The sequence below is a fragment of the Cyprinus carpio genome, chromosome B3 (genome assembly GCF_018340385.1).
Source record: "Cyprinus carpio isolate SPL01 chromosome B3, ASM1834038v1, whole genome shotgun sequence".
Classification (NCBI taxonomy): Eukaryota; Metazoa; Chordata; class Actinopteri; order Cypriniformes; family Cyprinidae; genus Cyprinus; species Cyprinus carpio.
Genome location: NC_056599.1, coordinates 5,308,491 through 5,379,185, shown reverse-complemented (window position 1 = coordinate 5,379,185; position 70,695 = coordinate 5,308,491). Strand labels below are relative to the sequence as shown.

General features: G+C 37.7%; 3 protein-coding genes across 4 annotated transcripts in view; 1 reads left to right on the top strand and 2 right to left on the bottom strand.

The window, feature by feature from the left end:
• Window positions 1-10,319: 10,319 nt before the first annotated feature.
• LOC122136716 (gastrula zinc finger protein XlCGF57.1-like) lies at window positions 10,320-28,261 on the bottom strand. Of its 2 annotated transcripts, none has more exons than XM_042721203.1 (3): window positions 26,318-28,261; window positions 18,394-19,035; window positions 10,320-13,503 (listed from the first exon to the last, which is right to left on the bottom strand). In XM_042721203.1, exons 2-3 carry the CDS (start codon window positions 18,929-18,931, stop codon window positions 12,470-12,472), a joined length of 1,572 nt encoding a protein of 523 aa, XP_042577137.1. In that variant the 5' UTR covers window positions 18,932-19,035; window positions 26,318-28,261; the 3' UTR covers window positions 10,320-12,469. The 2 variants fall into 2 exon arrangements, with proteins under 2 accessions (XP_042577137.1, XP_042577136.1); XM_042721202.1 differs by having other exon boundaries at window positions 18,394-19,004; window positions 26,318-28,254.
• Window positions 28,262-38,930: 10,669 nt separating this feature from the next.
• LOC109075056 (zinc finger protein 239-like) lies at window positions 38,931-42,437 on the top strand. Its single transcript, XM_042721259.1, has 2 exons — window positions 38,931-39,101; window positions 41,141-42,437. Exons 1-2 carry the CDS (start codon window positions 39,044-39,046, stop codon window positions 42,064-42,066), a joined length of 984 nt encoding a protein of 327 aa, XP_042577193.1. The 5' UTR covers window positions 38,931-39,043; the 3' UTR covers window positions 42,067-42,437.
• Window positions 42,438-53,805: 11,368 nt separating this feature from the next.
• LOC109075057 (gastrula zinc finger protein XlCGF8.2DB-like) overlaps window positions 53,806-70,695 on the bottom strand; it is a 22,183-nt gene continuing 5,293 nt past the window's right edge. The window contains exon 2 of the mRNA XM_042721240.1: window positions 53,806-57,573. Within this exon, the coding sequence (XP_042577174.1) occupies window positions 56,606-57,573 (968 nt within the window). The 3' untranslated portion in view covers window positions 53,806-56,605. The remainder of the gene's footprint in view (window positions 57,574-70,695) is intronic.

Below are 70,695 nucleotides of genomic sequence, written 5' to 3'. Positions count from 1 at the left end.
CAACATGTATCCGCCTATCTGGCAAAAATTTGATACTGTGGTGGACGAGGGATGTTGGTCTCTTAAAGGTTTCTTATTCACTACACTTTCCCTAAAATAAGCCAGCAATGAAAAAAATAAATAAAAATAGTGTGAAAAGTACAGTTGCAGTGAAAAGCATTTCTGAAGGATCACGTGACACCTGAAGAGTACTGAACTGGAGTAATGATGCTGAAAATTCAGCTTTGATCACAAAAATAAATTACATTTTAAAATATATTCAAATAGAAAACAGTTATTTAAAATAGAAAAAATATTACACAATATTACTGTTTTTGCTGTATTTTGGATCAAATAAATGAAGCCTTGGAATGAATCATGAATTACATTCTGCATGATAAAATATAAAGATTTCACTGTGATCTTCTGTAATTTTTTTTTAGTTACTACTACATTACTGTAGTAAAACCATGTTTTACTAATTTTATACATGTGAGGACGAGCGGAGAGTATACCATAACATGATTAGCCTAAATGTTAATAAATTAAGTGTATCAGCAATCATAAATCAAAGAAGAAATTTCATATATATGTTATCTAGGTGACGAGGATCACTCGTCGCTTTGTGTAAGTTCCAGTACGAAACAGCGCGGGGGCGCACCTGTTATGATTTTCCAATGGTAAAAAACAAATTATATGTTGTTGTATTACTTATCAATATATAGTTTTTGACCAGCGAATGTGTGCAAATGTGAATTTAGTTTTTTTGTCCGTCATTAAAACGGTGACGGCGCCTCACATTACATTTTCATCTACAGGTTACAAACTAGTTTTTGTAGCTATATAGACGGAGCGCTCAGTTTTTCCTGTGGTAAAATGCATTTGGCCAAAATCGCATTTTATAAAAGATGAAATGCTACTGTATGCACAGGCTATTTAAGTGTTGGCTATGTATTGGCTATAACTAGATGGCAAATGCTAGCCCTCTCTCTCAGGCGACGTCCCACATGTCTCAGTCAGTGAGTCAGTCAGACATCAAATAAATAAAATATGAGCCTTTATAGACATAGTGTTTAGTAGTACTTATTCAAACAACAAGATATTTATTTACCCTTCGCAAAACTTTGTTCAGCTCAGCTGTTGTCTACTGTGCAGCTGCTGTGGAACTTCAGTTGATTCAATGAATATAGAGGGGGCGGAGTTATCAGCTTACTGACAGCTTGAGGATCGAATAAGATTTACACAAGCTCGTTTTAAGAACTTTCATTTGCTAAATATTTGTAAAACAGACAGACAGACGTAAAGGGTGACCAATAGCATTGATAAAAAAAAAAAAAAAAAAAACACCACCAAAAAAAGGGCACTTCGGAGTGTAAGGGCAAAAAGGGCATGTGCTCTGCACAGGTTGAGTCCTACCTGTGCACATGCCTGGGTCTGTGTATAATATTGCGCTGATCCCCTGGCTTAACTGTTATCTAGCAAACACCGGACTGTGCCAGCTTCAGCCGAGTATTCAGGCAGAATCATTCCTTGTCCGTTATTCGTTTTTTAAGTCATTATTCGTGCCATTCCGAATAAGGTATTCGGGCTTCAGGCACAACCCTAATTATTACATTACATATTTTATTTTTACATGCAACATAGACATGGCCGTAGCCAGGCTTTGAAAATTAGTGAGGTCCAGGGGGTTTCTATAATAACCCCCTTATTATAGAATTGTTTTAAAATCTAACCCTATTTATTGCATCAAAGTTTGTTAATACTATATTTATGGGGTGGATAATTGTATCAGTTGTTTATTATTCATGCAAACATACATATTGCCAACCAAACGTGTTATTTTCGGATAGATGGCTTAGAAGGTAAAGCATGTATCATACATATTTTGACGTGATCGACCTGGGTTCGAATCCGCCTTTTGGCGACATTTTTATCCGTGCTTGCGTCATATCCCGAGCTTTGCGTGTGTGCGCTGCACCAAAGCATCAGTCATTTTAATTTTTGACCACAGACATAATGTCAGCAACAGCAGCATTATAAAGTAAATAAAATGTAAATAAAGTACATAAAAATAATTTGACCCTACAGCTCCAGACTCGGTCCTAGAGGGCCGGTGTCCTTTAGAGTTTAGCTCCAACCCTAATTAAACACACTTGAACCAGCTAATCAAGCTCTTACTAGACACACTAGAAACTTCCAGATAGCTGTGTTAAGGCCAGCTGGATCTAAACTTTTCAGGGCATTGGCCCTCCAGGATCTAGTTTGGAGAGCCCTGTCCTACAGAGTTGTTACTCTGCACATGCTTTTTGATCATTACAAATAATAATGTAAAATTATTTTCTTAGAATAGGAGATATGCTGTCTCTCGCATGACATACATTATCAGTAGTTAAGTATGTAGTCTTGAAGAGGATCCTTTTTTTTCTCTTATTTGGACTCGGTCTTGACTTGGACTCAAAACTTTTGGACTTGGACTCGGTCTCGACTAGTCCTGGACTTGGACTCAACAAAGCTGGACTTGACTACAGCTCTACTGTTAGGGCATTTCCACCTCAGGGCACAAAAGAGTGGGATTGTATTCTGTAGAACTCTCAAAATCTAGTCTGGGGCCCTGCTATATATGCATTGCAAATGTGGTACAATTGAAATTACTACGCAAGTACTAAAAAAGTCAGCTGCCGAAATGTTAAAAGGATTGTACAAAAAAACCGTACCAAAACGTTGACCCTAAAACAGTTATAAAAACCCAACCAAATATAAATACGCAGAATGTGTTTGACATTAAAAAAAAGTACTTATACAGCAAAAGAAACAAAAACCAAAAAATAAAATGCCTTTGGTTTTATAGAGCTGTGATTGATACAGAAACAAAAGGGGAAAAAATGTAATAGCATCACTGAATATGAGTCAAATATTGCATATTTCTGTACAAATTAAAGTGTACTCATTCTTCATGAGGGATTATTAACTAATCAGTATGTCAGGGGTTGTCAACTCTGGCCCTCAAGGTCCACTGTCATCCAGAGGTTACGTCTCAATCAGCTTCACAGTTCGCTAAATTGTGAATGAATATATTGTGTACATTAATTCTGGCACTGGTAAGCACTGTGGCTCACTATACACTGGTGACTATTTCTGTCCACAACATCACTACTGACATTAATGCACAACAGTAAAACTGATATCTCTTTTTAATGTTATTTACAGCACATTATGATAAATACTTTGTTACATGTATGTGCAAGATTTCAGTCATAAATAAACTGGAAATGTTTACTAGATTAGACATTACCTGTCTAGTGATATATGTTTACGCTAAAATATAATATTGGTTTGTGTTTTAAAATCTATTACGTGTCATTTTATAGCGAATTATCTCTTTAAGTTGTGAGCTTCAGAACTTCCTATAAGGGAACATATTGAGCATCGATGCTTCCTGGTTTTCACAGCATTTGTAGGGAGCAAACACTTCAGTGCACTGTAAAAAACAATTGTGATTGAGACAGCCATTAACCACTGACTACTGAGCAATGGACCTGAGTGATACACACCTAGAGTTTAGGTCCACACCTGACCACACTCACCTGTTTGTGACTTTATAGTTAGTAAAACTGAAGACCTTTATTAATGTGTGCACTAGGTTGGTGCAAAACTCTGCATGGAAGTGGACCTTGAGAGACAATGTTGAGATCTCCTGCAATATGTTCTGAACATGACAATTCAAAGAGGCTGGATGACTTACAACACTGGTGTCCAGTCCTGAGCTGGAGGACCACCATTCTGCAGAGTTTCTGCTGATCCTTGATCAGCTGCTCAGGTCTGCTTAATAAGGGTTGGAGCTAAACTCTCAAAAAAGAGAAGACAACCAATATTATGATGTTAAAAAGTTAAACAACGTAAAATTTTTTGATTCATAAATATGCACAAAGATGAGAAGAAAGCTATGAGTTTAATGAGAACTTTCAACACACTGAAAAATAAGAAGCAATATTAAGTCACAGATGCATTTTCTTTTATTCTTCTTCTTCTTCTTGAAATAAGTTACAATTACCTTGAGGTTTATCGATGATTTTCAGTCTCTGAAATAGAAAAGATCTATCAATGATGAATCAATCTGACCCTTAAACATTTGAATGGTAGTGTGTGTTTGAGGTATTACTTACTAGTCATATGTTCCATGATGTCTAAAAATGTTCTTCGACACGCTCCAACTCTAGAGCAGCCATCAGCATGGAAGAATCTAGAACATAAACAATCTGTCATTCTGTCAAAGCCAACAATATTTATTAAACAATGCCATGTTTATTATAAATAAACTACAGCAGAGGTGAAATGCAGGAAAGAAAAATAATTTACAGAATATACAAAAAATTATAAAGAATAATAACAGATTTTAAAGTTTTAGGTTTACTAATTTAGTAATGCTCTTACAGTGTGGACATCAAAATAACTAACAAGCAAACAAACACATACACACACATATATATTATGAAAATATTATATAAACACACACACACGCACATGTAAGAAAATTACAGATTCATGCTGATATAGGCGAAATATATTGTGAAAGATGCATATAAAGTTACCTCTTGTAGTTAGCATTACGGTTGAGATGCTAACTGACTTTTTCTGAAGACACTAAACCATTTCTATAAAGTAAATTTTCAACGGAAGCATGTCATTTACATTTGCATCGGTTTTTGGATCACCAGTACACTGAACCGAGAACCGTTTCTGTCGGACGCGTCTGATTTGAGAACCGAGGAGCTGATGGTACTGCGCATGCGTGATTCAAGGTGAAGCAGACTGACACACAGCGCGTCTAAACATTACTGCTGCTTCTGGTGATTGATTCTGAACTGATTCTGTGCTAATGTTATGAGCGCGGATAAACCAAAGGCTTGAATGAAGGGCAATCTGGCAAAACGTAAATTTATTTAATAACAAAATAAATCGCAATGGATTATCCCTGATAGCACATGTACATCTCGGAGACGTCTATTTGGCGTCTGCATTTACGCGTATTGGAGATGAGCAAACACTCTTAAAAATACGTCTTGCAGTTGTAAATGCACACATCAAATAGATGTCTCCGAGATGTACGTGTGCTATCAGGGATGCTTTCCGAATCAAGCGATCTTTAACAGACATCTTGCAGACGTACGTGTGCTATCTGGGATGTATAGTAAGTGGATCATGGTTTCTGCGCTGATGACACCTAATTTATTTACTTTATATCTTCAAGACTTAAATCCTCGTATGCACATTATTGCTGTTACTGTATTTGGGTGCGTTGTTGCAAAACTTAATTGTAAACTTTTCATGATTATGAGGTTTTTAACTGAATAAAGTTATGATTACTGACTTTATATATTTGAATGTTTGATAGACTTGACGCCATTACGTCATCGCCAATTACATCATTACATCAAACGTAAAAGAACAGTTTTGCTTTTAAACCTGTTTATTGAATTGAACTGTCCGAAAGATCCGGTTAGTGAAAAAGAACCGAACTTCCCATCACTATTCCACGGTGACTTCCTCCGCTCCAGTTCAGCGCGCGCGCACATTAAAACACGTAGAAGTCAAGTATTTTCAAAATATATTTCAATATATTTAACAGTGCTTCAGATATGTCAGATGTCTAATCTATTTCTTCACTAGCTATATTTATGTTAAGGCTATGTGGTCTGAAATAAACTTTTTTTTATTCTGCTAAATTTGGCCTAAATTAGATTGACCAAAATCCCAGTTTTCTAAATCTATTTTTGGGCTAAATTTGGACGAAATCAGATGGACGTTAAACGTCGATTTTTGGGCTAAATTTGAACCAAATCCGACGAACCAAACGAAGACCAATTTTCAACGTCGATTTTTGGTCTAAAAGAAAGCCATGACAGGCCGACTTTATTTAGCCCAAAAAACGACATCCAAATGACGTCTGGTGCTGGGTGGGGCAAGTACACCGCTGGTCATGCACATCCTTTCCCGTAACAAAATTGAAAGCTAAGCCAAGATGGAGAAACAGCTCATCATAGCTGTACAAAGATAGCAATTTTTTAAATGAATTTATTAGCAGAGCTACTGCAAGGGAAATGTGGTTTTGTTTTGAAGGAGAAAAACTAATTTTACTGGACTTGGTCGAGACCAACAAGAACATTTGGCGAGTCCAATGACCAAGTCCAAGACAAGTCTGAGTGCAAACACCAACGAGTCTATACGAGACGATAGAAAAAAAGTCACGAGTCCGAGTCTGCAGAGAGCTGGGACCAAAGTAACAAAGGCTACCATCAGTAACACACTACGCTGCCAGGGACTCAAATCCTGCAGTGCCAGACGTGTCCCTCTGCTTAAGCCAGTACATGTCCAGGCCCGTCTGAAGTTTGCTAGAGAGCATTTGGATGATCCAGAAAAGGATTGGGAGAATGTCATATGGTCAGATGAAACCAAAATGGAACTTTTTGGTAAAAACTCAACTTGTCGTGTTTGGAGGAGAAAGAATGCCGAGTTGCATCCAAAGAACACCATACCTACTGTGAAGCATGGGGGTGGAAACATCATGCTTTGGGGCTGTTTTTCTGCAAAGGGACCAGGACGACTGATCCGTATAAAGGAAAGAATGAATGGGGCCATGTATCATGAGATTTTGAGTGGAAACCTCCTTCCATCAGCAAGGGCATTGAAGATGAAACGTGGCTGGGTCTTTCAGCATGACAATGAACCCAAACACACCACCCGGGCAATGAAGGAGTGGCTTCGTGAGAAGCATTTCAAGGTCCTGGAGTGGCCTAGCCAGTCTCCAGGTCTCAACCCCATAGAAAATCTTTGGAGGGAGTTGAAAGTCTGTGTTGCCCAGCGACAGCCCAAAAACATCACTGCTCTAGAGGAGATCTGCATGGAGGAATGGGCCAAAATACATGAGTGAACCAGAAACCCAGAGAATAAAACTCGAGGACCCAGAAACCCGGAGGATAAAACACGAGGAACAAGGAGGTAGGTGTTTATTCTTCAAACAGTCATAAAGACAAATGTGGTACATTCAAAGGTCCTTTGTATAAAAATAAAATCCATGTTTCAAAGTTCAGGGTCACATCTTACAGCAAAAGTCAATTTGCATTTTCGCAAAGCCTGCTGTAAAACTGTTACCGATACAGTAAAATGTACTGAACAAGCAAATAATGCTCTACTTAACCACATTCCTACAGTGACTTTACTTAAAATGTCGCTTCTACAGCGCGGTAAAGTTAGTTTTAGGTTTGATATTCGCTGGATATTCGCCTAGGCTGCTTTAGGGACCGTCTGCAAATTTACCTTTCAGTACAAAACAAAGTCCAATAATTAATACAAATTATGTTTACAATGCCATAGTAAATGTCTTGTGGGCAAACTGACAGAAATATTTAACCAATATGTCGCTACAGACAATATCTCCTTTAATGTATGTACAGTACACACAAACTATTTTCTTTCAAAAATGACCATAATTAACCATTTATCACGTGTATATATATATATATATATATATATATATATATATATATATATATATATATATATACATACTACAGGTGAAATTTTGCCAATATCTCCCTTACTGTACGTGCAGTACATAATTCTTCTTAAAAAACGATTACTGTAATTCACCAAAATGTTTTTTTCATGTTCCAAAGGCTGTAGTACATTTGTATTTACAAGGCTGATGTACTATAGGTGAAATGTTGCAAATTCCTTTCTTATTGTATGTACAGTACATAATTATTCTAAGAAAACAATTACTGTAATTCACCAAAAGGGTTTTTTCATGTTCCAAAGGTTGTAGTACATTCCTAGTGGCGAGACTGATTTACTACAGGTGAAACTTTGCCAATATCAACCTTACTGTACATACAGTACATAATTATTCTTAGAAAACAATTACCGTATTTCACCAAAAGGGTTTTTTCATGTTCCAAAGGTTGTAGTACATTTGTAGTTACAAGAATGACTTACTACATGTGAAAGTTTGCTGATATCTCCCTCACCGTATGTACAGTACGTAATTAATCTTAGAAAACAATTACTGTAAATGACCAAAAGGCTTTTTTTTATTCTAAATGTTGTAGCCCATCACTAGTGGCCAGACTGACTTACTACAGGGGACAATTTGCCAATATCTTCCTTACTGTACATACAGTACAGGTTTCTGTAAGTACCGGTGGTACCGAGTACCCGGTCAATCCGGTTCTTGATGCATACTGCGCTATGACAACCCTCTACATTGCGAGTAATTGACTCGCATATGCGACTAAATCTTCATTCTAGGTGACTAAATGATGTTTAATATTAGACAATGGCTAATAAATTCTCAGATTTTACTCGCCAGTGTGTGAGTTGGAGGCTAAGTATAAATTTAGCACAGTTATATTTTCATTCGCGAACACTCTCTGACTGAGGGCTTCGGAGTTTCACTCTCCGTCAGGTGAGGCGATGTGCTTTTTTCAGTTCATCTGAATGGACACGCAGCGTACCAGTATTTAAAGTACCGTAAACTCTAGTGTGAAGGCACTCAAATCGCCGTCGCTTTCTCTAACACACACGGAGAGAGAGAGAGAGAGAGAGAGATAGTTAATTGACGCGCTACATTTAAATAATATTCTTTGTTGTATTTTCCTATGGAAGTCTTCAGCTTTTAAGAACAGCTGGGTTTTCCGGTAATGGGCGGAGCTAATACGCAAACTGCAATCTCATTGGTTGGCGTTCACATTTTATTTGTAAATGTAGTAAAAAGTTTTTTGTAAATGTAGTAAGTCAGTCTGACCACTGGGAATCTGGTTAAACCTTTGGAACATTAAAAAAAAAAACCTTTGAGAATGTGTGAGAGAGACCTTTGCGCACTTACCTTGATGTATTTGAGAAAATCAAAATGTACACTTCAGCTCTCAGAACTACATGGAGTAAACAAAAACAAAGTGTATTTATGCACCTAATTTAGTGGATGTTTTCATGTTTTCAACAGACATTTGGAAGAGGTTTCTGTCACAGTACAACAGATGCAGAATTTATGTCTTGATGAATTTATGTTGTTTCAGAAGAACTTTAAAAACAAGAACCTTAAAAGACAGTCACCTTCAGTAGTATTTGTTGTTTAAAAGCCATAATATTTTCTGCATTAGACACATTTTACTGTCCACCACTAATCTGAACCCATCTTAGTAAGAGATAAGCAAAGTAGCAGTTCTGGTTGTTTTCAGAGGTGTCAAGTAACAAAGTACAAATACTTCCTTACCTTACTTAAGTAGAAATTTTGGGTATCTATACTTTACTGGAGTAATTATTTTTCAGCCGACATTTTACTTCTACTCCTTACATTTTCACGCAGTTATTAAAATTGATATAGTGAGTGTGAGTGATAGAGAGTGTTAATGTGTATGTGTGAAAGTGTGTGTAGAAAGAAAAAGAAAATTACCTGTGCCTCACGAAACAGAGCTGGCCAGCGGTCAAGTACATCAGTGATTGAAGGCGCTGACATAACCATCTCTTTGTGCTTTAATGCAAACGTCAAGCCCATTTGTGACAATACAGAAGCACTTGGTGTTCTCTTCTTCATTTCTTTTTCCAGTTCTTTGCGAGCACTCTCAATGCTGGCATCATCATGTCCTTCAGGGTAGTTGGGTAGGAAATTTAGTTTGCATTTCTTATTTATTTTTTATGTTTTTCCGCGATGGCTCTCCTTCTGGGTTGTTAGCACCACGCTTTCCTGCATTTTCTGTTACATCAGGAACACTCCACTTTTGAATTTTAGACTGTTCTTCCAGCCCACCCCAGCCAGATCGCAAACCACTTTCCAGCAGATGTGGATGCTGTTTTACTAGGGCAGATGCTACTTGTTCATAATCTTTATAATCTGGATAGGCTTTAAATGCAAAAATACTTTCAGCCAATTTTTTCAGGGATTTGATGTTTAAGGTTCCTAGACGGTTTGAGGAAAGTGCCATTGTTGAGGTATTTCAAGTTGCCCCGCCACAAACGATATTCAACATCTACTGAAAAGCTAGGAACAACAAAGTCATTTGGCCAGTGCTTCTGTCTCTCCTGAGGTTAAGTAAAGGGAATTTATGTGTCTGTTTTGCTTGCAGAGTCATTAAACGTTTCCACCACATCAACTGGTCTAAGTTTGAGTACAGGAATTATTTTCACCGTTGCTCAGTGCTGAACTAAAGTATGTTATAGACTTTTTATTAAGACCCTAAAGAGTCATATCAACTTGTGGAAAATGGGCATCCGATGACCCCTTTAAAATGTGAGTCTCAAGGTATCCTTTTCACACAAAACACTTTACACACTGAGAGGAGATTCAGTTCAGTTCAGTTCAGTTCATTTTATTTATTTCCCAAAGGCAATTTAGCAGCAATCAAACATTTCACATAAACAACAAAAACACAATACATTTCCTTCCTAAAAAGTTCTTACCTTAAATTTAAAAAAATTTCAACTGAGGGGATAAAAAGTTATTTTACTTCCCTGGTTTACAATCAAGACAATTCATGTTTTTCACTTTTAGATAATTAAACCAGCACAACAGTGAAAAAGATAACAATAACTCAATATAGGATCTGTAGAACATGCACATCAAGGTTTTGTCCACATTAAATAACCTTAGTTTCCACAAGCAAAACAATCTTTGCTGCCCCCTCTTACACAAAACCTCAGTATTGGGAGAAAATAAAAATTTGTTATCCAAAACAGTACCCAAATACTTGTACTGTTAAAAACTCTCAATACCTACTCCATTAATGCTTGTTTGCTTCTATTAAATAGATTTCATCCAAGAGTTAAAATCAATAGTCATCTCCTTAGTTTTAGAAACATTAAATGCACAATATGCAATATTATTTTATTACAATATCCCAAAACCACTGGAAGTGTTATATATTTTGCTGACTTGTGTACTTGCATTATCCCAAATGTTTCGAAGAATGTTTAAAACTAGTTACACGGACAGTGGCCATAGTGTGGCCTGCCAATGATGTCATAACCCCCCAATTTCTGGTTTTGTTTTGTAGAAAACAAGGAACCACCAAAGACACTTTAATATGTGGTGTGTGTTTTAATAGACTGGTGACGACCGCACAGAGTAACAATATAACAGGACTTTCAAACGTATCTAGTATGATAAAACAGTGCTGCTTTACCTCTCATATGCACGACCAGAAGCAGCGGACACGATCAACTCTGGCATAATAAAAGCTTTCAAGCTATACGTGTGTCACGCTTGTTCGTTGGCCTTGTTTCACTTAGACGGCTTATTTTGAATACACACCCTCCAGCGGTGAAAATTACATATTGTGCCTTTACAGTATGTTTCAAGAAAGCATTCTGACACCACATAATAAAATCATAAACCACAGGGCCAAACAAGGAGTCCTCCTCACTCATTAAGCTAACGATTACAGAATTAGCAGCAAATTTTATAATATGCCTATTTCTAATGCTGCGTTCACACCAAACGCGAATAAAGCGTCAAATTCGCATCTACCGCGTCTAGTTTGCCGCTTGAACATTTTGAATGCATTCGCGTGTCTAGAGCGAAATAGACACGCGTAGAAAGCAAGAGTTTGAAGCAAAATTGATGCGCGTCCAAGGCAAAATCCGCTTCTTGTGGGAGGGGCAAGTGCTAGGCGATTGTCTGTTTGCAAGATGGCTGATGTTGATCGAGCATTCGAGGCTTTGTCCTCTGAATAAACACATTATCTTGTTAGTGAAAAGTAGCTGTATATTTTGGTGGGAAAATAGTTGTAAAAAATGGCGGGAAAGCCGCGGGTCGATAAACATGTACGTGACTCAAAAGTTAAATGTGTATTTACAACACACTCTTCCAAGCGAGGTCCTTTTTATTCCTGTCTCTATAGAAATATGAACTTGTGTCATATAGCTCTGGCTGACTGCTCACTGACAATATCAGTCGTTCCTCCATGTTGAATGAGTGACTCCTGAGCAGGCTCCTGATTGGTTAACACACCGCAAATTGACGCCAAAGTTCAAATTTTTCAACACGGGCGTCGGACGCGAATTCGCGTTAAATGCACAAAAAGCACATTCGCGCGTATCGCGCCACATGCTCAATTCGCGCGAACTAGATGCGCGAATGAGGCAAATTCATGTTTACCACGCTAAACGCCTCATTCGCGCCGCGAGACCTCCAGACGCGCGTAAACGTGTCTTTACATTAACTTAACATTGAAATCATTTGCGCCAGATGCTCTCTTCGCGTTTGGTGTGAACACAGCATAAAACTATTCTTACAGTCTTTGTGTACAAGATAAATAATAAGGGGGAGAGGACACATCCTTGAGGTGATCCAGTAGATGACAACAGTCATTCAGAAAAACAGTCATTTACTTTAACTCCCTAAGATGAAAGGCTTTTATGAAGAGTGAGTTACCAAATGAACCTTGCAGTGTCCTTTCTGTGTAACAGTTTTTCCAAACTGAGAGCAAGTGAAAGACTTTTACCCAGTATGAATTAACATGTGCCTCTTAAGGCTTGATTTAAACGTGAAAGTGTTTCCACATTGAGAGCAGCTGAAAGGTTTTTCTGAAGTGTGAGTTACCAAATGACTCTTAAGTTGTCCTTTCAGTGTAAAACTCTTTCCACACTGAGAGCAGATGAAAGATTTTATCCCAGCATGAATTAACATGTGCCTCTTAAAATTACTGTTACGTATGAAACGCTTTCCACACTGAGAGCAGCTGAAAGACTTTATTCCAGTATGAATTTTCATGTGATCCTTTAAGCTAGATTTCTGTGTAAAACTCTTTCCACACTGAGAACAGCTGAAAGGCTTTATTCCAGTATGAATTATCATGTGGTTCTTAAGGCTTACTTTATATGTAAAACTCTTTCCACACTGAGAGCAGCTGAAAGGTTTTTCTGAAGAGTGAGTTACCAAATGACTCTTAAGTTGTTCTTTCTGTATAAAACTCTTTCCACACTGAGAACAGATGAAAGACTTTATTCCAGTATGAATTAACATGTGATTCTTAAGGCTTGATTTAAACGTGAAAGTGTTTCCACACTGAGAGCAACTAAAAGGCTTTTCTGAAGTGTGAGTTACCAAATGACTCTTAAGGTGTGCTTTCTGTATAAAACTCTTTCCACACTGAGAGCAGATGAAAGACTTTATTCCAGTATGAATAGACATGTGATCCTTTAAGCCTGCTTTCTGTATAAAACTCTTTCCACACTGAGAGCAGATGAAAGGCTTTATTCCAGTATGAATTAACATGTGATTCTTAAGGCTTTCTTTGCGTGTAAAAGTGTTTCCACACTGAGAGCAACTGAAAGGTTTTTCTGAAGTGTGAGTTACCAAATGATTTTTAAGTTGTGCTTTCTGTATAAAACTCTTTCCACACTGACAGCAGCTGAAAGGCTTTTTGACTTCTGTTTTTTTAATGCTGCAACTCACTGATTTTTCTCCATTGACATGATCTTTCTCCTCCACCTCATTCAGATCTTGTCTTTCTTCTTTCATTTTCATCAGGCCTATAAAAAAAAAGAATGAAAATCAAATGGTAAATTTGAAATATTAGAGGTTAAATTATTTGTGTACAGACGAAAACGATGTAAAAACTGTCCTTTGTTAACACAGTGCAATGAAAATAACTAAAAACACTGCATTATGCTGCCAGGCCAATAGATGGTGATATCACTTAGTAAAGAAACACTACACACTGACAGCTCCAGCAAACGAGGTTTGTTCTTTAATCACTTTCTTTAATTTAACAATTTAAATAACATATTACATTCATATCATTGGGAGAAACAATGTTTAGTTTGGTCACTGATTCACACACACGCACACACACAACTCGAATAATTACACATCACAGATCTCTGAATGGGTCATTCTCGCGAAACTGTTGAAACGCCATGGCACTAATTATTTTAAATATTAAACATGCAATTTAGTAATATATAAAAACATCATAATAAAGACAATACTGTTCTCTACTTTACACAGAGTAATTTCAACATAGGAATTAATTATTTTTGCATTTTTTTGCATTTTCTGCTGAAATTCTCATTACCGCAATGCGTCCAGCTGTGTCTGAACTTATGTTATGTTGTAATTTAAACAAATTAGAATTAAAATATTCTGAAAAAAGTAAATGGATATTCTGCTAGATTTTTTTCATACTACATAAAAATGACAGACTGAATATTCATGTATGATATTAATGATACAATAGTCAAAAAAGAAAGTGTCCATGACTGATGAACTCATCCTCCGCAACATTTTTTGTGGGCCATTTATACACAGTTATTTTTAGATAAATATTGATTTTAAATTATGCAACACATGGCAGAACCTTCAAAATAGCTACCTAGTAGGCAGATCTCTTCATATTGTTAAAGTTAAAAATTCTCTTGTCAGAAAGTGTACACGACAAATTGATTATCATTGCCGAAACGGGTAGTTTTACACATTTTGAAAAATGTTAGATTCAAAAATTTCTTATACTTCATTAATGTCGGATTATATACATTGAGTAAAAAATTGGCTAAATCATCATGGCTTCTCTGTTGTTAGCAAAACATGCTAAGACACCTCATCCTCCACAACACCATTCTCACTTACCGCAACAATTTAAGGCCAGTTGCGGTAGAGAGAACTTATTTTTTTGGTAATGAGAATTTAATCATACAGGCTATTTTTAAATGTAAATAATGAGTTATTAAATTATTTAATAACAAAAAAAAAAGCTTAAGCAAAGACTATGGTGACCAATTTCAGAGAAAATGTTTATACCAACCCACCAACTCCCAGGAAGGAGAGAGACATTATGGGTTAGAGGTTACAACAAGAGTAGTTATCAAAAATAGTCTACAGTGTTGGGAATAGGGATGTAATGGTATAAAGACACGTGACATCAGGATGTGACGTAATGTACGAGTCAAAAAAGCTAGGCACGTTAAATTTCACTTAAGCTAGCGAATGATCTCAGCTTCAGCGCGGAAAGTGAGGAACTAACTAATATCTGCTTCATTACAATTTGAAAATTTTTTTTGTTGCAAAAGTTGATCTGCATTCAAAACACCCACTAAAAGAGTTGCACGATAACGTGCATCATCACTACGACACACCCTTTACGGCATTAGTTCTTGCTTTTGTTCACACAGGACTCATTCTGGGACTGAACCTGGATGGTATGGGGGTTTGCATGAGTGCGTGTGGCATGGGCAGCTTACACATCTGGAAAGGCACCATCAATGCTGAAAGGTATATCCAAGTTCTAGAACAACATATGCTCCCATCCAGACGTCGTCTCTTTCAGGGAAGACCTTGCATTTTTCAACATGACAATGCCAGACCACATACTGCATCAATTACAACATCACATCTGCGTAGAAGAAGGATCCGGGTACTGAAATGGCCAGCCTGCAGTCCAGATCTTTCACCCATAGAAAACATTTGGTGCATCATAAAGAGGAAGATGCGACAAAGAAGACCTAAGACAGTTGAGCAACTAGAAGCCTGTATTAGACAAGAATGGGACAACATTCCTATTCCTAAACTTGAGCACCTTGTCTCCTCAGCCCCCAGACGTTTGCAGACTGTTATAAAAATTGACATTTGATATGTCATCTATGTTGTATTCTGAATAAAATATTAAAATTGGAAACTTATTTGATTACTTCCACATTGCATTCTGTTTTTATTCACAATTTGTACAGTGTCCCAACTTTTTAGGGATTGGGTTTGTACATTCCTAGTGGCAAGACTGACTTCAAACAGGCGAAAATTTGCCAATATCTCCCTTACTGTACATACAGTACATAATTATTCTTAAAAAACAATTACTGTAAATCACCAAAAGGGTTTTTTATTATGTTCCAAAGGCTGTGGTATATTCCTAGTTACAAAACTGACTTACTACATGTGAAACTTTGTCAATAGCTCCAATACTGTACAAACAGTGCATAATTATTCTTAGTAAAAAATTACTGAAATTCACCAAAAGTGTTTTTTTCCAAAGGTTGCTGTACATTCGTACTGACCAGACTGAATTACTAAAGGTTACATTTTCACAATAACACCTTTACTGCTTGTACAGCACACAAATATTTTCATTAAAAACCAATTCACCAAAATTCACCTAATTCTCTTTTTTCATGTTCTAAAGGTTGTAGTACGCTCCTAGTGGCTTTTGATTCTACAGCACATTATTAGGGGCCAAGCACCGAAGGTGCTTAGGCACCTATTGTATCCGTTAGTGTGATTTTTTTCTTCCGCCGCAAGTCTATGGCAGCCCATAGAACCGCTTGCGGGAAAGTTGTGAAATTTGGCACACTGATAGAGGACAGTGTCACCACTAACCATAGCAAATTTGGAGTCTCTAGCGCCACCACTTGTACAAAATTTCAATTTCTTTACGCTAATAACTTTTTAACCGTAAACCACAAAATTAAAATTTTTCCTCTGATTCCTTGACTCATGCCAAGTCGAAAGGACACCAAAATTCAAAAAAAAAAAAAAAAAAAAAACGCAAGGTTTAGTTTTTTCGCTATTTTCAATTGTTCGTAAAAACTACTTTTTCGAACTCGTCCTAGGCCATTGAACCGATTGTTACGAAAATTGAACCAGATCATCTTCAGACCACGCTGGCAAAAAGTTATGGAATTCAAGTTGATTTGTCCAACCGTTCTCGAATACCACGTGAACAAATTCTACGAAAAGCACGCAAAAATGCGAGGCTATAACTCCGCAACGGTTTGGCGTATTGAGACCAAACTTGGTGTGTGTTATAACAAGCATGACCTGAGACTACCTGCAGAGTTTCGACGCAGCGCCACCTAGTGGTCAGGAGATATGAAAAATGCATATTTTTGCTTATAACTTCTGCATGGTTTGGCCAAAAATCACAAAACTCGTTAGATTCGGTGGGTCATGCGGAGTCGAATGATATCCAATTTTCATGTGTCAGCCATTTTAGGTGTTGGCCATTTTGAATTATGTTTTAAAATGCTGTATTTTTGGAACGCATTATCGTATCGTTACGAAAATAATTACAAAAATGTTTGGCTCCATGCCCTGATGCTACTCAAAAAGTTTGGTGGCAGCACCACCTTGTGGTTAAAAGTTATAATGAAATATCTGATATCTCCTCCTAGACCGTTAGTCCGATTTTCACCAAATTTGACTCGGATCATCTTCAGAGAGAGCTGACAAAAAGTTATGGATTTCGTGTCGATATATGAAACGGTTTTCGTTTAGCGCATCAACAAATTTGTTCGTAAGATGCCAAAATACATCTGAGGCTGTATCTCTGCAAAGCTTTGACATTTTTGCACCAAACTTTGTGTGTGCCATTGTCACCTCACACTGAACACACCAAAATGATTTGATTACACGCCACCTGTTGGTCAAAAGTTATAAGCCATTTAATCATAATACTAGTGCTTGTATTTATGATTTTTCCGCAATTTCAATTACAATCATCCTTAAATTGCTGTAATTGCTCGTTGCTTTTGGTGTGATGCTCCATGCCATGCTTAGCTCCTCAATTTGCCGCTGGAGTGCTTGGCCCCGCAATTGCTGCTTGCAGCTATATTTTATATTTATTAATTTATTATTTATTTATTTATTTGTGCACACTGGTATATATGGTTTATGAGGACACAAGTGTGTATAATGTCATGGGTACTACAACATAAACATGGTTTATGAGGACACTTCCTGTGTCCCAGTAAAACAAAAGGCTTAAAAAAAAAAAGTTTTTTTGAACATAATTGTGGACTGTACTGCATACATGAAGGAAGGTATTGGCAAAATCCCACCTGTAGTAAATCACTTTGAGTTATACACGCCTTACAGTTTGGCAATGTTTTATTTTAAATGTTAGAAGTCACGTTAGTTAAAATACATTGGACGTTTTAAACCCAATCAGTGGAATTGTCAGACGGTCCCTTATGGATCAAGCGCCGCTATAGCACGTCAAAGCTTTCTCCGGTTTAAATTTGCTGCTACAATACACTTAGGCTGTTTTTTAAATAATATTTTAACATTGATATAAAGTTGTTGCATATTGTTAAAACTAATCGTGGTTGTGGTGTCTTTGTAGGACTGTCGAATGTCGGGCGAATATCGAACCTAAAACAAACTTTACCATGCTGGTTTCTCTAGCGTAAAAACTTATTCAGTCTTACAGGCTCAGAATTCAATACAGTTTCTTGATTTTCAAAAAGCAAAAATAAAAGTCTAATTAAAGTAATAATTAAATCTCCTCAGTGTCAGTGCAGTTACATTTCCATAAGAATTTTAAAACATGGATTTAAGACAATTTAATGATAGTTAATGTCTTATTTCTGCATAAAGGATTTGTGTATGTACCACAAATATTATTTAAAGATGAATGCAGAATAAACACCAACCTCCTTGTTCCTTGTGTTTTATTCTCCTGGCTCCTCGAGTTTTATTCTCCGTGTTTCTGGTTCCTCGTGTTTTATTCTCCGGGTTTCTGGCTCCTCGAGTTTTATTCTCCGGGTTTCTGATTCCTCGTGTTTTATTCTCCGGGTTTCTGATTCCTCGTGTTTTATTCTCCGGTTTTCTGGCTCCTCGTGTTTTATTCTCCGGGTTCTGGTTCCTCGTGTTTATTCTTCGGTTTCTGGTTATTCTCCCAGTTTCTGGCTCCTCGTGTTTTATTCTCCAGGTTTCTGATTCCTCGTGTTTTATTCTCCAGGTTTCTGGCTCCTCGTGTTTTATTCCCCGGGTTTCTGGCTCCTCGTGTTTTATTCCCCGGGTTTCTGCCTCCTCATGTTTTATTCTCCGGGTTTCTGGCTCCTCGTGTTTTATTCCCCGGGTTTCTGGCTCCTCGTGTTTTATTCTGCAGGTTCCTGGCTCCTCGTGTTTTATTCTCCAGGTTTCTGGTTCAATTGTGATCTCTTCACTCTCCTCTTTAACAAACTCCATCTTCACAGCAGCAGATCTCAGTTCAGATGATACTCCTCCAGATATTCCTGCTTGCTTCAAAACGTAGTCACGACTGTGAGGATGAGAATATTACAGGTATTGACCTGATTAAAAAAAAAACTGTATTTCTTTATTTACAGAAACAACTTTTCTAACAGTTTGTATTAAACCAGCATCACGAAAAAGAAAAAAAAAACAACAGAGTGCGGTGAAACTAATCATCTTCCACTGAGGTTTAATGGTGTTTTTCAAACAAACAAATGTTTTTTAGCGCCACACGCTGAACTGGAGAGAGGAGAGAAAAAAAAAAAAGTGACGTGTCATACAGCCAAGTATGGTGACCCATACTCAGAATTTGTGCTCTGCATTTAACCCATCCAAAGTGCACACACACAGCAGTGAACACACACACACACCGTGAACACATTTATGCTGCTGCGCCTGAGGAGCAGTTGGGGGCTCGGTGCCTTGCTCAAGGGCACTTCGGTCATGGTACTGATGCCCCGAGATTCAAACCCACAACCCTAGGGTTAGGAGTCAAACTCTCTAAACACTAGGCCATGAGAAAAAGGGCCGATCTGCAAAAATAAATTATAAATAAAATAGACTTGCATGGTATTTGATCAACACCAGTACGTGGTTTTTCTGTTTTTTATTTGGCAATTCCAACACAAGCTAAATATGACAGGCCTGACACAGCACTTTCTTACATAAGAAGTGACTTGGTTGGTTTCTTAGTTTTGCCATGGCCATGACATAACTAGTGGGAACGTGATATTATGTTGTGGCCACGAGATAAGGATGTCGTTACCTTGACAAAATTATGTATTGGCCTCGAGATGTTATGTTGAGGGAACAACATCCATTTCTGATGCCCACGACTTCTAATGTTGAGGGAACAACATGTTTTTCACTTGACTACGAGTTTAATGCATAAACGAACCCGCGTGACCATAGCAACCCAGGATTAGCAGAGATGGATTCATTAATATTTTATTTTGAATTAAGAAATTATTATTTACAGTTTTAAACTTGTATATACATATTGGATGTCAATATTTGATCATTTCCATGATCGATCGTCGTTTAAATTAAAGATCAATTAATAACCTTAATGCTGCAAAATGCGTCTGCAGCTGTATTATTATTATTATGTGCAAAAGCCACTCGGAATAAAAGCTTTCTCACCCGAATTAAAGGGGTTTTAGTCTGAATAAAATGCTAGTAGCAGGACTGTAAAATAAATAGATGTGATTATGATCATTTGATATAATGAAGAGCGCGCACCATACGTTTGAGATCACAGGGCTCCAAACAAAAAAATAGAGTAAGGAGCCATTGGCTCCTATAAGAAAAAGACTTAGGAGCCAAATATTTTTTTTAGGTGCCACAGAATAAACGTGTTTTATTTTACGATTATTATTATTTATTTATTTACATTTCAGCATTTCAATCATACTGTCATGTGTTTATGTCTCATCTTTTCTTGACTTTATCGGCATTTTAATCCATCTTGTAGATGACCTGGGAACTAAGGTTCACTTAAAGTGGGAACTAAATGTCTTTTCCAGCTTGAAATCTACAGTCACAAAGAATTGTTCATTACACAGAGTCTGTACCAGTATCATGGAGCATAAGCATCACTTGGCCACTGAGTGTAGCTTGGGCTCCTCCTACACGATACATTTCAGTAAGTTGTACTGTAGGATCTCTTATAAAATAGCCTACCTTTTGATGTTAATTCATGTTCATTATGTACTATATTAGTAAAGAGAAAGATTAAATGGGTTCACTTGCCCTTGAACTGAGGCGCTAAAGTGACCGTGCCTGCCGCATTAAGGAGCGCCAAAACTTTATTGTTTGAATTTCGTTATGAATTCGGAATAATTATAAAGCTGGTACTTTTTATTAAAAAGTAACAAAGCACAGAGCCTTTTGCGATTACTGGAGGGCAGTTGCACTTCAAATAATGAAGTTCACGCATTAAAAGAACACAGACCAAGATCTTGTTTAGAAGAAGCCATATTAGTAATTATTATAAACGAGAATTGTTATTTTACTTTGTTGACTGTTTTCTGTCAAGGAGACCGCTGAATGCGCCTCTTTAAATGGTTTTGTGGTGCTTGTTGTTGTATTTTAAATCGCAATTGCAATGTTTTCAAATGACACTATAGTATTAAAAATCAAATTATCCCAAACGTAACTGTGGCGCTTGTGGCTGTGTAGTCAGTGAACCGCTTTTTTCACATTAAACATTTTATGCAAGTATTATGACCAGTACTTAATTTGATCCTGTTGTTGAATTTGTGCATTCCGGTAGGCCTATTTGTTTTTAAAAATCCTGCATTTACAGTGCATTAGATCGTGACAGTGAGTGCGTGCGTGCAGACGAGGACGAGCGAGCGCGGGTTTGGCTAGATGTGTTTGGAGGTTATTGCTCACGTCTCGTTCTGCACATATCCACATGTTTCCATATTCGCAATGTATCTGAATGTTAAACTACAAGGTTTTTTTTTTTAATGTAAACTAGACGGAAAAGATCATCCTCTTCACATGAGCAAAAACGTTCTTGGCATAACAGCAGAGTGGACCGGTATAAGGTCTATTTAGACTGATCAGTGTAACCCTTTATGTTTGGTTGACTGTACTTTATTTTAATAATGAACAGACTGCGATGTAAGTTTGAAGTTAGGATGCACTTTAGATGCTCTGTGTCGTTTATACCAAACACAAATGTTGCTGGTTGCTAGTGTGTTTGCAGCACTACTATTTATTATTTATATATTTTATTTTTTATATTTTTTCAGTTTAATTGATTTTTATTTATAAAAATGTATTTATTTTATTTAAATGTATATTTAAGTTTACATTTATGTTCCAACAAACTTGAAAAATTCTGCTTTATAAATGCTCTAAAACTTTTATGTAAATGATTGACTTTATATATATATTACCTGTTTTATATATTTAATACTTGGTCAGTTTATTGATTTGTTTGGTTAACTTTGGATCATTTTTTTTATTTTTAATACCGTGCAGTGCACAAAATTAAGATTCGAGAGATGGTTCAAGTCAGTGCTCAATAAATGATAAGTTTAGAAATGTTGTGCATCCACTTATTATTAGTGTGACATTTTAGCATGCAAATGAAGGGGAAAACTTCAAGATATCGGCCCCTAAAAATCGGCAGCACATATCGGCCATCGGCTGACCCTGACCTCTAAACATCGGCATCGGCTATAGAAAAACCCATATCGGTCGATCTCTACTTCTCATACTCGCTCCTCTTCTCCACGCGGCGAGAATCCTGCGCCACGCACGAGCCGTTCACACTTGCCGCACTCACGCAGCCGGTTTCATAATGCTCGGTTATATTCGCGCACGACCCTGCACCGCAAATCTCCACGAGCACATCTGGCAGTCTGGATGAGGCTCGACACACGCGCGCAACCTGCTTCAACTCGCGCCTGGCTCCGCTTTTAAAACGAATGTAAATTCAGTCTAACTGCTTGCTAATTTCACTTGAATAAAGTGAAACATTCAGCACATTTTCCACTTGTTCTTAAAACCCCAAATACAGTGTAACATGTAATACTTTAATAATTGACTAAAGAAATAGTTCTTTATATAAAAAATTAATATTTCCAGTGAAATTCAGTAACTAAGTTAATTCTATCAAATTTGTTATACCATTGTAGTCTTGTCTGTTATATATATATATATATATTTATATATATATAAAACCCCTCCCAAACACAATTGAAAATTGAAGGGCTTTCAGGGTTATAATGGGAATTGTATTGGACAGAACAACAGTAATTCCTATTGGAATAATGCCAAAAGCAAAAAGGAATTTTGTAATGGTTTCATGGAAACTGTAAGAATTTCTGATTTTTTTTTCAGTCTTATTTTTTTTCAGCAGGGTAATGATACTCATACTGTGCTGCACATTACTGATAATATTGAGCTGAAGCTTGACTTTGAAAATTTAAAGTCGCAAATCAAATCGCAATATCTGTCAAAAAAAAAAAAATTCGCAATTAGATATTTTCCCCATATCGCACAGCCCTAGTAGAGACACACAGGAGTAAAGTAAGTTCAAGTAAAGTGTCGGCCAGTTATTTTTTGCATTAACTGCAGGGAATATTTACTGAAGAGACCTGATCAACAGCAAGCTTTGGATCTACTGAATGTGTATTTTTCAAGCATTTTATTGCAGGGTTCACTGTTATTTATTGGCATAGCCAATGACTGGTGAAAAGTGTTTATTAATTTACTTCGATGTATAGTAAACCAGATTTTTACCAAACCTCTGACTTTTGTTTTTCTGCAGAACTCAAAAGAAGATACTTTGAAGAATGCTGGTAATCAAAACCACAAGTATGTCAGGTATGGACACTATAAAGGGGACTAAATTATTTCCTTTTTGGGGGGGGGGGGTAAGCGCTATAAATCGACTTTTATTCATAGTTTTTAACTGATATAATGTTAGATGTCATCAAAAAGGAGTAGTGTTTTGTATTTTTGTAGGTTATCTAATTCAATTTAATAAATAAATGCTCTGTTTGGTTAATTAGCTCAAAAGCAGTCTCAGAGGTGGTCTAAGGTAACGTTAACTCTTAAAATCTAATATAACGTTACCTGTTTTAAATTATTAGAAATTTAACACGATAAACTATACAATATTATACTAATTTGGTTCCTGACTTGTTCAGTACTGAAAATAAGCTATATATAAGCTACAGGATCAATAGCGCTGCTATCAGTATTCTTGTAACGTTGATTCATTACCCTTTAGACACAACCACATATCATCCAAACCATCTCCAAGTGGATGGCAGCAAGGATCCAGGATCAAGACATCAATCTTCATGAAGACTGTTCCACAGGAAGCAGTTTATCCCGGGTAGAGATGCTAGAAATCTCCTTTACTCTTTATCAATGTTTTTTTTTTTTATCTTCTGAGAAGCTCAAGAATTATGGTTCTTTGGTAATTGCAATATTGTTTAGGTTTATCTTCTGATAGTGAAGCAGTATTAAATAGGCCTGTCACAATAACAAATTTTGCTGGACGATAAATTGTCGAAGATGTGCACATGCGTGTTTGTTAACTCACTGGGCGCGTACACACATGCAACCACACACCTACAGACATATTTAGCTGAGCAAGCCAAATGAAGGGTGCGAAAAGTAGGCCCATTTCAACAGAAAGCGCAACGAAGTTACTTGCAAAATATTCTACGCGGTATTAAAATAAAGCAGTAGTGCAAGTACAATGCTGTATCACTTGCGATGCAAACATCCACAAGCGAATGTAAGGTTCTTCCCAAAGCTGGCCGCTCTAGCGAGACGTTATCTCTTTATTCCCGGGTATTAAATACAGAGCCCCGCACATGACATGCAAGAAAAAAACTAATTATGTGCACGTTTTTACTAATTTGTTCCCCTGGATGAACTAAAACGTGCACACAATTACTATTACATTTCCTCCATTTGCTAGATCGTCCGCACAATTTACTAATTTGTTTTCTCGATTTATAAATTTAGCCTACTTTTTTCCTGCATGCCATGTAATTAAAGCACATCACCACCAGACATTTATAGCAGGTGCCTCATATATGACGCAGTATCTCCTGAACTGTTTCATATCTTTTTATCATGTCTTTATTTTTTGCACCAAATTATGTAGAGTTTTATCAATAAGTGTACTGATAATTATTTTCACTGATAACTTCATTAACTATCCCATCTTTAATAAGACAAACATATTTCTATTGTTTATATTGTGTAATCTATGAACTGATGTGTTCAGTTTTCTGTGCTCTTGACTTGGTAACACTCTGCATGGTTGAAGAACAGGTGCAATGTTCAAAATGTTTTGGCTAAGTATTTGTAGAATGTAGCGCTGAATATATGTTGATTTTTGAATGAATGCAGTGTGTTTTTGTCTATTTTTTATTAGAATTTATTGTTTTTGTGTTGGTTCGCATTATGAATGTATTTACTATGAATCCCCCATAATTCCATTACAATTAGAGTTCACAAGCTTTATTTTTTGCACCAGAGAAGGTTTGAGTTTATTAGTTATTTGTGTATTTCAAGGTAATGGTCGGAGCACATCAGGCCCGGACTAAAGGTGAGGCGTAAATATTGTGGTATTTTGGTCGATAGGACGTACTCATCACGTTCCAGCGACATTCCACTATAACGCTGCCACGACGAATATGGGAATCACAAAGTCACAATGTAACTGTGTTAGCTGGGTTTGGATTTATAGAAATCTAATACATTTACATATTCAGAAAATGTAATGTTAAAATAAATATTAGAAATTAATATGGACATAGTCTGATATCTAAATGTATTTACATATAAGGTAAATATATGTAAATATTTCCGATAAAAATATATTTACATATATTTAATAAATGTGAAAAATATTACAAAGTGACCAAAATCGAATATTTAAATATATATTTCAAAATATAGTTACATATATTGTATAAAATAATTTTTCTATTATTTTATACAATATAAAATTATTTGAATTTAAGATATTTAAATATATCAAAATATATTTATTAATAATATATTTAAATCTATGTGACTTGTGGAGGTTTGTAGTACATTGCTAGTGTCCCGACTGACTTAATACAGGTGATATTTTGCCAATAGTTCTTAAGAACACAGTTAAGTGCCACGCTCAACTATTTACCTCAATCACTGTCTTTAAACAAGTTCACTAACTTTCCAATTGTTGCAGCTCAGTTTGCATTTACTTCAAAAAAAAAAAAAAAAAATTATATATATATATATATATATATATATATATATATATATATATATATATATATATATATATATATATATATATATTTACTTTGTAAAATCATTCATGTCAAAGAACGGTTGGGCATTGTTTACGGTTTTTGTGCTGCAATTTGCAGACGGTCCCTTAAACAATGCGATTATCCATGGATATATAGAACTTAAAACTAACTTTACTGCGCAAACAGATTTGATCTGCCAAAGAAAAATCTCAAAAAAAGAATTATATCATCAATGAAATCGCAGCAGCAATAATTGATATTGGTTCGCATTTATTCTCCTCACAGATCACGAGACTAACAGCATCATCATCACTGCAAACATCGAAACCATCATTTACACGAACATACAAAAACATAAAATCGCTCAGTTCTGAATGAACTCCGTGTGTTTTCCTCACATAGAGCCTGCTGCTGCTCTAAATGTCGAAGTCAGAGAACACACAAACAGCTTCCTCGATGAAAACAAGACAGAAACGAGCTCGTGTACTGTTCAAACATAATGTGTAAAGTGTGTTTTACAGTTGTTTAAAGATGAGAAACATCGTGAACTGCTCACCTCTCCTCAGAAGATCGCTGCAGCTGCGCCCGAAAGCTTTGATGACTCTTAGTTCACGGTTTCTGCTGAAAGTGATTTGTTCCTCAGCTCTCACTGAATCCAGGACTGCAGCCGTTCAGCTCAAGTAGAACAAAAAAAAGAGAAGTTCTTCTTCTTCTTCTTCTTCTTTGAATTTAATGGCGGGTTGCGAACTAACTTCCAATTAAGGTGCATACCGCCACCTACTGTGATGGAGTGTGAAAAGAATGAATAACCCTCCTATATCCTATTATATAGACCACTATTCTTAATGAATCTCATGACTGCATGCATTTGTTTTCTTGAATTTGGACCATCATTTAATAAGCTAGTTATATTAAATTCCTGGGATCCTACTGCTTGTAATTCTTCCTTAAGGATCCTCCTTTGTATTTCATATGTCTTGCATATCTGCATAACATGCTCTACAGTTTCCTCTACTAAACACACATCAGATAGACCTGTGTCACGTTTCCCTTTAATGTGTAAAGTGTGATTTAGATTCGAACGTCCTGTTCGTAAAGGTGTGAAAATAACTTGTTCTTTTCTACTTAAGTTGCGAATTATTTTGCTCTTCTTTATGGTTTTCTGAACCTTGTAATAGTGTCGACCTGTATGACACGAGTCCCATACTGTCTGCCATTTCCTATTGCATGCTTCTGAAATTAAATGTTTTCCTTCTGATCTACTGAGCGCAATGTTTATGTTTGGTTCTTTCATTTTAATTGATTCTTTGTCAATCCTGTCTGCTTCCTCGTTACCTTGCATTCCCACGTGTGCTGGTCCCCACATAACTTTAATTATTATTCTCATCTGTCGTAAACCGTATAACCTAATCATGATTTCAGTTAAAATGTCAGTTCTATTTGTTTCCAATGATTGTAAGCTCAAACGGACTGCCATTGAATCAGAACATATTACTACTTTATCAGGTCTAGCTTCATACACCCACTCTAGTGACGTTGAAATAGCTACGATCTCAGCTGTATATACTGATGCACCATCTGTTATCCTTCACCCTTCCTCACCTCAAACTCTTATATACTCACATACATATGTAATTAAACTAACTGCTTCATTCATTTCCCTTCTGTTTTTATGTAATTGTATGTCTATTTCCGGTTGATCTATTATGCAGGGTGGAATTGGGGATACTACCACTATTGGAGCAAATGATATTGACTCTAGACCAGCTTCATTAACCCACTCTTTTATTTTCCATGCAAAGCCTTTACCATTTGCATTTACAATTTCCCACCAATCATTCAGAACTTCCCTTACAGGATGATTATCTTTTTGTCCTTGTAGGTTTACCCAGTATGCCATTGCTAGTTTCTGTCTTCTTATACTTAATGACATTTCTGATGTCTCTACTTGTAACGCTGCAATGGGTGTGGTTTTAACTGCTCCTAAAATTAATTTAATTATTATAACTATAATCCATATAACTTAATGCCTTAGCTTGAATGACATCTAATTTCTTTAACAATGTTGATGATGCCGACTCATAAACAATGCATCCATAGTCTGGGGTTGATCGCATAAGACCAACATAAATTCCCTTTAATGACTGTTTATCAGCACCCCAATATTGACCTGCTACTGCTCTCATTACATTTAAATTTTTTCCACATTTCTTTAATATAAAATCGACATGGTCCTTTCGTGATAATTTGTCATCAAACCATACTCCTGGAAGTGGAGCCAATTAAAATTAGAAAACTGCTTAAAAACTGCTGCCTCCTCTCTCCAGACCTTTAAGTCTCAACTTAAAACTCATCTTCACTTTGTTCTCTAAATAACTCATTTACCTTTCTGCTTCTCAATTTCCCGGTTTCTGTCTGTATGAGCATCTTCTTGACATAACTGATGTTCATCTTATGATTGCATGACCTCTTGTTGTTAATTATCTGTAGTTCTTTGTCAACACTTGTTTGTCTGATTGCCTGCTGTATTTTTTTGCCAATTCCTATTATTTTGTAAAGCATCCTTGGGGTCTTGAAAGGTGCTATACAAAAAAAGGATTAAAATGAAAATGGATTAAACCTGGAATTCATTTTTATTTATCACTATTTGCTTAAAGCTGTTTTGTGTTTGCTGAGAAATAAAAGCAAAAGCTCAAGATAGTTTTCTGGTCATTCATCAGTGTCTTTGCAAAGATACACAATCAAACTGACGTGAAGACAGTGATTAACCTCATTCTATTGTCTCTATACATACAGTCACATTTACATCTATAGATGGGCGAACATAATCACCTGATTTTGTAAATGTGGACAATTACATTTGCATTAAGCACCCAGTTTGTGCTTGTCTATAGCTTACATACAAAATGAGTCTACAATAGCAGAAACATGCCTTTTTAATGAAAGGGTCCATGCTTTACAGTTTCTGTGTATGTGCTCAATAGCAATGTGTTCATCCTGTCTTGTGTTTTCATCTAACAGTGACACATTCAGCATTAATGTTTGAGATCTCAGTGAAGAAGCAGAACCTGGTGTTTTGTGTTCACTGTTTGATCCTCATGATTCATTCAGAGCTAAACACTAGAAACCAGTTCAGAAAGCTCAGTGTGGACATCAGACAGACGTGCTCCTCGTGTCTTTGCTTCACTTTCTGAAGTCACTTCACTTTGAACTGAAATCAGATTTCTCCTGACTCTATATCAGGGGGTCACACTCATTTTCACTGAGGGACACTTCAACATTATGGCTGCCCTCAAAGGACCGATTGTAACTGTAAGACTGTACAAAAGTCACCACTCCTTAACATATTGTTAAATAACTGTCTTTTATTACAAAGATAGAATATGCATTAGCATAGATGTAAAATATGTTATTGCTCTGTGTTAAAATTTGTTTTGAAATTTGAAATTTGTGACAAATTTGCCATTTACAAAAATGAAAATGTTTATCAATAGAACAATGTAGAAAGAACATAAAGACAGTATATTTGTTATATTTTTTTTTAATTATTGTCAAAAAACAATACTGGTGCCTTTATAAAATTGTTCTGTTTTCTTAATATTTAATCCAGCATTCTGGCTGTGGAGCGGGACCTTCATACTTAAAATAACAAAAACACAATGTGAATGGTTTAATGTGAATTTGGGCCGTCACTTTTCAGATACATATTGATTTATTTTGCATCTCAAGAAGCTACAGTGATAATGTGTCTAAAGAATGTATTTGAGGAGTTTCTGGCACAGAGGAAAAGAACAAAGTAACCAAAAACTGCTACTCATCTTACTCAGATGGGTTCAGTTTAGCGATAGACAGTAAAATGTGTCTAATGCAGAAAATGTTATGGCTTTTAAACAACCAATACTACTGAAGGTGACTGTCTTTTAGGGTTCTTGTTTTTTAAAGTTCTTCTGACACAAACATTTTTGAAGAGATAAACACTGTGTCCCTTCTGCATCTGTTGTACTACGTGACAGAAACCTCTTCCAAATGTCTGGCTGAAAGACAGGTCTTTCTTTTGTACACAGAGGTCCTTGTACAAGCAGTTCACCAGGGTCTTCACAAAGATCTTCATCCTCTCACTGAAATCAGCCATCATCATCACACCCTGCTTAAAATCTGTGAACATCATCCCTGTTCTTGAACTGACATGATATACAGTAAAGAGTCTTTTCAGCAGCTCTGTTAAAGATAAAGACACTGTTATTTCTCACAATGTGACATGGATAAAATATCAATAAAACAAAAACGCTAACACCTATAACAATACCATAGCCCAACATGTCCATATATAAATATAGTTTGGTTTTCTACTAACTACAGTAATTGCAGTAAATTACAGTAATTACAGTTTCTCGTGGAGGTTACAGAAACTGACAATGATCAAAAAACTTTTTTAAAATAAAGAACACCAGCAATATTAACGTTTTCTTTTGTCAGACTTCATTAATATTTATCTATATTGACGTTTATGAATAGATTTGAAATCTCCCTCATTAGGCTACTCATTACAGGGACAACGTTTAGAAGTTATATATATTTCAAGTTGAATTAGCATAATCTGCCCGAGATTTGGTGCTACACCGCTGTTTGTGCAAATATAACGTAGCTACAAAGGTAAACTAAAAATACATCTCAGGCGAATGAAAATCCACGGAGCGTCCAGCATCTTTATTCAAACCAAATTCAAACACTCAGCGACAAAAAAAAAAAAAAAATTAGAAAAAAAAAACCAATAACCAACAGCAGCGTCTTCCGACTAGATTATAAACTAACATCAAATACACTTTATAAAATACAAACAAAAAAACCTTATACAGTTTGTTTAAGCGACACTTTACAGGCTTATTTCTGTGTTTTTTAATCAGGTTCAGTGCTACAGTGCTATTGCAATAGTGTAAATTATGTTCATCGTTCTGTCTATAGTGTACATACACTTTCACATAATCCATCTGTATAGAATGTTCATAGTACACCTATCTGTATATCATGCTGATAGTATTTAAAATCTGTAAATTATGTCCATAATACTTATCTGTATAGTTATTGTACATATTGTAGACCTTGTATATTCTGTACTTACTGCTTGTTGCACTTCTGGTTAGATGCTAACTGCATTTCGTTGCCTTGTACGATACATGTGCAGTGACAATAAAGTTGAATCTAATCTAATCTAATCTAATCTACTTGTGCGTATTTTCTTGGGTCTTCCTACTGAAATAAACATTAGCACAGCAGCGAACATGTGAGGAAAACATGATGAAATCATTCAGATGATTTTTTTTTGTGTGATTGTTTCTATGTCTGTTGCTGAATGTCAAGTTAAAAAATGATCTGTTAGGGGAATCGATCTCAAGTGTTGCTGCTGCTGTTTTATTTCGACACTTTTGACATCTTTGGCAGATCAAATCCGTTGTTTTGTTAAAATATACTGAAACAGAGACTGCTAAAGTTACATTGAGCCTATAATGAGCCACGTGAGACATTCATACATAAATGTTATTATAGCGAAATATTAATCAAATGCGACACTGAAATCATTTAAACATTGCTTTGTGGTGCTCTTTATTTTAAGATGTTTTATGGTCATTGTATGAGGCGCCGCGTAGGATTTAAATCAAACTTTGCTTATGAATACATGCATAAAACACGTGCATATACACCTATACTTTACTCACATATACATGCATACTACTGGATGTTCACAAATACATATATGAAATACACATGCACACTAATATGAAATCGATACCAATACATATAATGTTAACAATGAATGCATACACACTTGTGAATAACTTGCGTATACATATAAACTTGACGCATGCATACACCAAAAGACACTCGATCCATGCATATACACCAGAGGTGTCAAGTAACGAAGTACAAATACTTCGTTACATTACTTAAGTAGAAATTTTGGGTATCTATACTTTACTTGAGTAATTATTTTTCAGCTGACTTTTTACTTCTACTCCTTAAATTTTCACGCAATTATCTGTACTTTCTACTCCTTACATTTTAAAAATAGGTTCGTTACTCATTTCGGCTTGTTTTCATTCCGGCTTGTCATCATTCCAAAAAAAAAAAAAAAACACCCTATCCAGATAAATCGCGCCATCCGGATGAAGTGAAGTTGATTGTGGTTTTTATGGAGCATTTAGCTCCAAAAACTCCAACAAACTATTGGTTTGTACGCGATCCATCCCACCTGCACATGACACAGATCACATCACACTCCAGTAAGGGCATAGCCAGTGTTGGGTTCGTATATCAAAAAATATATTTCTTAAAAGTAGGGTTGGGGTATGGAACCGGTATGCACCGAACCGAATAAGGACACAGATTTCGGTGCCTCTTAAATGCCTGAGCGATCGATTGAAATGTTTGTCCTGGTTCTCCGAAATGTAGGCCTACACAAGAAGCATGGGCGTCGCTAGGCTTTTTTATAGGGGCTATAGCATTTAGCTCCATAAACTGTACTCAAATTCACGATCGCCTCAGAGTCAGTCCCCTTAAATTTCATATGAAAAAGGCGGCAGACCGGTCTACTCTCCGTCTTTCAGCGCGCTCTTCAATCCACAGACGGCGGTGGAGCAGCGCGAGCGCACTTAAACAGAAACAGAGGACACAAGGTGTGTGTTTATCGATAAATTGTTAGAATATCTGTATCTGTGCAGTTCTTTGTCATAAATACAGTTTACAAAAGGTCACGAGGGAGCAGTCGGTTTCTGTAAAGTTTTCGCTTGTCACCGCTCATCACACCACAGCTGTTTCCTCCAGCGACAATCTAGCCCTTAACACATATAAACGAACGCATACTTCAATTGTACTTATTTAAATATACTGAATTAAATCATACGTACTTTATACATACACTACTGTGTAAAAGTCTTAGGCACGTTAGTGTTTTCACCCCAAAGAATGGTGTTCGGACAGTTATTTATATATTTTGCTGTAGTGTGTCAGTAGAAAATCAGTTTACATTTCCAAACATTCATTTTGCCGTTGTCAGACTGCTTGTGCATTCAAAATCACACTAGATTATTATTAAAATTAATGGCAAACTGATATTTCCTACTGACACACTACAGCAAAAGATATAAATAAATGGCTTAAACCCCTTTTTGGGGTGAAAATACTAATGTGCCTAAGACTTTTGCACAGTACTGTACTTTACAAACGACATTGTTGCTACTTTATAAAGAATGACCATACAGTCATTCACAGAGTTGCTTAAAGACCAGTGACAGACACCACTCATTTTAACTAAATATCAGAGTGATTGACAGAGATACAGTAGAAACATTATGAGTGCTTTTGTATTAAATAATGACCCAGATTGTGAAATACATTTATTAGCCTTAGAGTAAGGGAAGCACAACTTGGCAAATGAGAGCATCCAAGGTGAAAGCTATGGATTTATTTTAAATATTTGTAATGTTCTTTATTTTTAATCCAGTTTTTTTTTTTGTGGCTCTTTATTTAAGTATCGTTTCAGGCACCGTTTAGGCACCGGTACCATTTTAAAAGGATTGAAATGGCACCGGACCCCTACTTAAAAGTTATTATTTCTCAACTACTGGCTCATTTATCAAATGGGTGCTTTCTCTTCATCCTCCACAAATTAAGCTACTGTAGGTAGTCCGGTAACTAGACGTTTGAATAAATTAGCCTTTGCGATTGACAATGTGAAAGTCGTGACATTTGCCAAGTATGGTAACCCATACTCGGAATTGGTGCTCTGCATTTAACCCATCCAAGTGCACACACACAGCAGTGAGAAGTGAACACAACAATGAACACACACCCGGAGCAGTGGGCAGCTATATATCCAGCGCCCGGGGAGCAACTGGGGGTTCAGTGCCTTGCTCAAGGGCACTTCAGCTATGGGTATTGAGGGTGGAAGAGAGCGCTTCATTCACTCCCTCCCACCTACAACTCCTGCCAGCACCGAGACTCGAACCTGCGACCTTCGGGTTACAAGTACAACTCTCTAACCATGTAGCGAATACAGGAAGCTATCGATCAAGAAGGTATTAGGATTATGAATTATTTTTCATTTTTACTTTTTGATTAATCACTTGGATTAATCATTCATTTTGACAGCACTAATGTTTATTGTAAATAGACAACCATACAAGGGTAATTGTTACTAAGCCTGCCCTGGGTACACCAATTTTCTTGTTCATTGCCCTCGCAGATTCCTGCAGCTAAGCTTGGATGTACATTAAATACATTCCATTAAAGGTTAATGATGACATGCCTCTGAAGTTTGACTTTTTGCACCATTACAATACTTATAGGCAACTAGTCATCATATCTCTAGTTCTTTAATGTATTTGCATTGTACTAAAGTGCGTTCATTTTCAATGGGCATATATGCGGCTGAAACAGGTAATCTAGTGCATCCCAAATTTTTCAACATTAATATTTTAATATAACATTATAGTCATTATGGCCTATGGCCTTTAGAAAAATGTTTTTTTGAGAAGGTGGGGTAGTGCACAATAGGCCCCTGTGGCGTGGCCTAAGCTTTTGTTCTTAATGGCATTTTTTTCCCTTACATTACTTTTACTTTTATACTTAAAGTAGTTTTGAAACCAGTACTTTTACACTTTTACTTGAGTAAAAAGTCTTTTTAAACCCTAGTATCTATACTTCTACTTGAGTAATGAATGTGAATACTTTTGACACCACTGATATACACCTACACACACTCGCGCATACATATAAACTCGCTTCATACAAACACAACTGCCCATACTCGCATATACATATAAACTTGATCCGTGCATATACACCTATTAAACACTCGCACATAAATGTAAACTCGATGCGCGCATACACATCCATAAAACACTCGCGCATACATAAAAAAATAACATTTACTAACGTATACAGTTCAGATAAGAAAGACACATGCTTTATATGTGGATGTGCCTGAACTTTTCAGTTTAAACGGAAGGCATTTCAGTGTAAAAGGAAGTCGTTTAAGCGTGAACAGAAATAACCTGTCGATATACCGCATTTGCAATCATGGACAGGGATCGTGCTACAACTGAAGCAATTAGCATTTTGCGAAATGTTCTTTCTTCGCCCACTATTATAAGATCAATTACCAATTCAGTTGAATCGAATGTGTTGCCTGCTCAACTGCAGTCAGAAACACAATCTGAATCGCTCACTTTGTTTCGGCCTTCTACCCCTGGTATACAAAATCATCAATAACACGCAAACGATGTCAACATTATCCGCCAGCAAAGTTCACGGACCATATCACACTTGCCAGCAGTAAGTTAATTGGCAGTCTCGATCTAGAAAAAGGTGAGAATTTAACTTCTATGCAATCTTCGTGAAATAGCTGCAAACGCTATGCAAATTACACACAGAAAGAGAGAATAAAATGTCCTGTCTCTATAGTTAAAAAATATAAAATGTGTTCCCAACTAAGTCCCAGTTTTAATAGTGAGCTTTGCCATTTTCAGAATTAAGGATGTCAAGTAATTTAAATGTGGTTAAAGTTTGCTTTTTGTTAAACTGTGTTTGTTTTTACAGGCCAAGGACACAATACCATTGGACTTTCAATAAGGATGTTATACTGTTGACCTCTCCTGACGATAATGTAGTAGTAAAGCAAAAGAAAAAACAGCACTTGCATGAGATTGGACATATTAAATGCGTTTGAATTTGACAAAGCATGGGATAGAAATCATAGAAAAAGTGCCACATGATTTAAGGTAATTTTTTTTTTTTTTTAAAGATGTTAGTTATTGTAAATGTTTTACTGCGTGTTGTATTATTTAAGGGTTTATTAGTACCACTGGTTTTAATTGTGTACAGTTTGGAAATACTTATGGGATGTGGCAACAAGCTCATTACACCTTAAGTGAAGGTCAGGAAAAGGATAGCAGCTTGATTTTAAAGGTGTTTAAGCTGAAGGCCTTGTACGTAAATCCCTTAAGACCACTACTCTTGGTAAGACTGGAGTGTGTGTGTGCGTGTTTTTGTTTTGTTTTTTTTTGTTATGAAGTTTAATTGATTTATTTTTTTTCTTTCCCATATGGGCTTCCTTATAGGGTTTAGGGTTATTTTAGGCCATATACCAGTTGTACTCATAAGTGACGTGACATACAGGCAAGTATGGTTACCCATACTCCCAACCCCCCCCATTCATTTAACCCATCCAAAGTGCACACACACAGCAGTGAACACACACACCCGGAGCAGTGGGCAGCCATTTATGCTGCGCCGCCCGGGGAGCAGTTGGGGGTTCGGTGCTTTGCTCAAGGGTACCTCAGTCGTGGTATTGAAGGTGGAGAGAGCGCTGTACATTCACTCCTCCTACCTACAATCCCTGCCGGCCCGAGACTCGAACTCACAACCTTTTGGATTCTCTAATCATTAGGCCACAACCTCCCTCATAAGTTTACATACCCTTTGAAGAATGTGCAAAATATTAATAGTTGAAACAAAATTTGAGGGATCATGAAAATTGCATGTTATTTTTTTTATTTAGTTCTGTCCAGAATAAGCTATTTTCACATGAGATGTTTACATATACTCTACAAGACAAAATAATAACTGAATTTATAAAAACGACCCCATTCAAAAGTTTACTGTAATACCCTTCATAAATAAACCCCTAATAAACCCTTAAATAATACATCACACAGTAAAACATTTACAATAACTATAACATCTTAAAAATATATATTTTTTTACCTTAAATCATGTGGCACTTTTTCTATGATTTCTATCCCATGTTTTGTCAAATTCAAACGCATTTAATATGTGTCCAGTCTCATGCAAGTGCTGTTTTTTCTTTAGCTTTACTACTACATTATCGTCAGGAGAGGTCAACAGTATAACATCCTTATTAAAACTCCAATGGTATTGTGTCCTTGGCCTGTAAAAACAAATACAGCTTAACAAAAAGCAAACTTTAATCACATTTAAAATTTCTTGATATCCTTAATTCTGAAAATGGCTAAGCTCACTATTGAAACTGGGACTTAAAACTGGGAACACATTTTATATTTTTTAACTATAGAGGCAGGACATTTTATTCTCTCTTTCTGTTCTCACCCATTTCAAGAACAATCCAAAGAAGTTAAATTCTCACCTTTTTCTAGATCGAGCCAATTAACTGCTGTCGAGTGTGATATCATGGTGCGTGAACTCAACCGGCGGATGATGTTGGCATGGTTTGCGTGTTATTATAATAGCGGGCGAAGAAAGAACATTTCGCAAAACGCTAATTGCTTCAGTTGTAGCACGATCCCTGACCAGGATTGCAAATGCGGTAAATAGACAGGTTACTTCTGTTCACGCTTAAACGACTTCCTTTTACACTGAAATGCCTTCCGTTTAAACCAAAAACATAACAAACAACCACATAATATATATATATATATATGTAGACAAATAAAGCATATATATATATATATATATATATATATATATATATATATATAAATATATATGTACACAAATAAAAACATGTGTCTTTCTTATCTGAACTGTATACGTTAGTAAATGTTATTTTTTTTATGTATGCGCGAGTGTTTTATGGATGTGTATGCGCGCATCGAGTTTACATTTATGTGCGAGTGTTTAATAGGTGTATATGCACGGATCAAGTTTATATGTATATGCGAGTATGGGCAGTTGTGTTTGTATGAAGCGAGTTTATATGTATGCGCGAGTGTGTGTAGGTGTATATGCATGGATCGAGCTTATATGCGAGTGTCTTTTGGTGTATGCACGCGTCAAGTTTATATGTATACAAAAGTTATTCACAAGTGTGTATGCATTCATTGTTAACATTATATGTATTGGTATCGATTTCATATTAGTGTGCATGTGTATTTCATATATGTATTTGTGAACATCCAGTAGTCTGCATGTATATGTGAGTAAAGTATAGGTGTATATGCACGTGTCTTTATGCAACTTAGTTGAGGTAAGGATTCTTTGTTGATGGATTCTTCATATACTGCTATTGTTTGTGTACACAACTTTAACAAGTTAACGATCGAATTACTTCATTGCAACTGAACGTATTTATTTCTATTAGACATGCATATTATTGTGCTTTAGGGCAGTTATTTACTTTAGCGTTATTTTCTGGATTATTTGTTTTATACATATTGTGAGAAATTGTATCATATATCCTGACTCTAGTTTCTATCAGCAAACACTCAGAATAAAGTGAGATGATCTGCTGATGATCTGAAAGTCTTGTTGAATGAGTGTTGATGGTCTGAGACTCATCAGTATTAACAGAGCTGCTGAAAAGACTCTTTATTTCATGTCAATAGTTCCTGTTTTCACCTCATTTGTTATGCTGATGTCTTCAGATCTCCTGTAAATTGACACTTAAAGCTAAAACAAGTATCAAAAGCTTGAAACTGATTATTTTAACAGAACAATTCAACAGCTCAACAATAAACCGTGAGGAAACATGAGATCAAGTATGACAACTTGCAACAGAACACATCATCATTATTTTACATTTGATTATTTCATTTAATTCTAAAAACTCTAAGGTTGGCGCGCCTAAATCAGTCATTCTGACAGTTATCACGTTTTTGACAATTCTGTAGGGATGGGATACATTTTTAGCTTATTTGCTGCTTAAATTGTGATTCAAATAATTGTGTGATTATTATTTGTTACATTTTTATTTAAATTATTTCACACTTCTAAAACTTTTTTTAATGCCATACATTATGTATGACAGATAGGATGATTTATTTTACCTATATATTATTAATATTTATAAACAATACATCAATTAATATAACATTAATTGTAATATGTATTTATCTGTATAATAATAGAAATGCAGTAGTTACTCATCTACCAAGCTCTGAAAAGCTAAGGAAATTAAATACTTCTCTGCAAACTGTGCAGTTCGCCTGTACATTTATATCTGAGTTTATGCTTTCAACTGTTGTCTTTATACTTCAAATTACATTACATCATTTATTTTCTGTTGTCAATTACTATAAAAACAAACTCGATGTATTTTTGATTTTGGCAGATAAGCTCCTCCTCCCTCATGTTCACTGGTAGTGAAGCTCCGCCCACTACAACACATCATCAGTGAAGCTCCTCCCACAGTAATTCAGTAATAAATGCGGGAATATCTCCATCAGTTTACAAGTGAAGACAAGCTTCAAATCATCAGGAAGAGCTGAAATCTGTAAAGACTGAGTTTATTAAAGAGGACAGAGAGAAGATGAGCGATCCAGAACCCTGCAGAATCAAACACTCTGAAGATACTCAAGAACTAACAGGTTGGTGTTTATTTCTTCATTCTTCATTAATGAGGCTGAGTGTTGTGAAGCTTCAAGCAGTAGATTTGTTGTAGCAGGAAAAATCTTTAGAGCTGTTGAGTAATCTAGAGGAAGCATCATATAATAATAGACACTTTCTATGATATGGGTACTTTTTTAAAACAAATTTAATGTATGTTAGGTAATTTTGTTGTTGATCAAACATATTTAATATTTCTCACTGTAGAAACATGGGATTTGAACCAATAATACTTACAAACAGTTAAAGTTTCAGAGACATATAATTAATGAAAATGCTTCAAAAAGATATACAGGTCCTTCTCAAAAAATTAGCATATTGTGATACATTTTCCATAATGTAATGATAAAAATTAAACTTTCATATATTTTAGATTCATTGCACACCAACTGAAATATTTCAGGTCTTTTATTGTTTTAATACTGATGATTTTGCCATACAGCTCATGAAAACCCTCAATCTCAAAAAATTAGCATATTTCATCCGACCAATAAAAGAAAAGTGTTTTTAATACAAAAAAAGTCAACCTTCAAATAATTATGTTCAGTTATGCACTCAATACTTGGTCGGGAATCCTTTTGCAGAAATGACTGCTTCAATGCGGCGTGGCATGGAGGCAATCAGCCTGTGGCACTGCTGAGGTGTCATGGAGGCCCAGGATGCTTCGATAGCGGCCTTAAGCTCATCCAGAGTGTTGGGTCTTGCGTCTCTCAACTTTCTCTTCACAATATCCCACAGATTCTCTATGGGGTTCAGGTCAGGAGAGTTGGCAGGCCAATTGAGCACAGTAATACCATGGTCAGTAAACCATTTACCAGTGGTTTTGGCACTGTGAGCAGGTGCCAGGTCGTGCGTAAAAAACGAAATCTTCATCTCCATAAAGCTTTTCAGATCATGAAGTGCTCCAAAATCTCCTGATAGCTAGCTGCATTGACCCTGCCCTTGATAAAACACACAGTGGACCAACACCAGCAGCTGACATATCACCACATACCATCACTAACTTTCTACACCAGACACAGTACACCACTCACTCAGGCACCCCCAGTCTCCCCAGTTTTCCTCCAGACTCTGGCACCTTGATTTCCGAATGACATGCAAAATTTGCTTTCATCCGAAAAAGTATTTTGGACCACTGAGCAACAGTCCAGTGCTGCTTCTCTGTAGCCCATTTCCTGCACACGCCTGTGCACAGTGGCTCTGGATGTTTCTACTCCAGACTCAGTCCACTGCTTCCGCAGGTCCCCCAAGGTCTGGAATCGGTCCTTCTCCACAATCTTCCTCAGGGTCCGGTCACCTCTTCTCGTTGCGCAGCGTTTTTTTGCCACACTTTTTTCCTTCCCACAGACTTCCCACTGAGGTGCCTTGATAAAGCACTCTGGGAACAGCCTATTCGTTCAGAAATTTCTTTCTGTGTCTTACCCTCTCGCTTGAGGGTGTCAGTGATGGCCTTCTGGACAGCAGTCAGGTCGGCAGTCTTACCCATGATTGCGGTTTTGAGTAATGAACCAGGCTGGGAGTTTTTAAAAGCCTCAGGAATCTTTTGCAGGTGTTTACAGTTAATTAGTTGATTCAGATGATTAGGTTAATAGCTCGTTTAGAGAACCTTTTCATGATATGCTAATTTTTTTAGATTCCCGACCAAGTATTGAGTGCATAACCGAACATAATTATTTGAAGGTTGACTTTTTTTGTATTAAAAACACTTTTCTTTTATTGGTCGGATGAAATATGCTAATTTTTTAATATAGGAATTTTGGGTTTTCATGAGCTGTATGCCAAAATCATCAGTATTAAAACAATAAAAGACCTGAAATATTTCAGTTGGTGTGCAATGAATCTAAAATATATGAAAGTTTAATTATCATTACATTAAGGAAAATAATGACCTTTTATCACAAAATGCTAATTTTATGAGAAGGACCTGTATATGTTTACATCAGGGTTAATTTTTATCTCCTTTCACATTTCTCTGTTTTTACGACTAACTCAGAATAAACTATTTTTACTTTTATTTCAGAATTAAAAGAAGAAAATGAGGAGAATGTAGAATTGAATGAAGTTGAGGAGAAAAATCATGTCAAAAGTAGAGAAAAACCATTGAGTTGCTCTCAAACTAAACAGAAAGATTTAAAGAAAATAAGAGCCAAGAAATCTTTCACCTGCACTCAGTGTGGAAAGAGTTTCACAAGCAAAAGAAATCTTGATGTTCACATGAGAGTTCATACTGGAGAGAAACCATTCACTTGTGATCAGTGCGGGAACAGATTCACACAATCATCAAACCTTAAGATACACATGAACATCCATACTGGAGAGAAACCACACACATGTGATCAGTGTGGCAAAAGTTTCACACAACCATCAAACCTTAAGGATCACATGATGATCCACACTAAAGAGAAACCACACACATGCGATCAGTGCAGCAAAACATTTATGAGAGCTTCAAAACTGAAGCAGCACCTGAGAGTTCATACAAAGGAGAAACCACATTCATGTCATTTGTGTGGAAATAGCTTTTCATTACTACAATATTTGAAAGAGCATCAGAAAATACATACTGGTGTGAGAGAGTACATGTGCTTTGTGTGTGAAAAGACTTTTACTTCAGCGAGCCATTTAAAACTGCACGAGAGGATCCACACTGGAGAGAAACCTTACAAGTGTTCACACTGTAACAAAAGATTCAATCAGTCATCAAGTCTGAAAACACATGAGAGGATTCACACTGGAGAGAAACCGTATCACTGCACTGAATGTAGGAAGTGTTTCAGTCAATCATCTTCTCTTCACAGACATATAAAAAACAATCACAATAAGTGGATCATCTTCAGATCCAGCACTTTCAGATCTGATGCTGTCCTCAACAAATCCTTATCAAATGTAATTTATTCCAAGTGTGCTCTTTTATCTGGTCATGAACGATGCCACATTCACGAATGAATCGCTCTTTTGAGTTGATTCTGTTCAAGGTCTTGAACAAAGAAACCTGCAAAACGGTGTGCTTTTGTTCACAGATCACTTTGAATGATTTGATCAGTTCCCTGCATGCACTGAATCGTCTGAAGAGGTTTCTCATTCATACCTGGAAATTTAAGAACAGGAAGAACATAAAGAACATAAAGCCTGCGCTGAGGATCTTTATCAGCTGAAGACCATATGTGTCATCTGTGAACGATAACACAGGAATTACAAACCTGATTCCAAAAAAGTTGGGACACTGTATAAATTGTGAGTAAAAATGGGAAGAAAATGGAATTTACAAATCTCATAAACTTATATTTTATTCACAATAGAATATAGATAACATATCAAATGTTGAAAGTGAGACATTTTGAAATATCATGCCAAATATTGGCTCATTTTGGATTTCATGAGAGCTACACATTGCAAAAAAGTTGGGACAGGTAGCAATAAGAGGCTGGAAAAGTTAAATGTACATCTAAGGAACAGCTGGAGGACCAATTTGCAACTTATTAGGTCAACTGGCAAAATGATTGGGTATAAAAAGAGCCTCTCAGAGTGGCAGTGTCTCTCAGAAGTCAAGATGGGCAGAGGATCACCAATTCCCCCAATGCTCGGTGAAAAATAGTGGAGCAATATCAGAAAGGAGTTTCTCAGAGAAAAATTGCAAAGAGTTTGAAGTTATCATCATCTACAGTGCATAATATCATCCAAAGAATCTGGAACAATCTCTGTGTGTAAGGGTCAAGGCCGGAAAACCATACTGGATGCCCGTGATCTTCGGGCCCTTAGACAGCACTGCATCACATACAGGAATGCTACTGTAATACAAAACACAACATGGGATCAGAAAACATTGTCGGTGAACACAATCCACCGTGCCATTCACCGTTGCAGGCTAAAACTCTATAGGTCAAAAAAGAAGCCATATCTAAACATAATCCAGAAGTGCAGGTGTTTTCTCTGGGCCAAGGCTCATTTAAAATGGACTGTGGCAAAGTGGAAAACTGTTTTGTGGTCAGAAGAATCCAAATGTGAAGTTCTTTTTGGAAAACTTATGGTATGGGGTTGCATGAGTGCATGTGGCATGGGCAGCTCACACATCTGGAAAGGCACCATCAATGCTGAAAGGTATATCCAAGTTCTAGAACAACATATGCTCCCATTCAGACGTCGTCTCTTTCAGGGAAGACCTTGCATTTTCCAACATGACAATGCCAGACCACATACTGCATCAATTACGACATCATGGCTGCGTAGAAGAAGGATCCGGGTACTGAAACGGCCAGCCTGCAGTCCAGATCTTTCACCCATAGAAAAAATTTGGCGCATCATAAAAAGGAAGATGTGACAAGACAGCTGAGCAGCTAGAAGCCTGTATTAGACAAGAATGGGACAACATTCCTATTCCTAAACTTGAGCAACTTGTCTCCTCAGTCCCCAGATGTTTGCAGACTGTTATAAAAAGAAGAGGGGATGCCACACAGTGGTAAACATGGCCTTGTCCCAACTTTTTTGAGATGTGTTAATGCCATGAAATTTAAAATCAACTTACTTTTCCCTAAAAATGATAAATTTTCTCAGTTTAAACATTTGATATGTCATCTATGTTGTATTCTGAATAAAATATTGAAATTTGAAACTTCCACATCATTGCATTCTGTTTTTATTCACAATTTGTACAGTGTCACAACTTTTTTGGAATCGGGTTTGTACTAGTCATATGTTTCAAAATGTCTAAAAATGTTCTTCAACAGGATACACGCTTCAACTCTAGAGCATGGCCATCAGCATGGAAGAATCTAGAATATAGACAATCTGTCATTCTGTCAAAGCCAACAGTATTTATTATACAATGCCAGATTTATTATGAATAAACTATAGCAGAGTTGAAATGCAGAAAAGAAAAATAATTTACAGATTATACAAAAAATTATAAAGAATAACAACAGAATTGTTGTCACATATATTATGAAAATATTATGTAAACACACACATATACATAAAAAAATTACAGATTCATGCTTATATAGGCGAAATATATTGTGAAAGATGCATATAAAGTTACCTCTTGTAGTTAGCATTACGGTTGAGATGCTAACGGACTTTTTCTGAAGACACTGACCATTTCTATAAAGTACATTTTCAACGGAGGCGTATCATTTACACGAAAGAAAGTTTCAGGAACATTTTTATGTAATATTTGTGTAATTTAGGGACGAAACTTACCTGAAATTAGTGAAAACAACCATGAGAGACAGCATTCAGCTACTTGACAGTTGAGCTGCCGCCCCGTTTCCATGGTGACTTCCTCCGCTCCAGTTCAGTGCACGCGCCCATCAAGTGTTTTCAAAACATATTTCAATATATTTAACAGTGCTTATGATGTCTAATCTATTTCTTCACTAGCTTATGTTAATGGCTATGTGGAAATAAAAGGTTTTTTTTTTTTTTTGCTAAATTTGGACTAAAGCCCATCTACATCTATTTTTTGGGCTAAATTTGGATAAAAAAAAAAAAAGATGTTAGACGCCGTTTTTTGTGCTTAATTTGGACCAAATCCGACAGACCAAATGAAGACCAATTTTAAACGTCGATTTTGGGTCTAAAAGAAAGCCATGACGGGCCGACTTGATTTAGACCAGAAAACTATGTCCAAATGACGTCTGGTGCTGGGTGGGTTATTTTGAAATATTTTTGTGTCTATGTGTTCATTCAGAAGCAAGGATACGTGAAAGAGGAATCAGTTCTGTTTAAGCGCATTGTCTGAAACACTGCTCTAAGCGTGTGCATTGAATGAGTGCATGCAAGCTCCGAATGTGTGCGAATAGTTTAAAACATTTGAATCGGCAAGATTTAGAAACAAGTGCAAACGATCAACTACGATCCGTTTCACCCCTACAAGCGAGTGAACAACGCAAATCAAGTTAGGAATTTTACATCACTATTCACGATAAACCGTCGGGCAGAGCGGTGATACATTTTGGAGCCCGACTGGAAAACACAATAGCTCCGGGACGTCAGGCTAGCAATTTTGCGAGCCCTGCACCTCAGATCTATCCAGTTTGTGAACCATTGGTTCAATCAAAATAAAAGTAATCACTGGTAATCTAAAATACTTTTCAGATATAACTGTAATCTGATTACTCCTTATTTACAATGTAATTATAGCAAAATACTTTGTATTTTAAATATGTAACGCCGTTACATGTACAGGTGCTGGTCATATATGTACAGGTGCTGGTCAATAGAATATCATCAAAAAGTTGATTTATTTCACTAATTCCATTCAAAAAGTGAAACTTGTATATTATATTCATTCATTACACAGACTGATATATTTCAAATGTTTATTTCTTTTAATTTTGATCATTATAAGTGACAACTAAGGAAAATCCCAAATTCAGTATCTCAGAAAATTAGAATACTGTGAGAAGGTTCAATATTGAAGACACCTGGTGCCACACTCTAATCAGCTAATTAACTCAAAACACCTGCAAAGGCCTTTAAATGGTCTCTCAGTCTAGTTCTGTAGGCTACACAATCATGGGGAAGACCGCTGAATTGACAATTGTCCAAAAAGACGACCATTGACACCTTGCACAAGGAGGGCAAGACACAAAAGGTCATTGCAAAAGAGGCTGGCTGTTCACAGAGCTCTGTGTCCAAGCACATTAATAGAGAGGCAAAGGGAAGCAAAAGATGTGGTAGAAAAAAGTGTACAAGCAATAGGGATAACCGCACCCTGGAGAGGATTGTGAAACAAAACCCATTCAAAAATGTGGGGGAGATTCACAAAGAGTGGACTGCAGCTGAAGTCAGTGCTTCAAGAACCACTACACACAGACGTACGCAAGACATGGGTTTCAGCTGTCGCATTCCTTGTGTCAAGCCACTCTTGAACAACAGACAGCGTCAGAAGCGTCTAAAGACAAAAAGGACTGGACTGCTGCTGTGTGGTCCAAAGTTATGTTCTCTAATGAAAGTAAATTTTGCATTTCCTTTGCAAATCAGGGTCCAAGAGTCTGGAGGAAAAGCAGAGAGGCACACAATCCACGTTGCTTGAGGTCCAGTGTAAAGTTTCCACAGTCAGTGATGGTTTGGGATGCCATGTCATCTGCTGGTGTTGGTCCACTGTGTTTTCTGAGGTCCAAGGTCAACGCAGCCGTATACCAGAAAGTTTTAGAGCACTTCATGCTTCCTGCTGCTTACCAACTTTATGGAGATGAAGATTTCATTTTCCAACAGGACTTGGCACCTGCACTGATGAGTTGATGTGCGTTTGATTAAGATGTCATCTTTAGTGTGCAGTGCTGTGGGAGCTTCAGGACCGAGGTTGGGAACCACTGCTGATAAATAGAGGATGTGTTCTGTTGCTATTGAATACAGTGACCTGGTTTGATGATACGACTACAGTAGCCTATTATTGATTCCTACAAACCCGATTCCAAAAAAGTTGGGACACTGTACAAATTGTGAATAAAAACAGAATGCAATGATGTGGAAGCCTCAAATTTCAATAATTTATTCAGAATATTTATTAAATTTCATGGCATCAACAGATCTCAAAAAAGTTGGGACAAGGCCATGTTTACCACTGTGTGGCATCCCCTCTTCTTTTTATAACAGTCTGCAAATGTCTGGGGACTGAGGAGACAAGTTGCTCATGTTTAGGAATAGGAATGTTGTCCCATTCTTGTCTAAATACAGGCTTCTAGTTGCTCAACTGTCTTAGGTCTTCTTTGTCGCATCTTCCTCTTTATGATGCGCCAAATTTTTTCTATGGGTGAAAGATCTGGACTGCAGGCTGGCCATTTCAGTACCCGGATCTTTGTTCTATGCAGCCATGATGTTGTAATTGATGCAGTATGTGGTATGGCATTGTCATGTTGGAAAATGCAAGGTCTTCCCTGAAAGAGAGACGACGTCTGGATGGGAGCATATGTTGTTCTAGAAGTTGGATATACCTTTCAGCATTGATGGTGCCTTTCCAGATGTGTAAGCTGCCCATGCCACACACACTCATGCAACCCCATACCATCAGAGATGCAGGCTTCTGAACTGAGCGCTGATAACAACTTGGGTTTGTCCTTGTCCTCTTTAGTCCGGATGACATGGTGTCCCAGTTTTCCAAAAAGAACTTCAAATTTTGATTCGTCTGACCACAGAACAGTTTTCCACTTTGCCACACTCCATTTTAAATGAGCCTTGGCCCAGAGAAAACACCTGCACTTCTGGATCATGTTTATACATGGCTTCTTTTTTGACCTATAGAGTTTTAGCCGGCAACGGCGAATGGCACGGTGGATTGTGTTCACCGACAATATTTTCTGGAAGTATTCCTGAGCCCATGTTGTGATTTCCACTACATTAGCATTCCTGTATGTGATGCAGTGCCGTTTAAGGGCCCGAAGATCACGGGCATCCAGTATGGTTTTCCGGCCTTGACCCTTACGCACAGAGATTGTTCCAGATTCTCTGAATCTTTGGATGATATTATGCACTGTAGATGATGATAACTTCAAACTCTTTGCAATTTTTCTCTGAGAAACTCCTTTCTGATATTGCTCCACTATTTTGGCCGCAGCATTGGGGGAATTGGTGATCCTCTGCCCATCTTGACTTCTGAGAGACACTGCGACTTTGAGAGGCTCTTTTTATACCCAATCATGTTGCCAATTGACCTAATAAGTTGCAAATTGGTCCTCCAGCTGTTCCTTATATGTACATTTAACTTTCCGGCCTCTTATTGCAACCTGTCCCAACTTTTTTGGAATGTGTAGCTCTCATGAAATCCAAAATGAGCCAATATTTGGCATGACATTTCAAAATGTCTCACTTTCAACATTTAATATGTTATCTATATTCTATTGTAAATAAAATATAAGTTCATGAGATTTTTAAATTATTCCATTCCTTTTTTACTCCCAATTTGTACAGTGTCCCAACTTTTTTGGAATCGGGTTTGTAGTTCAGTAATGCATTTCTACAACTATTAGGAGCATGCAATTGCAGTTACAACATTTCAACGCTGATCTAACCAGCCAGAATCATTTTTTCTGCAGTACTTGTTTTGGTTACACTTTATTTCAAGGTGATCTTGTTACAGTGTACTTATACATTTAGGTACTGAGTAATATTAATTAACTACATGTACTTACTATAGGGTTAGGATAAGGGTTACTTGTATGTAATTATGCATAATTAATCGTTAGCCTATTATAATAGTAAGTACACATAACATGTATAACATGTTAGAGAGGAGTCTGTTTAAATTGAACACTGCAAGGTTTAAGTGAAGATGTGTCACTGTAGAGTGATTTCACTATGGTGATTCATGCTGTAGGAAAAATACAAATGTTAACATCATGATAGTATAATACTGCATTTTTGCCCTCTTCCACATAGTCCTAACAAAGCATATGTTGATGGAATGTGATCGTGGTTGCAATGTGACCCTTAAATGTCAACATTCAAAACTAGTGTAGCCTTTATTTGTAAAATGACTGTCTTAAGGATACACTTGAATCAGCTACAAAACACATGCATCGATAATGAATTATAGCCACTTTATGTGAAATATTACCTGAGTGACAGAGTGAAAGGTATAGTTATCGTATGTAAGAGATAACAGATTTAAAAAGCCACATGGATGCGAGTAAGAGAGATGCCAATGTCTCTTCCTATTAGTGTTGTCAAAAGACCCGGTACTTTGGTACCAAGTCGGTACTAAAAAAATGAAAATGTCACGGTACCAGGTATCTTTAAGTACTGGTAGTACCGAGTACCCGGTCAACTCGGTTCTTGATGCATGTTAAATGTTAAGCCGCAAAAGTTGGTTGAAATATGAATCCTGCATGTTCTGCGTGTCTTTGTATGAATGAATGAATTGCAGAAAGGTGTGGGTTTGTTTACTCCATAGACTGAAGCGACGCTTGCAGTAATTTCAGCATCTGCCGTCTCAATGAGGACATAAATACATAAACAACATCACCAGAACTGTTCTGAGTCACTTCACAAGCATTTCACCATTTCATTTGAGTAAAACCAGTGTCAATTTAAAGGTATTCATAGCAAGCCAGGGTTTCCCACACATTGATTTATTACAATATCAAAACTGACCGCCACAAATAGATTTTCCAAAAGGCTTTGACTTCATTGAATAAACATGAGCACTGCACATTTCAAAATCAAAAACCGATGCGGGTGTTTTTATATCACTGTATTTCAGAAGGAAACCGACAGTATTTCGAAAATTTTCGATTTCATTTTCATTTCAGTTTGCATGTAATGTTTGATAAGGCAGCGTTTGTGAGCTCAGCGCTGCTTTGCAGCCGTTACGGAGAATCCTGTATCTCTCCCGCTCTTAAAGTGCCTCCTGCTGGCAGAAAATTATTTGCATTTATATGTATATATGGGGGTGGGGGAGTGCCGCCACAAATAGAGTGTAAGGCTGTGGGAGAAAAAATAAAAGTTAATTTTTACATATAGGGCATTGTGCTAGAAATATTACTATTATTTAGTAGAATGTATGTGATACTGGTACTACTGTTGAAAAAATTAATAAAACTTTATTTTTTTAAAGAAATAAATCACACAATATTTCTTCCATGTTTTAATTTTAATAGCAAATCCCCTTTATTTAACAAAAAATAAAATGTGTTTAAATTTCATTAATTAAAAGACACATTAAATTTGGGTGAAACCTGTTTGCTGTTTTTCATAATTATATTACTTGTAGAAAAACTTTAAACACAATTGTAAATAAGTTTAAAGAATGGCATTGGTTGTATTTTAGTGATAAAAAGTGTTTTTTTTTTTTTTTAATTAGCATATTTTTGTGTTTTGCTTTGGTACCGAAATTGGTACCGAGAACCGTGGATTTTCACTGGTATCGGTACCGAATACTGAAATTTTGGTACCATGACAACACTACTTCCTATAGGCCCCACAAACCCCAGCTACGGCCCTGGGCGTCAGTGTGCTCAACACACACCAGCTATAGGTGGAGAAGAAAGAGAGATAGAGCCAATTCAGTGGATGTGGAAGCCATGATTGACAAGGGCCTGTAGAGGCAATTCTTAATGAAGTAATGAACGCAGATATTTCTGCATGCTGAACAAGGCCATGCTGTAAAAGTAAGTGATGGTTAGATAGATTAACTCTGTAGGGATGTTGTTTAATTGGTTTGGCTAGACAGGGGTGTCCAGTCTTCCTCCTGGAGGGCCTCTGTCCTGTAGGGTTTAGATCCAGCCCCCCCCCCCCCCCCCCTTATGGCTTCAGACATTTGTATTAAAATGTAAGTGCCCTGTGAAGTGGACATCACAGGATATTCCGCCATGATTCCAGTTTGAAGCGAACGTACTGTAGGCTATATGTTCTATTCAAAGTGCATTGTCCGATATAGATGTTCACAGAACCTCCTTACAAGGTTAAAAACTAGTTCAAAAGTTGTCAGTGGATATATTTTCAAAATCATTTAAGGTTCATTTAGACATATTTTTTACTCAGGATGCATTAGATTTAGACTCATGTTATTTCAATGTAATTTCCAGACACTGTGTTTGTCCTAAGCTAACACAAGAAGTACCTGGACCAAGATCCCAACTAAACAAAACACTGTCCACCACAATGGTGACTTCAAATGAATCAAAGATCAACATTTTAACCTCTGTTAATTCTCAATAAGAGCTTCTCTAGATGTCTGACAGAAATAAAGTCAATCTAATGAGTGAAGCTGCTGAAGCTGTTTTTGGAGATGTTTGATCCTCCTCTGGTGAGATCTTCCGAGATTTAATGTCTTTGATTTGCAGTTGATTTTACCACATGCTCAATCATCAGTTATTTCATTTGATTTTAGGACAAACACAGTGTCTGGAAATTACATTGAAATAACATGAGTCTAAATCTAATGCATCCTGAGAGTGTTGATTTGGTCCAAAAACAGTATAAATTATGCCTAAATGAACCTTAAATTATGTTGTAAATATTTCCACTGACCACTTTTGAACTAGTTTTTAACCTTGTAAGGAGGTTCTGTGAATGTCTATATTGGACGTACAGAACACGTCAAAAAAAGATGTCATAAAAACTTTCATTCTGGCTCCTCAGTGGATGTCCTTTCAACGTATGCAATGACATAAAAAGACATCCACTGGACGTAACTTTGCCCAGTGGGTCATTGTTACGTCCTTAGGGACGGTTAGTGTTTCTGTGTATTTTGTTTCTCTTTTCGGTGTCCTTTTGCCTCTCTTTTACTGTCAGTCTAACAGGCTGTTGCTGATTTGCTGTTTTGCCTGTCAATCATCTGTGACGAGTTGATTGGGTGTGCCCTGTGAGGGCGTGATCCTCATCCTCCCGATGCTTAACACCTGGGGAAGAGCTATTTAAGGGAGATGCTACTGCCGGTGCAAGAGAGAGACTTTTTGCTTTGATTTGGTCTTGTAATGTGTCTTGTTTTGCTTTGATTGACTTAGTTTTGTTAAGTGAGTTTGTCATGTGAATGTTGCCTGTTGGGATTGCCCTAAGAACTCCTTATGTGTGAGCGTTGAAAGTTTTAAACAGCTCTTCAAAGCTGGGTTGAGCTGGAAGGAGGAAAGGGGTTTAGGTAAGCATGTCACGTGACATACATTTACACCCATTTAGATGGAATTTTGTCTATGCACATTAGTTTAGGGATTTGTGCCACTCTCTGTATTTTTGTTTGATTAGTTCGAGCAGTTTAGTTACGACGTCGCGGACGTTGAAGACTTTTTCTTTGATCTTTTGTTTTTAGTTTAGGAGTAGATGGTTTCCTTTTTGATTGTTATTTTATTTGGCACAATCCAGGTTTCCCCTTTGTCCCCCTCAGTTCCTAAAAATTATCTTTGTTTAAATTGTTTTTCTTGATGTAAAATGGTTAGTATAGTTAATTTAATAAATTAACTTTATATGACTCTTGTGTCTCTCGGTTTTCTCATTTCATTCAGTGATATGGTTGACAGGTGCCCAAACTGGTTTAATGTTCCCCTTCTCAATCCCTAGATTTTTAAGAGCTAAAGAAGGGTCGTAACAGTCATTGCCAAAGAAGCTGGCTGTTCACAGAGTGCTGTATCCAAACATTTTTTTTATTGGTCTTATGAAGTATTCTAATTTGTTGATGGGTTTTTGTTGAATGTGAGCCAAAATCATCACAATTAAAAGAACCAAAGACTTAAACTACCTAAGTCTGTGAGCACTGAATTTATTTAATACGAGTTTCACAATTTGAGTTGAATTACTGAAATAAATGAACTTTTCCACAACATTGTAATTTATTGAGATGCACCTGTAAATCTCTCAGAAAAAAAATATAGGATGTTAAGTCTCTGTGAGTTCGTCCAGATCGATAGTAGCAGCTTCAAAAACACTCCAATCAGTGAGGTCGAAACAGGACCACTATGTTTCGTTGGTCCATCTCTTTACAGTCTTTACTACAGGTTTAGCAGATTTAAGTTTTTTTTTTTTTCCTGTAGGTTGGTATAAGATGAACCAGGCAGTGATCAGACAGCCCCAAAGGTGCTCGCGGAACAGAGTGATATGCATCCTTTATTGTGGTGTATCAGTGATCTAATATGTTACTGTCTCTGGTGGGACATGTAACATGCTCTCTGGATTTTGGCAGTTCACAGGTGAGATTGGCTTTATTAAAGTCCCCAAGAATGGTTAAAACAGAGTCCAGGTATTGTTTTTCTGTCTCTGTGATCTGATCAGAGAGTTTCTGTAAAGCCAGGCTCACGTGCGCTTGCGGAGAGATGTAAACACTCACAAGAATGAACGAGTGAAACTCCCGCATCGAATGGACTGGCTGGCAGTTAACAAAGAGCACTTCTAGATCTGAACAGCACATCTTCATTAACACAGGTAAATCTGTACACCACCTATCATTGATGTAAAAGCATGTCCCGTCGCCATACCAGTTTTCCCGTTGATTCTGCATCACGATCTGCTCTAATGATTGTGTAAATATGAGAAATACCATGAACTGCTTGCCTAATAATTTATTAGGCATTTAAAGCTCTAGCTCTAGTGGCTTTCACTGTAACAGCCCAGCCCCTTTTCTTTATTTTTTTTTTGTCATGAGATTGCAGGGACAGAGGCTCCACCTTCATGGATGTAACTCCAGTGCTGATCATGGGCTGCACATGTGGCACACCTATTTAAGAGGCTCATGGAATTGAGTTCACTCTCTCTCATTTTTGTCTCTGTCTTTGTTTGAAGAGTGGGTTGATATTTTGATGTTCCCATTTGTTTCCACAACTCCACAAAACCTATTTCCAACAGTTATTTGGTGTGTTGTTTCTTTTATTATTCTTTAACATTTGGACCCTAGACATTATTTGATTAACCTGAAATAAATGTATATTTTCTTTATTGAAACTTAATTTGTCAAGTGTCCTCTTTATGTTGTGACTTTGAGCCGAGTCGTAACAGTCACATGTAAAATTAATATATTAATTTTTATCCAAGCAGAATCAAGGGGAAATCAAAATGGAAAACAAGTTTAGCTCAAAGGGAATTATTTATGACATTTATAGGGAATTTGGTCAGAATCACTGTTTTATGGCTGATCAGACGGCCAGCGATTCATTGAACGAGCCTCATAACATCAATCCAAAAAATAGTAAAAACACTTTGTTAGCATGGAACAAGATCAGCAGTTTAAGACATTTAACTTGTAAGCAAGATACTACTCTTTTCAACGTACGCAAGACTTTATTGGATTAGTCAAAAAGACATGTAAACTAATCTTACACAAACTCACACATTCACACAAGTTGCAGAATAAAGTGAGGAAAGAATGAGTTCGAGAGTGAAAATGTGAAATCCCATGTTTATAGCAATATAGGCAATTGCTTAGACCTGAGCCTTTAATCAAGAAACCCTCGCATTGAGTTTCTCCGTGAGGCTATTAAACTTTATATTAAATGCACCAGTTCAGCAAGAATCTTGAGGTTGTGCTTGTGTTGCCTTTGTTTTTAAGGGAATTCATTTTGTATGGCATGGCTGCAGAAAGGGGTTTCTGTAGGTTGTTGATTGGCTGGAAGTTCAGTAGTCATTGGAAGTGATGTCTTGGGTGTTGGCTGAAGGATGGTGTGGAGTCGTGTACGCTGGTTGAGGTTTTAAAGCTGGTGCAGACAACGTCTGACATGGCTTTGTGGCAAAACTTAGAACACAAAACTCTAAACAGGAAAAGAAAGAAACTGATCTAGAAGAAATAAAAACTGATAAAAGACTCATGGTGGTTGAGTAGCAGCAGGCATGCAGGCCAAAGCCCGCTGGAAGAGAGCTTGAAGAACAAAAAACAGTGGCAAAAAGGCACAAAGCCAAAAAAAAAAGAAAAAAAAATGGTAGCAAAAACCCCAAAAATGCTACATTTGTTGGTGTTCTGAGTTTTTAATCTCATCAGTGGGACACATGTCAAAAGGTGTTTTGACCAAATAGACATCGTCTTATTTCGGGGGGTTGCAATGTTTCACCTCCCAATACACAAATCAGCGAGTCACAAAGTCTGAATTTCCCATCGCAAGCAGAGTATAATTTACACATGATTTCTATGACAAGAATATGATATGTTGAATTCTCAAACACAAACATACCAAACATGAATAGAAACCTATGAACTGTTCAATAGTTATTAAAAATGACATACACAATCAGTGATTAGAACATCATAGTCCAATGTGTTGTTTACATTCATCATATGGAGTTATGCATCAGAATGCTATTTCTTCATTAGTCTTTTTAGCATCATTTTGATTGATCTGATGCACTCTCTGTGTCGTTCTGTTAATGTGAGAGTGTGTTCTGTGAGGAACAAAAGGTCAAAAGGGTCTTGAAAGAATCTTAGTCTGGTTCTTGTCTTCTAGGTGGAAGTCATTCGGAGGAAGTCTTTAGCTCTTGATTTCTATCATGGATTTACATGTGATGGTCATGCTGTGTGTCTCTTTGACCATTAATCTTGGTTACTTGCCCCGAATTTGACAATCTCCTTCCTGAGTTGAATTATCAGTAAGTGTTCTTTTGTTTTAATGCAGCAAGCTGTTCTCAGTTGAAAGAGTTGGTTGGTTAGGGTTACTTCAGGCTGGTGATGGGATCTGATTTATGATCACCTGTTGTCTTGAGCCTCTTTGTGGAATTCAGCTCTTTGCGTTTTAACACTGTTCTGTTTGAATCTTAAATTGTCTGATTTGCTCTAAACTGCTACATTGTTGATACAATGAATAATACATTTAAAGGGGTCATTGGATGCAAAATTCACTTTAACATATTGTTTGAACTTAATTGTGTGTTGGCAGTGTGTGAACACAACCACCCTACAATGATAAATGATGATTTTAATCCCCATATATCATAACCCCTTTCTCAGATCAAAGCGTGTACAAATTCTTGGCTGTGTGACATCACAAAGAACCAGGCTCCAGCTAAGACTGTCACCTAAGCGATAGAGGAGTACAGTAGTTGGATGTCGTAATAGATCTAATAACGTTCAGGGTTCAGACAAGCTCTCTCGGTTTAAATCTAGATTAAAGAAATTTTTTAGCCAAGCATTTACACAATGTATGTAACTTCAGCTATATCTGATCAAATGCACATTTTCATTCTTTTGCTTGGGTTGAACACATCATCTTTGCTTAGATGGAATAGCAGCTACAATAATTTTGTCTGTTTGCTTCTCTGTTTCTGTCACGGGACTTGCATCCCGAATTTTGCTTAATCACAATGTTTAATTGCAATTGCAAAGTTTAATCGCAACATATAATCATTGCCGTTAAAAGTGTTCACTGTCTGTTTGATTACGTGTAATTTGTAACTAACTGCATGATTCTTACTGAACCTTTCTGCCATAGTCACCACCAATAACCTGAGCCTAAATGTAATGTAGAAAGTTAATATTTTCTGTAAAGCTGCTTTGCAATGATGGGTATCGTGAAAAGTACTATTCAAATAAACTTGAATTGAATGTAAATATAAACACCGCAGTCGTCATTTACTCTGACATCTGAAGACTTGATTTTGTTTTTGAAGTTAATGTGCCCCAATCTACATAAACGTCTATGTTTGCGATCCAGCTTCACCAACTGAAGTGAGTATAAGTTTTTATTCATTTATTTTTTATGAATCATTGCGAATCGCCTTTCCTGATAATGTGCTAGTTAGCAAGTTTGGCAGCTTAATGTAGCTAAAGTTTAGTCTCACGAGAGTGGCTTATCGCCCCACTGAAGCGAGAGGAGGGGTGAACACAGCTCATTAGCATTTAAAGGAACATGCACCGAAATGGCTCGCTGTGAACAGAGCTGTTTTTGAGAGGGTAAAAATGGTGTTGTTTTACAGTACAGTTGAGAAATTTTAACCAATGTTATAGACTTTTTATTAAGACCCTAAAGAATCATATAAACTTGTGGAAAATGGGAATTCAATGACCCCTTTAACATGTTATTCTCAAGGTATCCTTTACATGCCAAAGACTTTCCACACTGAGAGACCAGATGAAAGGCTTTTATGAAGTGTGAGCTACCAAATGAGTCTTAAGTTGTCCTTTTTGTGTAAAAGTCTTTCCACATTGAGAGCAGGAGAAAGACTTTTTTCTAGAATGTATAAACATGTGCCTCTTAAGGCTTGAGTTATGTGTAAAACTCCTTCCGCACTGAGAGCAGCTGAAAGGCTTTATCCCATCATGAATTACCATGTGCCTCTTAAGGTGTACTTTGGTTGTAAAACACTTTCCACACTGAGAGCAGGAAAAAGGCTTTTTCCCAGTATGAATTACCATGTGCCTCTTAAGGGATAATTTGGTTGTAAAACTCTTTCCACACTCAGAGCAGATGAAAGGCTTTTTTCCAGTATGTATTAACATGTGGTTCTCAAGGTTTACTTTATATGTAAAACTCTTTCCACACTGAGAGCAGATGAAAGGCTTTATCCCAGTATGGATTAACATGTGGTTCTCAAGGCTTGATTTACATGTGAAACTCTTTTCACACTGAGAGCAGCTGTAAGGCTTTTCTGAAGTGTGAGTTAACAAATGATTCTTAAGTTGTATTTTCTGTATAAAACTCTTTCCACACTGAGAGCAGCTGAAAGGCTTTATCCCAGCATGAATTAACATGTGATTCTTTAAGCTTGCTTTCTGTGTAAAACTCTTTCCACACTGAGAGCAGTTGAAAGGCTTTATCCCATCATGAATTACCATGTGATTCTTAAGATTTCTGTTACATGTGAACCTTTTTCCACACTGAGAGCACAAGACAGGCTTTTTTCCATCATGAATTAACATGTGATCCTTAAGATTTCTGTTACATGTGAAAGTGTTTCCACACTGAGAGCAGCTGAAAGGCCTTTTGATTTCTGTTTTTTTAATGCTGCAACTCGCAGATTTTTCCTCATTGACATCAGGAACATTCTTATCCAGATATTTCTCATCCACTTCTTTCAGATCTCGTCTTTCTTCTTTCATTTTCATCAGTCCTAAAATTAAATCATTATAAACACGAAAATCAATTGGTAAGTTTGAAAAGTAAAAGGATAAAATATTTGTGTACAGATGAAAATTATGTCAAAACTGTCCCATTTTAACACAGATCCATGAAAATGTCTAAAAACACTGCATTATGCTGCCAGGCCAGTAGCTGGCGATGTCATTTTATAAAGAAACACTATAGATTGAGAGCTCAAGCAAACAGGGTTTGTTTTTTGATGGTTTCCTGTAATTTAATTAGGGCTGCAACAACTAATCAATAAAATCGATTGTTATCAATAAAGAAAATCACTGGCAATGATTCTCATTATCGATTAGTCGGGTCTGCCCACAGTGCCTGTCCAACTTCAGCCGGTCATGTCAAATTATAGCACTGAATTACACATTTATATGGACAAAATGCTAGGGATGCACCGATCATGATTTTCCATTGCCGATTCCGATACCGATTTCCGATTTTTTTTTTCTTTAAGCAACAAACAAGAAAGAAGGAAAATATACATAAACAAGATGTTTATTTGGTATTCAATAGGCCAAACAATAACCGTAACCATCTGAAATTAACGGCAGTGACTGCACAGTTAGTAGCCTACATTCAATACAAACATAGATGGTACAGACATCAGCATTTAGCTTTTGTTTTTGAATTGGGTTGAAACTACATAGAACAGGCCTTAAATGAAAAGATTAACTGTAACCATGTGAAATTAAAGGCAACAACACAATCAACACACATTCAATAAGATGTTTCTTAATCAGCATTCAGTATTTGTTTTAGTTTTTACATTTGGTTTTAAATAAAAAAGGTCTTTACCAGTGAGACTAAATAAAAGTATGCTATATAAATAAATTATTCCAAAATGTTAAAATCATGTTGGTGCGAATAAAACTAAGATGCAAAGTGTTTCATTCATCCAATTAAAAAAAAAAAAAAAAAAAAAAATAGGGTAATGATTCACATCTGTATTTTTTTTTACTGGAGCCAATGAAAAATAAATAACTATTGGCTTAAGTTAAAAAAAAATATAGATGTGAATCATTACCCTAAAAAATTTTAATTGGATGAATGAAACTTTTTTTCAGTGTGCTACAGCAGGTGATTTTTAAATCAAATTAAGTCAATGTAATTTTAAGGTAAAAAAAAAAAAAATCATCTTATACAGAACTGACGTTTACCTCTGGCTTTTCAAAAGTGTATGCAAGTTCTACTTTACAAAAAAAAAAAAAACGCATTTCAGTTTTGTCACAGTTTAGTCCGTTTCGTTCATCCAACACACGAGAGGTTGAGCTGAACATCCCTTCACTGTCTGCGATTGTGTAGGGCGCGGACAGATACAGTATTCTCGCGCAGCTTCAGCGAGCGCAGGAAAGGAGCTCTTATTTGTGCGCCAGTACACCAGCGGCTGTTCACTTCCTGCTATCTGTGCCTCAGACATGTAACTCTGCACTTCCAGTGCTGAACGACTGCCCGTGTCCTGCGCACAGATTTCAAAATACTTCCACACAAATGACATGATAGCGAATGATTATAATGTAGTCTGTGCATGCAGGCGCACTTCCGGAAAAATCAGCTGAAAAAATACCAAAAACTGGCCGATTGCCGATCGCGTATTTTAAGCAAAAACCGGCCGGTTCCGATTTATGGCCGGTCAGACCTTGGGGGACCTGCGGAAGCAGTGGACTGAGTCTGGAGTAGAAACATCCAGAGCCACCGTGCACAAGCGTGTGCTTTTGAACCAGAAACAGCGGCAGAAGCGCCTGACCTGGGCTACAGAGAAGCAGCACTGGACTGTTGCTCAGTGGTCCAAAGTACTTTTTTCCGGCTGAAAGCTAATTTTGCATGTCATTCGGAAATCAAGGTGCCAGAGTCTGGAGGAAGACTGGGGAGAAGGAAATACCAAAATGCCTGAAGTCCAGTGTCAAGTACCCACAGTCAGTGATGGTCTGGGGTGCCATGTCAGCTGCTGGTGTTGGTCCACTGTGTTTTATCAAGGGCAGGGTCAATGCAGCTAGCTATCAGGAGATTTTGGAGCACTTCATGCTTCCATCTGCTGAAAAGCTTTATGGAGATGAAGATTTAGTTTTTCAGCACATCCTGGCACCTGCTCACAGTGCCAAAACCACTGGTAAATGGTTTACTGACCATGGTATTACTGTGCTCAATTGGCCTGCCAACTCTCCTGACCTGAACCCCATAGAGAATCTGTGGGATATTGTGAAGAGAAAGTTGAGAGACGCAAGACCCAACACTCTGGATGAGCTTAAGGCCGCTATCGAAGCATCCTGGGCCTCCATAACACCTCAGCAGTGCCACAGGCTGATTGCCTCCATGCCACGCCGCATTGAAGCAGTTATTTCTGCAAAAGGATTCCCGACCAAGTATTGAGTGCATAACTGAACATAATTATTTGAAGGCTGACTTTTTTGTATTAAAAACACTTTTCTTTTATTGGTCGGATGAAATATGCTAATGATGTTCCATCTCCACCTGTGGTTACTGCTTGTCCTGCTTCATTGGGTGACATGTATATCTCACAGCAGTATCCAGAGGTATTCATTTCATGTGCACTCACGCGTACAATGAGTAAAAAAAACAACTGATGCAAAACTGAACGATAAGGACCTTGTGAATTCACAGAGGGTAATACCTGGTCTCCTTGCTTTACCTTCTGTTTCTCATCAGGTCTAGGTTTCTGCTCAGAGAAAAGATCCATCTTTGAAGTCTCTTTTTGATGCCATTTTGTCTCCAGAGTTAGAAGAGAGTTCAGTTAATGGGTACTTCCTTAAAAATGAGGTACTATTGCAGAAGTGGACTTTTAACGCAGAGGGAGGTTGGACTAAACCAGTCAAAAAGGTAGTTGTGCCTGTACCTTTGCGAAATACTGTCAGGTCATTCTGGTATTAATAAGACCTATAAAAATTTGCTGCAGTATTTTTACTGGCCTCGTATTAAGGGTGATGTAAGACAGTTTATTAAGACTTGTACAACCTGCCAGCTAACTGGAAAACCAAATCAAACTATAAAGCCTGTGTCTTTATATCCCATACCTGTTATGGAACAGCCATTTCAACATCTTTGGGTTGATTGTGTTGGGCCTTTACCGCCTTCAAAGTCTGGTAGTGTGTATCTACTGACAGTGATGTGTCAGAGCACTCATTATCCTGCGGCATATCCTTTGTGTTCAATCACTACTCGATCAGTTGTAAGAGCATTGTCCCAGTTTATATCTATTTTTGGTATCCCAACCCTCTACATTGCGAGTAAATCACTCAAATTCATTATGGTGACTAAATGATGTCTAATATTACTCTTTACTTCAGGATAGATTTCAATACATGGATTGGAGTATGTTTGCTTCTCAGGCTGCCTGTGGCTCTCACACGGACATTGATATCTATATCTCCTCTGTACTAAATTACATCAACACCACCATTGACAGTGTTACAACAGAAAAACAGATCACAACATACCCTAATCAGAAGCCGTGAATGAACAAGGAGGTGCGACTTCTGCTGAAAGCCCGCAACACTGCCTTCTGGTCAGATGACGCTCAGGCCTACAGCAAATCCAGGGCTAACCTGAAAAGGGGCATCAAAAAGGCCAAGTACTGCTACAAGCTGAAGGTAGAGGAACAGTTTTGACCCCCGACGCATGTGGCAGGGCATCCAGGTCATCAGTGACTACAAGTCAAGCAACTCCACTCCAACGGTCATGGACGTCTCCTTCCTTAACCAGCTAAATTACTTTTATGCTCGCTTCAACAGCGACAGCAAGGAGACGGCAACCAAAATCACACCCTCAGCAGACCACCAACCTCTCAAACTCACCACCACAGATGTCCACACTGCATTGAGCCGGATCAGTGCACGCAAGGCTGCTGGCCCAGACGAGTGCTTAGGGCATGTGCAGAGCAGCTTGCAGGGGTCTTCACAGACATTTTCAACCGGTCCCTCACCCAAGCAACTGTGCCAACATGTGCACAACAACTGTGCCAACCATTGTGCCAGTGGCGAAACACTCCTCCCCAATGTGCCTGAATGACTATCGTCCCGTAGCACTTACACCCATCATTAGTGCATTGAGCGACTGGTCCTAGCACACCTCAAATACTGCATCCACATAGTGACTTCAGTTCAGCATTTAACACAGTCATTCCCTCCAAGCTGAGCACAAAACTTGGAGACCTGGACATTAACACCTCCCTCTGCAACTGGATTATGGACTTTCTGACCAACAGACCTCAGCATGTTAGGTCAGGCCACACCCACTCCACCACCATCACACTAAACACCGGCATACCACAGGGCTGTGTGCTGAGCCCATTCCTTTACTCCCTTTACACCCATGACTGCAAGCCTGTGTATGGATCCAACTCCATCATTAAGTTTGCAGATGACACCACGGTGATTGGCCTCATTAGTAACAACGATATGACTGCCTACAGGGAAGAGGTACAGCACCTGGCCATATGGTGCGCTGACAATAACCTGCTCCTTAACACCAGTAAAACAAAGGAGCTCATTGTGGACTTCAGGAAGGAGAAAAGAAGCACGCATGACCCAATCCACATTAACAGGGTGGTTGTTGAACGTGTCTCCAGCTTCAAGTTCCTGGGAACCACCATCACGGAGGACCTGTCCTGGACCACAAACACCTTCAGTCTGGTCAAGATGGCTCACCAGCGCCTCTTCTTCCTCAGGACACTAAAGAAGAACCAGCTGTCTTCAGCCATCCTGGTGAACTTCTACCGGTGTGCGATTGAGAGCATCCTGACCAGTTGCATCACAGTCTGGTATGGGAACTGCTCAGCTGCTGACCGCAAGGCACTGCAGAGGGTGGTGAAAACTGCCTGACACATCACAGGGACACCACTTCCTGCTATGGAATGGAATGCATAGTCGATATAAAAAACTGGATGACGAGTAATTTCTTACTGCTAAATTCTGAAAAGACAGAGGTGTTAATTATAGGACCTAAAAACTGCATGTAATAACCTAGAACACTGTCTAAGACTTGATGGCTGCTCTGTCAATTCTTCTTCATCAGTTAGAAACCTACGTGTGTAATTTGATAGCAATCTTTGCTTAGAAAGCCACGTTTCTAGCATTTGTAAAACTGCATTTTTCCATCTCAAAAAAATATATCTAAATTACGGCCTATGCTCTTAATGTCAAACGCAGAAATGTTAATCCATGCATTCATGACCTCAAGGTTAGATTATTGTAATGCTCTATTGGGTGGTTGTTCTGCACACTTAGTAAACAAACTACAGCTAGTCCAAAATGCAGCAGCAAGAGTTCTTACTAGAACCAGGAAGTATGAACATATAAGCCCGGTCCTGTCAACACTGCACTGGCTCCCTATCAAACATCGTATAGATTTTAAAATATTGCTTATTACTTATAAAGCCCTGAATGTTTGAGCACCTCAGTATTTCAATGAGCTCTTGTTACATTATAATCCTACACGTCCGCTGCGTTCTCAAAACTCAGGCAATTTGATAATACCTAGAATATCAAAATCAACTGTGGGCGGCAGATCCTTTTCCTATTTGTCACCTAAACTCTGGAATAACCTACCTAACATTGTTTGGGAGGCAGACACACTCTTGCAGTTTAAATCTAGATTAAAGACCCATCTCTTTAACCTGGCTTACACATAACACACTAATGTGCTTCTAATATGCAAATCCGTTTAAGGATTTTTAGGCTGCATTAATTAGGTAAACCGGAACCGGGAACACTTCCCATAAAACCCGATGTACTTACTACATCATTAGAAGAATGGCATCTACGTTAATATTAGTCTGTTTCTCACTTATTCCAGATAAGAGGGTCACTGCAGTCACCCGGATCCAGTATGTATCCAGCCCAGATGGTGGATCAGCACCTAGTGAGGACCTCTACAGCCAGTGGAGACAGTGGAGACCAGGACAACTAAAGCCCAGATACAGATCCCCTGTAAAGACCTTGTCTCAGACGACCACCGGGACAAGACCACAGGAAACAGATGATTCTTCTGCCAATCTGACTTTGCTGCAGCCTGGAATTGAACTGCTGGTTTCGTCTGGTCAGAGGAGAACTGGCCACCCAACTGAGCCTGGTTTCTCCCAAGGATTTTTTTCTCCATTCTGTCACCGATGGAGTTTTGGTTCATTGCCGCTGTTGCCTCTGGCTTGCTTAGTTGGGGTCACTTCATTTACAGCGATATCATTGACTTGATTGCAAATGAATGCACAGACACTATTTAAACTGAACTGAGATGACATCACTGAATTCAATGATGAACTGCCTTTAACTAATTTTGCATTATTGACGCACTGTTTTCCTAATGAATGTTATTCAGCTGCTTTGACGCAATGTTTTTTTGTTTAAAGCGTTATATAAATAAAGGTGACTTGACTTGACTATGGAGGACATCCAGAGGAAAGCTGTCTACATCAAGCTTGCAGCATTCTCAAGGACTCCTCTCACCCTGACCATGGACTGTTTAACCTCCTGCCCTCCGGGAGGCGCTTCAAGAGCCTTTTTCCCTGCAGCTGTCTCCTTGCTGCCCTCTGCCCTCTGATACCCCCCCACACCATACACACAGACTCCCCCACCTCTTCACCACTACTTCTGACTGATTTATTTACAACAAGCAAAAAACAGTAAACTGGTTATCACTTGCACTACTGTCTGTTCATCCAGAAACATCCAGTGTGTGAGTTGGAGGCTAAGTATAAGTTTAGCACAGATATATTTTCACTCGCAAACACTCTTACTCTGACTGAGGGCTTCGGAGTTTCACTCTCCGTCAAGCGATCAGTGATATTTCTCAGTTCATCTCAATGGATATGCAGCGCACCTTTATTTGATGTACCGTAAACTCTAGTGTGAAGGCGCACAAATCACCGTCGATTTCTCTCACACACACACAGTGAGAGAGTGAATGAGAATTGACGTGCTACATTTAAACAATATTCTTTGTTACTGTCAAAATAATGGCATTCCTATGGAAGTCCCATTGGCTGGCGCTCACCTATTATCATCCCTGTTTTGATTTCAGCAAATCAGTTCAAGTGAACGCACACAACCTGATAAATATTCTTTAATCCAGCAGCTCATTAATCCTTAGTAATCCTTTGTGTGTTTTATAGTTCTTATTATTAGAATTTGTATCATTATTATCCTATCAGTATTTTTGTTAGTTTTTTCCCCATTTCTTTTTGTCAGAAAAACATTGAATGACAGAAAAAACAACCACCTCTCAAGTTAAAATGTTCAGTTATAATGACTAATATGCATTCAAACATGGTTATCAAATTTACTTCTAATTACTTAAGTTATATTAAATAATACTTGATTATTATAAAGCTTGACTGACTCATGTTAAAGGTGTATTTAAAAAAAAACTGCGCCAGTTTACAAATATGATCTCAGTCCCATAGACTCCCCATGTTAAAATGCCCAACTTTACAGTAGAAAAAAAAACATGTTTACAGCTTGGTTCAAAAAATTATTTTGGTCTATATTGCTATTTTGCCCTTCATGACAACTTTGAGGGGGATGATTTTTTTTTTATAACTCATCCGTTTAAATTATATTAAGCCTTAAAGTTCTGCATAATTAAGGGCGCGGCCACTTGAGTGACAGACGGATTGCCGCTGCTGACAGTGACGTCGAGCTAGGTGGGCGTGGCTTCAGCAACTAGCTCCCGCCTTTTTGCCCATTTTCGATAGTCCAGGAGAGTCGTGCGGTGATATGCTGCCAAGATGGCGACGGCCCGCTCTGCACACTTTGAGCTTCAAAAACGCTCTTCAGGAGTCTACGGGTGACATCACGGACACTACGTCCATGTTTTTACAGTCTATGGATTAGACACAATAGATCAAGTGCGTACCATGCTGAAAGTCAGGGTGCTTTAGAGCACTTCCACCAGACGTTGAAATCTTTGTTGAGGGTATATTGCACTGAGTTTAAGGGTGACTGGGAGGAAGGCTTACCGTGGTTGCTGTTGGCTGCACGTGAGGTCATCCAAGACAGTTTGGGATTTAGTCCCAATCAGTTAGTCTTTGGACATAGAGTACGGGGACCGTTGGTAGTACTGTGTGATGGTGCTCTACAGGAGGAGCCACCACAGAGTTTGATCCAGTATATACATGGTTTTCACCGACTTTAGTTCTGGCTCGGGAATTGGCAAGAGAAAAATTGGGGAAAACCCAGGAAAAGATGAAATGTTGGTTTGATCACAAGTCAGAGATTCGCATGTTTAGCCCAGGAGATCAGGTGTTCGCTATGTTTCCTTTACCGGATTCTCCTTTTTGTGCGAAATTTTCAGGACCTTACACTGTGCTTGGAAAAATGTCGGATCAAAATTATATACTTTCTACCCCTGAGCGCAGGAAGCATACTCAGTTGTGCCATGTGAATTTTTTTATTAAAGTCTTTTTATGCTCGTAATGTTGCGTCTAAGGTAATTCCTTCCTCTGTTGCCTTAGCCAATTTGACTCCTACAGGTGAATGGGAACAGGATGTGAAACCTGATGATGTAAATTTACAACCTCGTCTAAAAAACTCTGAAACCTTGGCTAATTTAGAAGAGTTATTGGAGTGAGTTCATTGACGTCACTTCCTGTTTGTTGCTGTCGTATGCCTCTAGTTTGAGCTCCGTCACGTTATTTCTCTATCGTCTATTTTTTTATTGTTGAAATCTATTTTATACACCATCATTTTCATTTCTATAACGTGTGAATATATCCCCTATCGTATTCTACAACAAAAACAATCAGCGCGCCTTGTTATCACTAGTTTTATTTAGATTTCCCGAGTCCGCTAGTAGCTTATAGCCCATTAGCATCACCAGTGTGGTTGTCGCTAAACCCGCGTGCATCGCTAATACTCTATTCACACAAATTACAATTGCTTTACTCACTGTAACTTGCTTAAATGGCGGATGTTTGTCTACCTTTGAGTGCAGGTGACGACACGTTCGAGATGCATTCGGTGCAGCTCGAGCTGGAGGCCGTGGAGAAGCAGATTCGGGCCCTGGAGCAGAGGCAGGCCCAGCTGAGAGAGCAGAGAGCCGCGCTGGAAACCTCCCGGGCTGACGCTCACAAGTCCAGGGTAAGTATACAGCGCGCTGCTAACAGTCCCACCACCTCCACCCCGTGTGTTTCTCTGCACAGGCCCGGTGCACACAGGACGCGATCTTCCCAGATGTCCTTCACTCCGGCGCCGGGACACCACGGACCCTGGGTGCATCCGCAGCGGAGGACGCGAGCCAGGCCCCGGGCGACGACTTCTCCCCCTCCGGTCTTCGAGATCTCCACACGGAACTGCTTCTCTCCCCTCCGCTAGACGCAAAGATACCCGCGATCCTGAAGGCCACTCCATCGTCCGACACGTCCGTGCTACGTTAGCCGAAGGTAAAGTGCACACTCACTGTTTCCCTGGTGCTCGTGTTCTCGATGTTTCTGCGCAGATACCCGCGATCCTGAAGGCCGACGAGAGCCCCAGAGCGGTCGTGCTTCACGCTGGGGTTAACGACACCACGCAGCAGCAGACGGAGACGCTGAAGAGGGACTTCAGGATCCTGATCGAGACGGTTCGCAGCACGACGCCCGCGGCGACGATCACTGTGTCAGGACCACTGCCCACGTATCGACGAGGACACGAAAGGTTCAGTAGACTTTTTCCACTAAATGAATGGTTATTGTCATGGTGTAAAGAACAGAAACTGCTCTTTGTTAATAATTGGAATCTTTTCTGGGAGCGACCTAGGCTTTTTCCGCGCTGATGGCCTGCACCCCAGCAGAGTCGGAGCGGAGCTGCTCTCGGACAACATCTCCAGGACTCTAAGCTCCATTTGACTAGTAAGCCAATTTTCAAATAACTGCTATGATGGCTTTTGTTCTACCCGCTTAAATGTTAGAAGTACTTGCGCTGTCCAATCTATTAAGACTGTGTCTGTTCCCCGAATAGTGAGGTCAAAACATAAATTTAATGTAGGATCTAAAAAATATCTTATCGTGATTAAACCAGAAAAACATAAAATAAATGAACAAAAACAATTTTTAAAGTTTGGGCTCATAAACATTGGATCACTCACACCCAAAGCAGTTATTGTAAATGAAATGATCACAGATAATAGTTTTGATGTACTCTGCTTGACTGAAACCTGGCTCAAACCAAATGATTATATTGGTCTAAATGAGTCTACTCCACCAAACTACTGTTATAAACATGAGCCCCGTCAGACTGGTCGTGGGGGAGGTGTTGCAACAATATATAGTGATATTCTCAGTGTTACCCAGAAAACAGGATACAGGTTTAAATCATTTGAAATACTTATGCTTAATGTTACACTGTCAGATATGCAAAAGAAATCTATTGTATCCCTTTCTCTGGCTACTGTGTATAGACCACCAGGGCCATATACAGAATTCCTAAAAGAATTTGGAGATTTCCTCTCAGACCTGTTGGTTACCGTTGATAAAGTGCTAATTTTCGGAGATTTTAACATTCATACAAATGATGCATTAGGACTTGCGTTTACAAACTTATTAAACTGTTTTGGAGTAAAGCAAAATGTCACCGGGCCCACTCATCGTTTTAATCATACGCTAGATTTAATTATATCGCATGGAATCGATCTTACTGACATAGATATCGTACCTCAAAGTGATGATGTTACTGACCATTTCCTTGTATCGTGCATTTTGCGTATTGATGATAATAACTATATAACCCATAAATACGCATGAACTAGACAAAATGACTGGCAACATGGGCACTATCTTCGCAAATAACCTGCCTGATTTATCTCAACTGCTCTGTGTACCCATAAATACGCATGAACTAGACAAAATGACTGGCAACATGGGCACTATCTTCTCTAATACATTAGAAGCTGTTGCCCCCATCAAATTGAAAAAGGTTAGAGAAAAACGTACTGTGCCATGGTACAACAGTAATACCCACTCTCTCAAGAAAGAAACTCATAGTCTTGAGCGCAAATGGAGATAATTCTAACTTGGAAGTTTTTAGAATTGCGTGGAAAAACAGTATGTCCAGCTATAGACAGGCTCTAAAAACTGCCAGGGCCGAGCATATCCAAAAACTCATAGAAAACAACCAAAACAATCCAAGGTTTTTATTTAGCACAGTGGCTAGATTAACAAATAACCAGACGCCACCCGATCTAAATATACCCTCACAGTTAAATAGTAATGACTTTATGAATTTCTTCACTGATAAAATAGATAACATCAGAAATACAACAACAAATGTAGATTTCACAGCATCTAATACTTTAGTTTTATCCATCGCACCCAAAGATAAACTGCAGTGCTTTACAATTATAGGACAGGAAGAGCTAAATAAACTTATCACTGAATCTAAACCAACAACATGTTTATTAGATCCTGTACCCACTAAATTACTGAAAATGTTGTTACCTGTAGCAGAAAAACCGCTTCTCAATATTATTAACTCGTCGTTATCTTTAGGTCATGTCCCAAAACCATTCAAGCTGGCGGTTATTAAGCCTCTTATTAAGAAACCACAACTAGATCCTAGTGAACTGGCAAATTACAGACCCATTTCAAATCTTCCCTTTATGTCTAAAATTTTAGAAAAAGTTGTGTCTGCTCAATTGTGCTCCTACCTGCAAAAAAAATGATCTCTATGAACAATTTCAGTCGGGTTTCAGGCCCCATCATAGCACAGAAACTGCACTTGTTAAAATTACAAATGACTTGCTTCTTGCATCAGACCAAGGCTGCATCTCATTGCTAGTTTTACTTGATCTTAGTGCTGCGTTCGACACCATAGATCACAACATACTCATAGATAGATTACAAAACTATACAGGTATCCAAGGGCAGGCTTTAAGATGGTTTAGATCCTACCTGTCCGATCGCTACCACTTTGTTTATCTAAATGGGGAGTCATCTCAATTATCACCAGTAAAATATGGAGTGCCACAAGGATCTGTCCTAGGTCCTCTGCTATTTTCAATATGCATGTTGCCCCTTGGTAATATTATTAGAAAATACGGAATTAGTTTCCATTTTTATGCAGATGATACTCAACTATATATCTCAACAAGACCAGGTGAAACTTCAAAACTATCTAAGCTAGCAGAGTGTGTTAAAAATGTAAAAGATTGGATGACCAATAATTTTCTCCTATTAAATTCAGATAAGACAGAGATATTACTTATTGGACCAGAAAACATTACACAGAATCTCGTAGATTACAATTTGCAATTAGACGGATGTACGGTTACTTCCTCTACTGTCAAAAATCTAGGTGTTATATTAGACAGTAACTTGTCTTTTGAAAATCATATTTCCCATGTTACAAAAACAGCATTCTTCCATCTTAGAAACATTGCCAAGCTAAGAAACATGTTACCTGTTCCTGATCAAGAGAAAAGCTAGTTCATGCATTCATGACCTCTAGCCTGGACTATTGTAATGCACTGCTAGGTGGTTGTCCTGCATCCTCAATAAACAAGCTACAGGTAGTCCAAAATGCAGCGGCTAGAGTCCTTACCAGGTCAAGAAAATATGATCATATTACCCCAATTTTACAGTCTCTACACTGACTACCTATTAAGTTCCGTATCAGTTACAAAATATTATTACTTACTTATAAGGCCCTTAATGGCTTAGCTCCTGCGTACCTAACTAGTCTTCTACCACTCTACAACCCATCACGCTCCCTAAGGTCACAAAACGCTGGACTTTTGATAGTACCTAGGATAGCAAAGTCCACTAAAGGAGGTAGAGCTTTTTCGCATTTGGCTCCCAAACTCCTGGAATAGCCTTCCTGATAATGTTCAGGGTTCAGACACACTTCCTCTGTTTAAATCTAGATTAAAAACACACCTCTTTGGCCAAGCATTCAAATAATTCATCTCATAATTTTGGACTGCAGTTATATCTGATCAAATGCGCATTATTATTCTTTAACTTGGGTTAAACTAATTAATTTTACTTGGCTGGAACAGCAGCTACGCTAATTATGTCTCTATTTGTTTCTCTGTTTTGCCACGGGATTTACATCCCGTGGTAACTAGGATTTACACGAGCTCCAGTCTGGATCCAGAACACCTGAGAAGAGAT

Excerpts from the sequence above, each read along its gene's own strand:
- LOC122136716 (XM_042721203.1), bottom strand. The coding sequence starts at position 18,931 with ATGGAGTTTGTTAAAGAGGAGAGTGAAGAGATCACAATTGAACCAGAA. Across the intron at positions 13,504-18,393 it reads AAAACACAAGGAACAAGGAG|GCCTGATGAAAATGAAAGAA; the intron begins GTTGGTGTTTAT and ends TTTTTTTTATAG.
- LOC109075056 (XM_042721259.1), top strand. The coding sequence starts at position 39,044 with ATGAGCGATCCAGAACCCTGCAGAATCAAACACTCTGAAGATACTCAA. Across the intron at positions 39,102-41,140 it reads AGATACTCAAGAACTAACAG|AATTAAAAGAAGAAAATGAG; the intron begins GTTGGTGTTTAT and ends CTTTTATTTCAG.